Here is a 72,089-nt window from a genome sequence, read left to right as displayed (position 1 = left end):
GCAGATATAAACTACTGAGCACTGGGAGAGAAAACTCGTCAACACCCTCTTCACACAATGTCAACACCCTCACACCACTCTCACATCCCTTTCAGCAGTGCATCAGAAACATTTTCTGATGAATGAAAATATATAGTGTGTTTGGTTCCATTTATATTTATGGAATAAATGTTTATATTTTATTTGTTGGTAAAATCAAGAAATGCAATAATTGCAGCCGTTTATGACAATTAGGCGCCACTTCAGCGTAACAGTGAATAAACACCTGATCGTTTATGGAAGCTTCAAAAAATAACTTCTATAAACGGCTGACATGCATATAAACCAAAGTTCATTTTTTACATTTTCAATATATGCAAAAGAGTAAGAGAGAAAAAATGCTAAGATGACGCCTATGTGGCACCATCAATAAACGTTTACTGAATAAACATAAACAAAACCAAAAATAGGCATAAATATAAAGATGGTTGTAAGTGTTGTGAGTATTGAACAAGGTGTGAAGACTGAAGACTAAATCCCAATTCATGTCAAATATTGATGAACTCAAAGAAGGAAGGCATTTGCCTCCAATAGACAAAAGTCTGAACGAAAAAAAAAAAAAAAAACTCCCACATTAAATGGTAAGGTTTAAAGCAATTAAAATGGCGATTTGAAATTTAATGGCCATATTAATGGATTAAGTGGAGGGATTGGATTTGAAATTCAAATTTCACCTAATGACAAGGTTGATATTTTCAACCTTGGGCATACCACCTAATGACAATCTGGATTGATTATGTTATTCCTCCACAAGGCTGGAGTGAGCTCCATATCTGAGGGATATGAATTAACATCATCTAAAAGGTCCATAGTTGTCTTGCCTTTCTTTGCTTATATTCAATTTTCAAAGTAACAACCAAAATAAATTTTCCACAGGTTTCTTTTTACTTCAATAAATACAATTACTCTTCTTAACTTTAATTTGCTTCAATAAAAAGAGAGTAAGATGACAATAGCATGGGCATAGGAATAAATAATGGTTGCATGTGAGTGTATCTAAATCGGGATAAGATGATCAAAATGGCCGTTAGGAATCACCATATTCATCAGATATTTATTTGGGAAATGCTGTTTCCACTCCCCTCATATTCTTATTATATATGCACTACATTTAGAAGGTGTTTAGCATTCGAGTTATTTCTCTAAAGCGTTTTCGTCATGCTAGCATATTATGTAGGCATTTTGCTCTTTTCCTGGTTTTTTTTTTTTTTTATTGGCTTGCCCTTCAAATAATAGTGAATAGCTCACCGTAAAAATAACTTTTGGAGAAAACATATATCATTTTCATATTTCTTGTAATGAAAAAAATATTTTCATATTTTTTGCCTACATGGCACTTAATGGCACCTAATACTAAGACATCATTTGTTTTATGCAATATTTTCGAACAAACACTGACCCAGACAGATGAACCGTTCAGCTCATAAATCATGTAGGCAACCAGTTCCGTTTTACTCCAAACCTGATCTCTAGCCAAAAATGATTGAATTGGTCAAAGACCCATTGACCTGGACAGTCAAACCATCGACCCGTTCGATTCTAATTCCGGGTTGGTTTTTAAAAACATTGGTTTTATGGGAAGTGGGGGTGGGTAAGTTGGTGGGTCCTATGAAAAAGAAATAAGCCTGCATTCATATTTCAATATTAGTGGGTTTTTCTAAAAAAAAAAAGATTCCAAGCAGCTCATTTAAATAGTTTGGTAAGTGCACGTGTCCATCTGTGCTGAAAATTGCTAATACATAATAGAACAATAATGTACTTTTTTGGATAAAATAGTTTGGTAAGTGCACTAATATGGGTAAGTGTGAGTGTCACTAAAACGGTTCACTTGGACTGAATTTAGAATCACCACCCATCAGATTAAGAAGTGGAGGTGATGGGACCTCGTCCAAGCATTGCATCAAAATCATTTTTATCAATTAATGACTCTAGACCCTGAGGCACAGGGTAAACTAGTCTGGATAAGTCTTAGATGGGAGAGGGAAGGGGTTAGGCACCCCTCTCCCAGGTCCAATAGTTGGGGCCTACATAGGAACTCAAGCACCACCAAACAATTATAATAATAAGAACAAGAAACAAGAACAAACCAAAAGAAATATTCTACTGTATCAATTTTCTTATTTATTTATTTATTATTATTATTATTATCTTTTTTATTTTCTAATTTTGGAGAAGAGACTACAAAAGGTGAGTTACCGCCACTTTGGTTCGCTGCGGATGGTTTCAGATTTACCATTGTTGCAACTTGCATGGTGGTGACGAAATGGGAAGCAGAGAGAAAATGGAGGGAAGAGAAGAAGAAGAAGAAGAAGAAGAAGAAGGAAAATAAGAGAGAGAGAGAGAGAGAGAGAGGAGGGATCGACTTCCTTCTCGCTACCGCCGATCTATGTCAAAGGGAAGGAGACGATGAATAGTGAATTAGTTCAAATTGAAAAGATTAGGTTGTATTTATAGGTATGGAAAAGGGCAATTTTGTAATTTTGAGTAAGTTCGAGGGTATTTTTATAATTTTTAAAAAATTGGGTCCAACCGGGTTTCTGGTTCAATGGTGGGTCGTGGTTTCGAGTAAAAATAAATAAATGATTGAGATAGGTCTAACCATAGAGAATGGGTTTATGTGTGTGGATCCACGAGATTAGTCGAAATAAAATATTTTCGAATGAGGGGGTAAATTGGGGTATTTTTTACTGACATTTGGTAGGGTGGGGTTTTTGGACGTTCTAGGTCGATTGGTGAGGTCATATTGGGCTAAATAGGCCCGGATCAAGTAGATCTAGAAAAGGGCTTGATTCGGTCAATTTGGAGCTTCGAGACAAAATCTCGGTGCGATGAAGGGAAAAATAAAGGCAGTTTTGGGTGTGAGTTGAAATTTCATGGGTAGGTATTTTGAGAAGTCTTTAGTTTGATGGTTGTGTCTGATTTGAGGGTAAAATTGAAGGCGAGGATTGATCGGGGCCATCGGATTGGTATCAAATGGATTTAACGATGGATTTAAGGGCTTTGGGGCTAAAAGTTGTGCTTTTTTGTTTTTTGAGTATTTTAGAGAGACTGGAGGGTCTAATCGAGCTTTTAGGATAAATTAGGATAATGGCAATAAGTGTTCTCGCCAAGATAAATACATTCACCCAAATAAATGACTTAGAGACGAGGCCCAAATAACAATTAATTACCCAATCCCAAGACATGATCACATGACCATTGTATGAAAAAACAGCAATGATACCAAATCCCTTTGTGATGGAATCAAGACATGGAATAGGGATAACGCCATCTTAATCTTTTATTGAGATTCAACTAAAAGCAGAAACCTTTGCATCTCATTTTATGGAGACCACAATTAAAATCAACTTGTACACCACCTTATTTTTAGTTGTTACTATTTAATGCCTTTATTAATGGCCATTTAAGAGTATGGTACTCACTATTTGCTGCTGCTATGAACAACAATTTTATCACTCATTATCACATGCCATTAAATTCGTGGTTACTTTTGGTTGGGCATAAAACTATAGGAAAATGAATGCTAATGTTCAAAACAAATCATATTTCTAACTCTCCTGTTGTTTTGCTTAAATCTATTGTTGGAGGTTAATTTGGAATATTGCACCTTCCCTCTTTCTCAGTTAATTAGTATGCTCCCAGGTCTTGTAACCGTGCTGCTCATAAAGCAGCCAAATTTACTCTCTTACTTGTAACAACCTGGTCCTTGGCTCATCATTTCATGATTCCTACTTCACACTTATCTGAGGTGAGTTGATGAATGGATCAGCTACAGGCTTCTTAAAAAATAAAAAATAAAAACTTGAGAAATAAGCCTGAATGGTTAAGAAGTATAGACGCATTGCGAGATATGAAAACATAGTAAATCTTCTTAAATAATTGCTTACAAAAAACTCAAAAGGAATGTCATTTTCATTCTAGTATCCATATTTTGGAAAATTTTCATTGCCTTCCCCATCTTGAGTGCAGCCAAATACTGTAAAATAGCTTTGGGAAACCATTTTCCTTGTTTGTATATATTTGCAAATTGAAAAGTAAACGGATCTATATTATAAAAAAAAACTATTATCTGTTTATTAAGAGTCCGTTTGATTTACAACCGAATAGGAATGAGAATGAGAATTGAAATCAGCATGATTGAAATTTTATTCCCAAGGGGAGCGGTAGGGAATGCCCATTCTCTTAAATGGGGGAATGCCATTCTAACAAGAATGGGAATGGAATTCTGATTCCACCCAACCAAACAGTTGGAATCGGAATAACCCATTCTGATTCCGATTCCACACCTCTATTTCTGCAAACCAAATGGGGCCTAAAAATTTACATTGTAGTACAGTAGAATGCCCACAATATTGTATTCTACTAACCCCATGACAAAATATTTTTACCCAAGTTTTTTCTCCTTTTCCTTATAGATGGGGGATTTCCAAATGCTTGTTTTTGGAATTAAATTGTCTACATAATTGATTGGGTGAATATAATTTTATGATGAAATGAATAAGAATGAAAACATATTATAATATCTTGAGTTTGTTTTATAATGAAACAAGAAGTAAACCATACAGACAATATTTCAAATATATTCAAAACACTTATCACTGCCCTATCTAGTACAAATGTACAGTAAAACATAGTATTACAACCCATACTGGAAAGAGACTTCTCAGACAACACAAGGTACCTTGTCAAGATACAGACTTGCATCTGACAGGTTGCCAACCAAATTGGTATATGTACAGAGTTCACTTTAGCACCATTCCACACAATTTGTCCTATAATGACTAACACTTCTCTCAGTAGTTTAGCTATTGAATCTCAATTGAATTGAATAATCTCTGCTTAAAAATATGTACTTTTGAGATGCACAAGTGATTGATTGAATGAATTAAGGTGGTGGGTTTATGAACAAAATAAAAATATTTTCTAGTTAGACCATTAATATCTCTTCTTTGGATATGATCCCATCCCTTTCATCACATGGAGGGACACTGTGGAAATATGGACTATTCATTAGATAGACATGACTTTAGATTGCCTATGTATGTTCAGTAACATGCATCTGTGAATTTGTATGACTATTCTCAAGTAAAACTGTAATTCTGCCAATGTCAGTTTCAAATTTTGAACCAAAAATGGGGTTTGATTTGTTTCCACAAGGAGCAATTAAGTACTAGAAAAGAGCTCTACTTTTGTCCTAAACGTGTAACATGAGGTGAAGTGTGAAAAAACCTGAAACTATTTCAAATGATGGAAATGCCAAACAGTCATATGGTACTATAATCAAATTGGTCCTTTCTAAGTATTGTCACATTCATTAGTAAAGACTAAAGATTAGTTGGGTTCTAGCTAGTCTTCTTTGTACTGTTTCAGTGGTGAGAATTTTATCAATCACATATTTGAAAATATTTCCTAATTAAATGAATATTTATTTCAGCATCTATTTTGGAATAATGAATAATATTGGGATTTTCTCTTAGAGAACTTTCTGATGAAACCAACTGTAATACAAATCAAATGTGAATTAACAATTTTCAGCATTGAACACTTGTGAAAAAAAAATGTTTTTCAAAAGAAAAAGGAGAGTTATTTATTGAGGTGGATAAGATATATGAAACAACCCTCATATTCTCTAACTTGAACTTTCATTTACTGAAAAACAATAAATACTCACAAACCTATTATAAGGGCATATTAATTAGTATAAAATTGATTTTAAAAGTAAAAAGAAATAGAACTGAAGTCATTATTTAGATAATCAAAAATCCAAAAGAGGCCCTTTTAATAAACTAATCAAGCATTAAAGATGGGAGAATGAATAAGTAATAAAAATAATAATAAAAAACAGATGGGACTGGCTAATTTTCTCAAAGTACATATTAGTCTACCCTTGTCTTAAAAACAGGTTCAGTTACTTGTTATTTGAAATGGAACACCCCCACCCATTTCTTCAATTACATTCTTACTATATGATATATCTTGACAAAAAAAAAAATGGAACTAATAAAAGAGTAGCTGATTCCAAGTTCCAACCCATAATTTTAAATTTGAGTTTGAAATATAGCAAAATTCAAGCAAACAGTACCTGGGGTGAATTCATTTTGGATGAAAATTTGGAATCTTTTTTTGGAATTTCTGAATTTTGTCATATATTTCATGTAAAATTTTGAAATTCTCATCTCATATTTGAATTCCAAAACAGAGAAACTACCCAAAATTTAAAACCCTGCTCGAACCTAGATTCAGTTATTTGTCAGTTGAATACTTGAATTGGATTGACCCACTCCTTTCTCTTCATGGTCCATACCATGTCCAGTCTGGGTCCGATAACAATGTTCCCATATATCATGACAAGATTTGGGCCCTCGACCAAAACAACTCTTAGACCACCCAAGTCCAACCAGTCTAACTGTATGATTTGTCACTTTCATTTGCATGAGCCACCCAAGTCCACGGATCAATAGCTCATGCTTACACTCATCATATCCATCCAGGTCTAATCTTTTGGATTTTCCTGGACCCAGATCAGCCCACTTGGTGGTCCAACTTAATTCATCCCAACAAACAGACCCACAGACCCTGTTTGCTTCTTGATCATTATTCCATAATTAACTTTATTAATTCTTTGCTAAATCCAAACAAACAACTAGTTCGAGACTAAAACCAGAGGCAGAGGATCCGTTTCTGTAGTCTGTACTGCATGTACAAGCAGAACCGGAGGGGTCATCCGTTGCTTTTCGGTGAAGCTTGAACAGGCGTGAGCGTACGAGCCGGTGGACGCATTGCGGGTGACAAAAGGGAGAGCGCGCTCTATAAACCGGACTGGAGTGGTTTGTAGCGCGCTCCCACTGTGGAACCCATGAAAACCCTAACGTGAGCTGGTAAAAGCCTAATAGGGATCCACGATTTCGCGCGTGTCGGGATCGGGAATCGTCGGCACGCGCGGACCTCCCTTTCGTCCGCTTCCTTCCCGTTTCGGCTCTAGTGCCGCCGAGACGCCGAGACGGTCCCAACCCCGATCCGTCTTTTATTTATCGCGACAAATTGAGCTCATTAAAAAAAAAAATCCTGAGGCCTGAAGGTAATTAAGACCGTCAACGCTTTTGTGGAGGAATCGTGGGAGTTTGAGTTATGTGTTTTGTACTGTGAGTCGTGTGTGAAATTGTGAATTTCTGTTTTTATTTCTTTTCTAATAAAATAAAAAATTTTAAACTACCTTATGTTTAGCTAATTGACTAATTATATTTTTACTATTTGAAAATTAACTGAGGCTACCCCTATTATTTCCTCACAATTGACTAACTCTATTCTTATCGTTAACTTCCATCAAAACTCATGCAAAATGCCTAAATTGCCCTACGGCTTAAAAAATACAAAGCTCTAAGACAACCCTATAACTCCCACTGTTGAGTGGAGTTATAAGGCAATGATGCTGCCATCACCCAGAGGAAGAAGAGAGAGAGATTGGAGTTTAGAGGCGAATGTTGCTGCTGTCACCCATAGGAAGAAGAGAGAAAGAGAAATAAAGGTCGAACTTCAAAGGGGTTGCCGCCGCTGTTGCCAAGAGAAAGAAGAGAGAGAGAGAGAGAGAGAAAGATCAGACTTTAGAGGGGCTACCGCCGTCGTCACTAGAGGAAGAAGAAAGAGAGAAAGATCGGACTTCAGAGGGGGTTATCGCCACCGTCACCCAGAGGAAGAAGAGAGAGAGAAAGAGAGATCGGACTTTAGAGGGGTTGCTGCCGCTATCGTCGCCTAGAGGAAGAAAAGAGAGAAAGAAAGATTGGACTTTAGAGGGGTTTCCGCCACCGTCGCCTAGAGGAAGAAGAGAGAGAGAGAGAGAGAGAGAGAGAGAGAGAGAGAGAGAGAGAAAGATCGGACTTCCACCGTCGTCACCCCTATTCAGTTCGCTCATACCACTTCAGTTGTCGCCGCCTCACTCATTCTCTACTTCTTTAATAGAGCACCCCAATGTTGAAGAAGAATGAGGATGAAGTGCTCTTTGTGTGCTTGAACCCTCTCGACAACACATTGCAAGTGAAGTTCAGAGAATGATTTTAGAGATGGTTCATAAACATAATGATGCATTAGGTCGAAGGAATATACCATATCTTGGAATTTTCTTTCACCCTCCTTATATTCATCCTTCAATTTCAAATGAGCTTCCCAAATATTGTCAGGTGTAGCACACTGGCGATTCGTTTTTCTCATCCCATGTGCAAAGTGATTGCAAGAGTGCAGCATCTCAATACACAAGAAAAAGCCAATGCTTAATGTTTGAGACTATGGTTTTGTCCGATGCGGATACAATGCAATTCTCTCCGATGATCCGGTGTTGATGGAGACTATGGAAGGAAGATAGAGGGAAGAGAGAGAGGCTAGAGGAGGAAGGGTGTGCCAAGTCGAGAGAAAGGGGACAATGGCAGTATTGGGTTTTAAAAAAATTTAAACGTCACATGATGTCACGTGTGTACAGGTTTTAACAGAATATTAATAGATGTTAATGATAAGGGTAGAGTTAGTTAATTGTCAGAAATACTAGGGGTAATGTTAGCCAATTTTCAAACAGTAAGGGTAACTTAGTCAATTAGCTAAATCATAGGGGTAGTTTAAGAAATTTACCCTTAGATTATTACCCTGTGAGGTTGTACTTTGTGAGTTTGTGATGAAGACCCTTTAAACTCTCTATTTTAACAAAGATCCCTTTCGTAAGCATTGTATCAGTTAACTTGGAAAAACATTTGCATGCCATTGTTTAAATCTTTCTAAATTCTTAAGTTATCCTTTGTTTTTCAGTGATTTTTTAAAATAAGTCGTGGGCTTCAATTTAACTTTTCAATTCCCACCAATTAAGGGTTGGCTTAGTTGGTTTGCTCCAGCATAGGTGTGAATTTAATTCACACAACCACTATCTTTAAGTGAGGAAGGTTATAATAGTTGTATCACCAAATACTGCTTTAAAAGTATAATAGCTAGCATTATTAATATTTCTAGAAATTTTTGAGGACAAAATTTACCCTTTGATATTAAAATTTATTGATAAAAAATGAGGGCAAAAGGGTAATCAATTATTAATATTAAATAAGTTGAAAAGAGACAATTATAAGATATTCAATGCATTCAATTTCTTCTCATTAAATCCAACACATATGCTCAGTTTGGAAAGAGTACAAATGCAAATATGTATAGCATAAATACATACAAAATAATATAAAATATAAGGTTTTGCACTCTACATATTTGCATATGTATTGCTTTCAAACTCAGCATTAAGGTATTAATTTGCATTCGCCATCATTGAATCATATATTTAAGGCATTTTTATTTCTTCTCATCATTAAATTTTATTAATTAAATTCATACATAATAAATTAATAATTCCAATAACATAAAAACATATTTTTAAAATTTACCTGAAAAAATAGTGTTTTCACCTAGATAGTGGTAAAAAATTAAACCATTTCAGGTCAAATGGATCAATCCATGTTGTCACAATTAAATAATAAAATTTAAAATAGATGAAATGAAAAAAATAAAAAAATAAAAAAAATAAAAAAAATGGGAACATTTTTAATATAATATATTCGACATATTAAACAATAACAAGTATGATAAATAAGAAATATTTTTATTAATGATGGAAATGGAATGTAAAATTTAAAACCAATTAGAAATAAATCTATTTTCCTATTCTCTCTCATTAAATCTCATATTAAGGTATAATCTCTTATTAAATCCACAAAATTAATTTTAATATTATAAAATAAATCTTTTGAAAAGTAATTTGAAAACAAAACTATTTTATTCCCTCTCAATGGTGGGTAAGCAATTCAACCATTTTGGGTCAAATAGGTTAATATATAATGTCAATTAAATAATAAAAAAATTAAAATATATAAAATACATAATACAAAAAATAAAACAAATAAAAAGAATTTGATATATCTCTAATATCGCATATTCATTATACTAAACAAAAATATGTATGAAATGTAAGAAGTAATTTTATTAATGATAAAGATGGAATTCCAAAGTTAAAATCAACCTATAAATGAAATGATGTCATGGTCAAATAAAAATAAGTATTGGGTAAATCTCTAATGTTATACATTCATTACTAACGATGGAAATGTAATATAAAATTTAGTGTCAACCTAGAAATCAAATTATTTTCCTTTTCGGATTGTGGGTTAGTGATTTGGGTGAAATGGATTAATCGATGATATGATAGTTAAATAATAAATCTTTAAAAAATAAAAAGTACAAATAACCAAAAGAATATACAAAATATTATATATTAATTTAGTCAAACAAAAATTAAGTATGATGAGTAAAAATTATTTATATAACGTCGATGATATATAATTTAAAACAAATCCGAAAGTAAAGCTATTTTCTTATCTAGATGGTGAGTCAATGGTCCAACTTTTCAAAGAAACTCATGATGTCATAATTGGACAATAAATATTTTAAAAAAAGACAACACAAACAATGAAAAAGTACAAAATTTTGTCGCATCTTGGAACATTTATAATTTTAAATTTGCATCATAATAAATAAAAATAATTGTTAAGATAAATTTTTTATTTATGAAAAAAATGGAATACAAATTTACTAATAATAATAACAGTAATAATAATTGTTATTGTAATTTAAAATTTCCACATACAATAACATGCACATTTACTATAAACATTTGAATTTATTTTTAATCATATTGTTATTTTTGTTAATTTTCAAATTTTATTTTAATTATAATATATCTAAAATTCAAGTAATTAATATGAAAATTTTCTACATACTTAATTACTAGTAAGGGAAATCACATGTTATATTTATTGCAATCCAAGTATTGAAAAACCTCAATATGGCACAACGGATGTATGGGTGTATTGGTTCTTTAATCCATGTGGCCACCTTTTCTTTTAGTTTTTTTTTTCGAAAATAGGTCAGGGGTACGTTTTAGACTTGTCTACCCTTGAAATAGTTCAAAAGTATGAAAGATCCATATTTTATGTATCTATGGATGTATCAGTGACCCACTTATATGATACATATCCATCAAAAAAGGTTAATACATGACAAAATTTTGAACCTTGTTGTGTTTGATTTATAATCCAATCGAAATCGAAATCCTCTAAAATCATAATCATAATGATTTATTCATATAGTCTTTTTGGCCAAACAAAAATTAAAATGAAAATAAAATAAGTTAGAATGAAATTTCATTTATAAGAAAGGGAGAAGAAATGAGGATTCCCTTAAATGGAATAATACCATTCCACCAAAAATAAAAATGGGATTCTGATTCTATCCAGACCCCTGTTCAACGATGGGGCCTAACTTTTTCCTCATTCAACATAAAAAAGAAAAGAGAGGTCTTTGTTATGAAAGTTGAAGGTCTTTGTTGTAAATAAAAGCAAAGGGGGCTAAAACTACCCCTAAATTATAGGGTACTAATTGTAATTGACCCTACTTTTTTTCTTTCTCTTGTTAAATAATGATCATTAAATTAGGGGTGCTCAATAATACTCATGATGATCGATTTTGATGATTATCAGAATGATGATGAATCATCCGGTCCCACTTGATTAGGGATCTAAATTATTGGACGATCGTGATTTCATGATGAGCTGGCTGGGTGGCCCGTCCAGAGCTAGGACCCGGCTGAGTGGGAAGTTGGTCCTCATTGGTCCGGGCACAACAGATGAAGAAGCATGAAGAAGGTATAAAAGCTATTCCTCTGTTTATGAATTATGATCATTAACCAATGCGTCCAAAAATGTCCATGCAATATCGAAATCGAACCTGATTATGAGAAAAATCTGGGGAGATGCTAGATTTTTTATTTTATTTGCAGACAAAGAAACAGTCAAGCAGAGCGCGAGACAATCGAGAGAGAGAGGACACACAGAAGAACCCTCCAGATATCACACTCTCAGACCTTTCTGCCTAAAGCTTCAAGGCGAAGCCAACATTTTCATTTATTATTTGTTTATTACCTCCATGCCTCGGAACCGTAAAGGCGTAAACCCAGATTTCAAACGCGAAGTCTCCTCATTCCTTCCTTTCTCTGTCTCTCTGCTCGTGTGCTCTACTACCTCAGACCCGTTTCTGTCATTCTCTCTTCACCAGTTTTCACCTTAAAAATAGCCCTCTTAAGACCTACGTTTTCTGTTGAAATCTCTTCAACTCTTTGATGGAGCTCAAAAGCTCGAAGCCATTTGAAAGCTTTTGAAATTGGTCTGCCCAACCCTTTTTCTTTTCTTTTTCTTTCTTATTTTTTTTCTTTTTCGTTGTTCCTGTTGCTGAGCTTAGTCATGGCTCACAAGCATTTGCGCGAGCTATTGAGAGAAGATCAAGAGCCTTTCGTTCTGCAGAGCTACATTGATGAGAGGCGCTGCCAGCTGAAGAAATGGACGCCCAGAACCCAATTGCAGGTTAAAAGGCCGAGGCCCATATCAGAAAACTCGAGCTTTCCCGGAAGCTTATGTAAAAGCGCCTGCTTTTTCTCTTTTCACGACTCTCCGGATGCACGAAGATCCCCTCTCTTCGATTTCGCCTCCCCAGCAAAAAGCCCATGTAGAAACTCCAATACCCTCTTCATTCACATCCCTTCCAGGACGGCAGCTGTGCTCCTTGAGGCTGCTCTGCGGATTCAGAAGCAGTCATCTTCTTCCAAGTTCAAAAGCCCTAATAAGAGCCTAGGTTTCGGATTCTTCGGATCGATTCTGAAGAGAATATCCCTCCGAAAGCGAAACAGGAAGAGAGAGATAAAAGGAGAGGAGGTCAGAGTTTCTGTCAAGGATATCTTGAGGTGGGATTCGTCTGATGGACGTAAAATATGTCAAGATGATGATAGGTTGGAAAACCGAGAACCAATGGAGGTTTTGGATTACAATAGGGTCTCTGAAATGGGTTTCTCATGCTCCTGTAATAGCAGACTCAGCAGTGCTTGGTCTGAAAGTAATGAAGAGAAATCCGAGGATTTGGAGACCTCGACCAGCAGCCGGTCCGAAGCGTCCGAAGCGATGGAGTTCATCGTCGACGAGAGAAAGAACGGGGAGTGCAATTCGTGCGAGAAGGCATTTTGTTCTAGCTCCTTCCGTTTTATGCTTCCAAAGAGCCCGTCTTCCAGTCGCCGGACGCCGGAATTTCAATCTCCGGCAACCTCTCCGAGTCGCCACAGAAAAGAGGTTTGTCTCTTATTATTATTATTTTTATATATTGCCTATAAATTTGTCAGCTTTATTTGACCGCTGGCGCTGATAACATGTCCGGCGATGTCTGAAATCGTCACTCGGATATGACTCGCTTACCGAGTTCCAATTCAAATTAAAGTTGAAATGATATTCGAATTTCGAACAACAGAAAATGAAAGAACGTAATTCGTACACAATATTATTTTTAATTTTTATATGGCTCAATGCCTCAATTTGGATTATAACTGCTGGTAATTGACAATTAGAAGAAAAATTCCATTCTCACTGAATGGACTCGGTGCAGACGATCCGGGTGATCCATGATTCGTGAATCGTAACTCACTTGATAACCAAATTAGTTCGGAATTCTCTGTTGACGGCCAATAATAATAATCCCGGCTTTGTTTTTGTTAGTACTGAAAATTAGGTTGTGAATGAAGATTAATTTAAGTAAAATCTGGAGGGCATAAATGTCATCTCACAATTAGGATAAATATATTATTTGTTTTCCCATTACTGTACTGTGATCAAGTTCCTGCCATCTGCCATGAAATCTTTTAAAAAAATTCTTGTCTCCAAAACAACTTTGGAGAAAGCGACAAATTGGGTCTTTGTTTGTTAGGTTAGATTTTTGAAAGCAAAATTATTGAATTTGGTAGGAGCTTAAAATAAACATAAGAAATCAAAGCATCCAAAGACATGGTCAATGAACCATGAATCCAGCATTTTTTGTTGGAATTCTATCAAAGCAACAAGGACAAATTCGGTTTTTTGTGCTTTTCACTAATCCCATCTTTGGTAACATCTTAATTTACTCTAATTTGTGTGTAATTAGGTCTCAAGGTGTGAACAAGGAAGCTTGAATTGTGTGGGGAAGGACTATGAAGAAGAGAAGGAACAATGTAGTCCCGTTTCTGTGTTGGATCCTCTCTTTGGTGAGGACGACGACAATGATGACGATGACGATGATGATGGAAAAAACCAGGATGAAGAGATGGGAGAAGGTTTTGAACTCGAACGCAGCTTTGCCATTGTACAGAGTAAGTACTAATGCATATACAGTTCTATGATTGTCTCATTCTCTGTTTGTTGTGCAGTCATTTTCAACAGAAATTTAATTGGTTGTTTTCTATTAATCTCTGGAATGGATGATTGTGGTTATTTAGTTATGTTCATTTCTGAGCAAAGGAAGTTTATGCTGGGCACATTGGTTCATTACTTTTGAGTCGACTACAGTACTTCAGTGCAGCAGCAGCAAATTATCTTTTAACAAAAGCAGTGTGGCAAAGTTTCTGTGTCAAGGGTTGTAGCATATTGGGGTTACCTTGTACTTGAGAAACTATCACCATTGATAATAGAATTGAGCTTTGTCAGTTTCACAGTCACATTTAAGGGGGCTATTCTTCTCTTTTCCTAGACTGAAAATTTTATCAGATGGCTTTCGCCCATTCATCTTGTCGATGCCATAAATGATATAGTTGGTTGGACTGTATATGCCTCCTATAAAAGCAAATATGTGTGAATGTGCAAGAACTGTACAGTGCAAACTGTCCTTGGGACTTTATATCTCTTTGTTTTCGGTTGTTCTTGCAAGAGTTGTATAATTACTACCAATAAGTGCATTTCTGGCTCCTAGTTCATGACATTTACTGCCCAAGCAGCCTTTACACTTCATAACCCTTTTACCTTAGATCAATTGTTTTATACTTGATCTAAAGTAAGTTTATGTGATGCTAATTTGGGATTTCTGAATTCTTCTGAACATAATAGTCTAATTGGGTTTTCTTTTTTGCTTTACAGAAGCCAAGCAACAGCTATTGCACAAGCTTCGTAGATTCGAGAGGTTTGCTGAGTTAGATCCCATTGAACTTGAGAAAAGTCTCATGGAAGAAGAAGATGATGATGATGAGAATGACGATAGCAAAAACTTCACTGATGAAGAATGTGATGATGACAAGGAACCAGTATTGTCAAATAATGAGAAGAATGACAATGGGTTTGATAAAGAAATTCTAAGCAGGCTGGGCTTTTCTTATGTAAGGAGGCTACCACAGGACATGAAGAGACTGGTTATAGACCTCATCTCTGAGGAAGAAAGAGAAGCAGCTGTCTCCCATGATAGAGAAGTTGTGGTGAAGGGAGTCTGCAAACAATTGGAATCATGGAAGGAGGTGAACTCAAACACCATTGACATGATGGTTGAATTGGACTTCAGAAGAGAGGGAGATGAGTGGAGGAGACACCAAGAGCAGGTACAGGATGCAGCAACCGAGATTGAGTTTGCAATCTTTGGGTTCTTGGTGCAGGAACTCTCAGATGAACTTGTTCATTTCTAGTGGGAGTTTTAAAGCTGTTCATCCAGCAACTAATTTTGCTTAATTTTTTCATTACATTGGAGGACCGTTCTGATACTCCAACGCCCTGTGGTGTAGGTTAACTCGACTAGTAAGGTGATAGTTAAAGGAAGGTTGAGGTTAATGATACCCTTCTCTTTGGGTATCATACAAGGATGATGATGTATATGTTTCATGTATCATGTATGTAGCGGGAAAGATGTATTTAGCCTTGCCTTAATGAGACATTACAGAACAGTCTTTAGTGATTTTGGAATTTTTAGCAACTTATAATATTCATTTTTTGTTAATTTTAATATCGTATCTCAAATGAGAAGTGACTTAAGTACCTATAATTTAAGGATGGATATGACACTGAACAGAAGTGAATGGTGAAACAGAATTCATGTACAAGGCGTAGATGATGATGGTGGTGGTGATTTCAAATTTCGGGTGGGATAAAAATGTCTGAAATTCTGAAACTTGGGAAAAGATGTGAAAATTTTGAAATGTGAGACTGAAATTTAAAAGCATGCTACCCATTCAACAGTGACAAAATCTGTACATGTCCTTGAGCACCCGTCCGGAGTCGCAGAGACAAAAAAAATTCTTAACTACAACACAGCTGTTGATTTTACCTTGTTTGGCTAGAGAATTGCTGTGTTCCGGACAACCTCAACAGACCAGAATTCAGAGTGAAAAAACATTGGTCACGGTGGCCTCCAGGCTTGGAGACCTCTCCAGTGAGGGCCATTCATTAATGGGTGATGGGTCCTCACTCCTGATCCATAGTACATTTGAAACATTTATTAAGTTTTGTACCCAGACACAGGGTTCCCTTATTTTGGCCATGTAAATTCCTCTTCTTCTTCTTCTTCTTCTTCTGCTGCTGCTGCTTAAGTCACATGGCAGATAGAGCTAGGTAGATTAGATTAAACTAAAACTAAAGGGATGCATGCCTTGGTGAGGTAGATAGTGGAGACAGATATTGTACAATAATTGAAATAAAGTGATCAAGTAACAAAAATACTCTGTACTCAGTATTGTCTTTACTGGAGTGCCTCAGTGTTACAGTGTACAACCAAATTATGGTGGTCAGTAATGAAATAAAGGGAATAAGTGATGGCCCATTGCATGAGGAACCATTTTCAAGCATTGGATTGGTTTCAGTGAAGGAGGGTGTTAAGGAGATTCCAATCTAACCACAGGAATCAGCCATCTTATGTAGGAGGATCCCTTGTTAAACCAAAATACATTAATAATTCTAAGCCGTATATACATATCCATTATTTTAAAGAATGATCAACAGTTAAATTTGGTTGGAGAATAATCTAATCTAAGTGAAGAAAAATTTTAAAGCAAACAGTTAATTAATACACAGTGAAGTTGTTAACATTTCACACACAGACATGATCATGGGCTTAGGTGGGTTTATGCTCACAGAGGCCTCAACCCAGGTCCAACTGGAACTTAGAACAGGTTGGGTTTTTCCAGGAAAACATAGAATCAGTGACAGAAAGGAAAAAAGCTACTCAGTTGATTGAGTTTGGGTTGATCTGCAGCCAACTTGAAGGTAATAAATTGGAATTGTATTCATTCCAAGACCATTGAATTTTATTGTAAGAAACCAGGATATTGTCCAAAGAATTAAAAACAGAAATAGGTCTGATATCTTCACCTCTAGTATCTAGCATTCCAATTCAGGTTGGGTAAGCCTGAATCCAGTTTGGTCCAGTTCAAACAATCATGGCCCACTTGAGCCATTGCTTTATGGAGCTGGAGTATATCCCACCCAACAAACAAAGATTGTTCTCTGTGACGTTCATGGCAGACCAATTAATCCAATAGAAGCATAACCAGGCCAGATCTGACTTCTGAGGAAAGTGAATTGCAGGTTGACGAGTTGATGGTCTCTGTCCTATAAGTCTGGCATGATTTAGAATTTTTATATGGACTGGTCTGTGCTGGACTCAGGCTAGTGAAATGCGGTCCAAGTCACCAGCATCAACATTCTTTTTTTTCCTATCTTTTTTTTTTCACCGATATCCCATCCTACTACCAAGGTGCTGTTTGGTAAGATAGGCTTTCTAAATCCTACGGGTTTTAAATGTATATGACGATATCTAGATAGATTTTATATGAATACATATATGATGAAGTCTAATTAATGAAGTTTGCATTCAAAATGGGAGCAATTTTTGCACTCCAAATTGCCCGTTGTAAGCACTAGCAGATATGTAGTGCTTACAATCTGCTACCCACATATATGATGAAGGCTACATATCTGCTACCCACATAATGTTCCCACACCTCTACCCATGGAACACCACCGCTGTGTATTGGGAACATTGGGAGATTCCCAATCCGCAGCTTCTATGTCCTATGGCTAGGGATGTGGGAACAACTTGTGGGTAGCAGATCCGAGCCCCTTTGTTTGACTATTTAGTTGTTGCCTTTCTCTTTACAATGGCATTAAGAAGTTTAGGTTGTTCACCCTCGGCGTTTGTGCAGGTTTATCTTCATGCTTTATTCATTATCAAGAACTTGGAAATAAGGGCATTAAGTTTCTTCCATTGTGGGAAAATTTCTCATAATTTCTCATTCAATGCATGTTACAAATGAAACAAGGTTATGAAGTGGTAATGGGCCTCCTTATACTTGTAAGCGATGTGAATATGATTTCCTCGTGGCTTTTTCCCTTTAAGTGTTTGATTGGCTTGTTATGATAGGGTTATTTCTCTTGGAAGGAGTTTGGTTTTCTTTCTATCCCACTCAAATTTGAGACACTTAGACTTGAAGGTTAGGTTTCTTCATCATCCAATAGTTTCATATTATCCGAGATGTTAAACGCTTTGTCCTTGAAGTTCAATTCTACCCATGGTTTTAGTCCATCTATGAGATTGAAAAGCCAATCTTTCTCATAACATGTAAATGATTTTGAGTGTTAGGGCCGAAAACTCCTCGACTTATTCATGGAGTGACTCCTTGTGTTGAAGTTCTTTAAGCTTTCTATAGGTCAAATATTTCACATTCTCTTGGTAGAATTCTCTTTAACTCATGTTTGAATTCAACTTAAGTGTTAATGGTACATGTACCATGCTCAATGTCTATGCATTTTCTACGCTACCACAACATAGCAACATCAATTTAATATATAGATGTAGTGTTTATTTGGGTCTTTTCATGACAAAGTCTTATTTATGAGAATTATTATTCCATTTGCCACAAGAAATTGTCAAGTTCACAAGCATCACAAATGCCTAAATAAGGAGTTGGCTCCCAGATCTTAGGGCCTATTCGTTTGCTCTGAAATTTGACATCTAAAAGTGCAATAATTATATTAAGAGGTATATTGGTAGTAGTGAATTTTTTTTCCTCTAAACTCTGAATGTAGAGAATATTGTTCTTAATTCTAAATTTTGAAAATTATCAAATATCCATTTTGATCCCATATATGAGAGTTTTTTGTTGCATTTTTGAGAGTATCATTGGAAAACAAAGAGTTGTATAATTGTACTTTAAGAAAAGAGATAAGAAGGAACAAACAACCATTTTTCTCTTAAAGATAAAAGATTCCTCTTAAAAGATAAGAATTAAGAGGAAACAAATGGGCCTTTGATTTGGTGGGAGTGAGTGTTGTTAAGGTGCTGGTTAAATTGGCAATTACTCTTTTCATGATGTTACACATCCCCCTTGATTTCGTCTAGTTGGGCCGATATATCAAATAAGGTACACATGACTGACTTCATGACTTTCCACTCTTCTTTGATCACATTAAGATGAGCTTGGAACCACCAAGGTTGTGGACATGGTTCTATTCCACATTTCCCATTCATCCTTCATTTCATAAACTTGGGCTTGAAACTTATCAAATATGTCTTGGATATTTACACGAGAGGAACTTCCTTTTTGTTGATGTTAGGTGTTGAAGAACTCCTTAAGGGTTTCATTCATCATGTCATGAATTCCATTTGAAATACCGTTCAAGTGCTCCTCTAACTCCACCATCGTGCTCTCTTGATCGTTTCGACATTAAGGTGAAGCTCCTCCATGTGATCACGTGTCTCACCCATTGTTACTTTACATCATAGAATGCGGGTGTCAATGTTGACAAGATTGTTGATGGATTTCTCATGTTTATTGGCTTTATATGTTCAATCCTTTGGGGCTTTGTCTTTGCTAATGTCATCTTCAAGTGCATTGTTGGTTTTGTGGGCTTGGGAGACTCCCTACTGTATCTTGTCCACAGTTTGAGTTGCTCTTTATGGTGTTAATGTAAGGAGATAGACCTATAAAGCAGCACCACAGACAAGCAACTACAACAAAATCAATTGGTTCCGTGGAACTTTCAAGTGCAAATAAAATTTGGATTAAAGAAAATCACCGTGGACATTCCCTAGGGAAACGAATCTACAAATGTACTAACTGAAGATAAAATATAAGAAACAAGCAACTGAAAAAGCCGTTAAGTACGTCAAAGTGGAGACCGGATCTACTCTTCACACAGGGCGCCTCACACCGACCTCACACGCACATTCTACCATGCATTGAAAACATCTCCCATACCTATAAGTTATTATTCATGGGAGATATTCCCAATGCACGGTGGATGTGCTTGTGAGGCACCCATGTATGAAGAGCAGATCCCGTTCTGTCAAAGTATGTCTCCCCACAATGACATGTGGTAGGTGCCTGTGAACATGGGATAAAAGTGAATCTACTCCATGAATTGCAACCCAATGCGTGCCATCATATCAATGACTTACAGATTCGAACCCATAATTATCCATCGAATATTTTAGAATTCTTGATAAATGCATATTAAAAACCGCTCTTTCCTTTACCTATAAATAGGAGGGTCCTTGACATGATAATGACAAAAATATACTTATCTAAACCAAATATATCAATGCTTGGCCATTCTCAGAGTCCTGATTTCATTCTTTTCTCATCCTTAAAGTTACCTTTCCTAGCTCTTTTTTTTTCATTATTCTTCCCCTACATCTTACTCACTATCTCCAGAACCAACCGAGACAATGTTTACAATGTCTAGCCTACACAATGTTGAGGGCCAATTGATTGGGTCAAATTGTATTGATGAGATCTTACTCTGATACCAACTATCATGGGGTTAGTCATTGAGACCCTATGCAATACTTAATTGTATTAAATAAGTCTGTGAAACAAAAAAACACACAAAAAACAGTAATGATACCCAAACTAATAAAAAGACACTTTGTATTGTATTGATATATACATGCACAGGGTTTATGTGTTTGGGGACCCATGCTTAACCTTTACACCTTAATTCGTTCTTATTATCTATCTCCCCTTAAAAAAGATGTTAAGCTTTTGGGAATCTAATAGAAAAATCATCAAAATGTTGAATAATTACGCTAATAATTACAACAAGCCATTGGCATTCCTTAAAGTATACAATTAAGTATTGCATAGGGTGCCACATAGGAGAAAACGCCCACACAATATCCCCTAAGCAAGAAACATCTAAATGGTGTTTCCACCAAAAGTAACTTTTACATTACCCAACTCAAAAGGCAATACGGAACATTTTGTCTTATAGTTTAGTGCAGTCCAATGGCCTAATGTTGATATGGATACAAAAACACACCTTAAGTGACCAAAACAATTTTACATCCAAATCTAGTTTAGCAACATTGTGTTGAAAGGTTCACCTGAAAGATGTTTATTGACAGAATTGTTAATGGGTTGACTCTGCTATGGTTGAGGGCATACTGGTTCTGATACGATAAAAAAAAAAAAAAAATTACAGGCTCAGTTTGAAATGAGTACAAATACAAATTTGTAGAGTGTAAAACCTTGTATTTTGTATGTATTTGTATTGTACATATTTGTATTTATACTCCTTCCAAACTGAGTTATAGGGACTATTTTGTCCGACATGATAAAACCTAATTGTGATTGTTTGTTCTTGACCTATTGATAGTCCTATTTCATATCTTTTTTTATATATATGCATACATGTATGTATGTATGTATTTATGTATCTATATATATACATATATTTGCATATACATGTATGGATTAATTATTGCTAACATGGAACGGTCTAACCCATTTGACCCAGACGGCCGAATGAGTGGTCCACGACCTGGAGGCAAAAACAGTTTGGTCTCTGGGTTGGTTTTTAAAACAGCATTAGTTATTTATTTATTTATTATTAGTATAATTATTTTATTAATTTTATTATCAATAATAATATTATTAATGTTTTTAATTTTTAAATCAACATTAGTGTTTAATTTTTTATCACTTGTTAAATTAATTCATACTATTGAATTGCATTTTGCTTAAAACACCAAAAAAATATTATTCTTAATCGACGACGTAGATCACATCACATTGTGTATATGAGATACACAGAGGCCCTGAACCACACAACACCTTACAGAATACCTATATAGGTGTGGTGTGGCCTAGGCTACCAAATTTTGACCACGGCAAAGAATATCTGTTGTGCTAAGATGCAATTGAAAAGACACCACCCAATTTATCCACCACCCTAATTTTAATTTTTGATAACACAAGATGACATATCAACAGCTAAAGAAAGAAGAAAGAGCTTAGTTACAGGGATTAACAGGTCTAGTGGAGTCTTTCTTAGCCATATCTGCAACCCAGGGAGGGCAATTTTCCACAAACAGACCTGACTCCACTAGACCTCTTTTTGTTGGCACATTGGCAACTGAGTTGGAATTGGAAACATTGCATCTTGAGCCTTGTTGCTGTTTCCAGAGTTCAGTGATTGTATTTGTATGATATTGGCGCAATCGCTTTCAATAATTTGCTTCAAACCTGCTCAGAAGATGAAGATCCAAACCTTTCAAAATTGCCAGAGATGAGACTTGGGCTGGGCCAAAAGATGCTGATACTGCCAGGCCCAAATGATTCTGGATAATCACTCCAAACCAAAACCCGCTTTGCCAATACCAAAAAAGATACCATCACACCCCCTAAATTGACGAGAAGTTTAATACCCACCACGTGGCCATCGTCTCTGTTCTCATGAGTCATGATGGTCAAACGAAGTTCCAGCGTGTATTATGTGCGTCACCAATCAAACACACCCCACTCTCTTCCGAGTTCACATTAGCGCCCCACATACATATCTCAACGTGCATTGCGAACATCATCCGTGCTTGTCGTCTGGAGATGTTCTCAGTATACGGTACGATTGGAATGTGGTGTTGGACTTCTGAGGGTGAGGGGCGTGCTTTGTGGGGCGCGCACGCGAATTCCTCTCTTTGTTGCCTCTTCGGTCACTGTGGGGCTGTCGGCTAGGATAGGAGAAAGGAGAATAAAAATGAAAAATACCTTTTCGATGTAATGGCGTCTTTGATCAAACTTCTTGTCGAATTTGGGTTTCAATTCTCTGTAATTCGTCAAATTTGCTAGTGTTTCCGTAGATCGGGTTCTTAGAATGAGCTCAACTTGATGTATGAGATGCTAAGGTGATTGGAATTTCAGGTAATTTGGTTCACACTGATGTAGCAGCAGCAGCTCAAGTTTCGAAGTTAGGGTTCTTGTGGATTGGTTCGAGCTTGCTACTGAAAATGCAGAATTCTGGGAATGAAGGCCAGGATGTGCAAGATCAGAGGTAGGGAGCTGGAGCTCCCATTTCTTTTGTTTTAGCTTGTAATTAAGATGTATAAAGAGAAACTTGGTCGTTTTCCCCTCGCTTCAAATTTTCTTTCCCATTCAAGTTGCTACTAGTTGACTTGTTGTTGAGTACGGAATCATGGATTTATTTTTGTTCTTTGTGGCTTATAGATTAGTGTTTCTTATGGTCTTCTTTTATCTGATTGTGGAGAACTTGGCTGTCTGACTTTTTGGGTTTCGGAACTTAACAATGTTGGGATGTATGATGTATCTCTAGGGATCCTGGATGTGGACAAACTTAGGGATTTTGAAGAAGTATATGATGTTACTACATTTTCTTTTGTTTTTTTTTTTTTGTTTTTTTGTTTTTTTTTAATTTTTGGGAGATACAAGAGTTCTGGGTGTTTGGACTCATGGGATTGCGTTAAATGATGAAATGAGTGAGTTAAGGTTTTCTTGAGTTGCAAATTCTTCTCTACTACTGATTATGGGTGATCAGTGCTTGTTTTGGATTTTACAGGTTTTAGGTATTTGCTAATTAGATTTGTTGACAGTTAGGGGGGTCTTACATAAGCTAATTGTTGCTTTTAGTTACTTTTGTAATTTGCTGCGGAAATGCTAAAGGGCTTGGGCTTTGATAACGTATGAAGACATCAGAGTTTGTATTTTGAAGGGAAGCTGAATAACATTTTTTTGGTAAGTGAAAGATGAATAACTTCGTTCTTACTTTCCAGGCAAATAACTGGTATGGAGGACTCTACTGCTATGACTATCGAGTTCCTTCGTGCTCGGTTGCTGTCTGAAAGATCTGTTTCAAGAACTGCAAGGCAGAGGGCTGATGAGCTGGCTAAAAGAGTAAGTTTAATTGAAATCTTCATCTTTTTCTGTGGAGGCTTTCTTGTTTGATCTACTGTCGAGAAGCTATGTTTGTTTGCCATCTATCTGTTTATTATATTTTCTTTTCTTTTTGTCCTTTTCTTTTGTTTCTAGTTATAAAATATCTATCATGTTTCTTTTCTTTCACCGGGAACTTTATTAGTTATTTGAATTATTGACTGTCCTTATTCTCAATTGTTCAGAATTTCTCAAGTACTATACATTTTGTTTGTTGCCTGACACTCAAAATAGGTTATGGAACTGGAGGAACAGCTAAAGGTTGTGACTCTCCAAAGAAAGAAAGCAGAGAAAGCAACAGAAGAAGTTCTAACTATACTTGAGGACAATGGAATCAGTGACTTATCTGAGGAACTTGATTCAAGCTCTGACCAGGAAGGACTCTTCTATGAAACAAAAGAGGACAATTCCATGAAGGAAGAGGAAAACTCTGTGACTTCAAAACTAAGAAAGGAACCAGAGGAGTTGCCTGGTTTGGGCTTTGAAGGTACTTCTTTACCTGGTAAATGTTTATCATGGAAAAGCTGTAGTGATGGTCATAAACATCTTCAAAAGAAGTACATGGAACAGGCTAGGAGGCGGCGAAGCAGTTTGATTTCTAGAACTGGATCTTCTCCAAGACAGCGTCTGGGGAAGTCATGTCGCCAGATAAAACAAAGAGAAACAAGGTCAGCCTCTAATTCCTTTCTCTTTTATGTTTGGTTTATTTGTTGAGGCAATTCAAGACCTCCTGTTGTTTCCAAGGATGGCTTCTAGATGACAATCTAAATTTCCACTCAAGCAAAAGAACTTTAGTTGCCATATTTAATAGGATTTTTTATCAGTAAAAGAGTATTTTATTAATGATACTTAAAACATAAGATTAACATAAAAAGGTTAGACATATTCCTATTAAAGAACTACAATTCTGCCCAGGAAACTGCTGCCTGAGTGCCCCTTGCTTAGCTAAGGAGTCTTCCATCCCATTTGCGGTCCTTCTCTCCCATCTCAAAGTGCTATGCATTTCCTTTTCTAAGCATCAGATTTCCATAAAATGTGCCCATACAACCATACTCCTGGAGAGTTTTCATTCGTCTAGGAAATGGCAAGTTTTGAATCCCTATTCCATCTGTTGCAGCCCCATCTGTTTTGCTAGTCATATCCCTTGTGGTAGTGCCATAAATCACCATGACCAATTGGGCCCGCTACCACCTTGCCCATATGGTTTCTGAACACTCCTCCGATACCTGCCGTCCTTGGGTTGCCAAGAGAATGAGAAATCTCCCATCAAAATTCAGCTTAATCTTATTAAAACCTGGAGGTTTCCACTCCATTACCTCTCTATCTTTAACTGTAGAAGAGTTTGCTACTTGTGTCCAATTTTGTATGATATCATTAACCGAATAAGAGTGAAAATTCTCTAAAGTCTTCACCCAATGTGTCACCTTTAGTTACCATATTTGATTGATAGCCTGGCAATAAAGATATACTAAAATAAAAATATCTGTAAGAGTACATACAGAGCGCCAGGTTACATATTAGAAAGAGAAAATGGTCTATGCTTAGTCATCCTAGGTAGTGATGCAATCAGTCTGACCCTTAACTGACTAGTCAATGATTAGTTGACACTTTGATAAAACTGGTTATGAATAAACTTTGGGCCAAAGTTAGCAATGGCATTATGTTATATGTTACACAGTAAACAACCAAGAGTGATCAAATTTTTATCAGTAAAAGAGTGATATGAAGCAGCAAACATACATAAGCGTTAAATTGTGGTTGCTTGGATGAAACTCTGCCTTGCACACCTAAGTATTATGTCTACTGTAGATAATTATATTCAAGTTGAAGAAAGGGTCTGAAGAACTCTGTTTTTTGTTTTATAGTTGGCCTGATTTCTTGGCATGCACAGAAAGATGTACAGTTTCTGGCTGTACATGATGCATACTCAATACATACTTGTAATCTGAGTTTTTATAGAGAAGATATAATACAATACTTTATCTCTTCTAAAAAAAAGGAAATTGTGTCTACTTTAGCCTGATCACAGTTATAATCTGCCAAATCAATTAGAAAATATGGAAAAAAAAATCGTAATCCTCTAATCAACTATACTCTTAAGATAGTAACAAGAGATGGTGGTGTACAAAGGGAAAGAAAGGATGTGTCAGTGTTATCAAGGTGTCAACTAGTCAGTTGAGATCCATATGTATGCATCTTTATCTAGTCAGTAGATACTCATGAATCATGATGTGGTTACCTAGAATGACTAAGCATTGACTAAGTTGACTAGTTGATGAATGACTAATCAAACTCAGCCACAAAGTTATTTTAAAGTTGTATTTATTTGTCAATATCTCTAATTATTTGAAACAATGTAGATATAGAATAAAATTAAAGAAACAATAAAATAGAAAAAAGACTTGTATGAACATTGTTTTAAAAGGCTTAAGCCTTGAGGCGTGAGGTGTACGCCTTGAGGTGAGACGCACAAATTTTGCCTCAAGGCGTAAGCCTCATAACTTTGATGTGAGGCTTAAGCCTTTGTCAGAATGAGGTGTAAACCCCAAGCCTCAAGGCATGAGGCGTAAAAAGGAATAAGCCTCAAATATCAATGATTACATAGTGATTTAATGCAAAAAAATATAATTTTTTACAATGTAAAACATATAGAAAAAACACTTCAATAATTATAAGCCAAATAAAAATAAAAAAGAAAAGCCAATGAGGCAAATAAAATTCTATTAGTTTTTCTTAGTGTTTTAAGAAAGTTCAATGCAAAAAGGACTAATTAAGTTCTTAGTTTCTTTTGGATAAATGAAGTGAGATTTTTCTTATTATTCTAATTGTAATGCCTCAAGTTTGTTATTTTTCATATTTCTTATTTTTTAATAATAATAGATCAAATCAACTAAGTTGTTTCCTTTCCTCTAAATTGTTTTTTACATGAAATGTAAAATGTTTATAGTTGTTAGTTGATTAGTTATTAATTTATTTAATGCTTAAATGTTAAAACTTATTGCTTATAAACTTCTAGTTTTATGGATTTGTGTACTTTCTATCATTTTAATTTGGCATATTATATGTTATTTTCATCAATTTACAAACTTTAATTAAAATTTCCTTAAACTTTGAGGCTTACGCCTCACCTTTTTGGGCCATTACGCCTCAACTATGCCTTTAGCCTTTTAAAACATTGTGTATGAAATTCACTAATTATTTGGCTAATGGTATATAAAATAAGAAAAAAAACATAAAATGAATCCGGTAGTGAAGGATTGAAGAGGTTAGGGACACAGTTTTGATTAGAGCAGTACACTGGCTGAAATTCATTGATTCTTTTTCAAATGTGTCAATGGACAATCTACTCAGAAACTGGAAAGAAGTTGCTGAATCTTCATTCCCTAAGGTTGTTTCTAATTATCAGTGGTATCCACCAGGAAGTCTGCCCAGACGCTGAACCTCTCAGACTTGAACCAGGCCAGAATCAAAGTGAAAAGGCGAGGCGTTCATATTATCCCTATATCGATTCCCCTACTCGATAGGAACGTCTGGTTCTATATCTCTGTAGAGGTGGAGAAGACGAACAAGTCGACTCGCTCTACCGGCTCCTTTCCACGTGGCAACTCCTCCTTCGACGTCTCTCTACATGCAAGCTCAGACAAGTTCCAAGAGGGTGAAGCAAAGTCGGCGGCGAGTCTCAAAGCAGAGGCGAGAACTTTAACAGAGCAGCTCAAAAGTTCAAACTTAGGAAGGAAACTAGACAGTCTCGATCCTTCTTAAAGACTTCCCAAGACTCAAAACTGTCACCCAGAAACCAGGATCTGAAACCCAACCCGAATTCTAATCGGTTCAAAATCCAGGGCCTATCCTTAAAGGCCCATGACTCTTTGGTGGACCCAGACCCAAGTTCTTCAAGCCCACTCAAAAGCCCCTCATTCTCTGGGCTCTCAGTGCCTGAAACCCCTCCCAGCTCGGGTTGGCAGAAAGGTAACGTCTTCAAAGCTCCCACTCCTTCAGTGAGCTCTGTTTTAGCTTCAACTACTGAGGAAGACGATTTAGGGGAAGATATCAGCTCCTATGCAACAGAGTGCAATTCAGATTCTCAGGAAAAAGTGTTCGAAAGGGTCCAAAAACTATTCAAAGGGAATGTAGTTTGGGGGAGTGTCGAGATCCTAGAACAAACTCAATTAGCCAATCCAGATTATGGCAAGCTTTTGGACTCAGAGAGCCATGGTTGTAGACAAGGAAGATATTCGCCAGTCTCTTCTCCCAATCCTCATCAAGCTCGTTGGTCATCAACCGGGACTTCTTCCAATCCTCGTTAGTCCTAATTTGGTGGAATTAGGATTGGAAAAGTTAACAAACTTATTGGGAATTGAAAGAAGGGAGACAAGTCGAGAAAAACAGGGAATAGCTGAGGAGGAACAAAGCAGAAATAAGTGGGAAAAAGGGACCTGGAAAGGAATTACAAAGGCTTCAATGGGGATTAGTTACAGGATCGAAATTCAGGAGGTAGTAGGACAAACAAGGGAAATTTCAGAAGAGAGGCTTAATGAAAATCTTAAGCTAGAATGATTGGGGGTTGGGAGGTCAGCTCAAAAGAAACCCAGTGAAGGAGACCTTAGAAAGAGCAAACCCGGACATAGTCATTCTACAAGAATCAAAGAGACATTAAGGGGTAAGAAATGGACAGCCATTCCTATAGTGGGATCTTCAGGAGGTGTCATCTTAGCTTGGAATGAAGACGAACTCTCAGGCTTGGAGATTGACAAAGGAGAATACTCAATCTCAGTCCTCTTCACCAACATTAAAGATGGATTCAACTGGATTTTAATTGGGGTGTATGGTCCTAATTCTCCCTATGAGGGAGAGTTTCTGGGGGGAGTTGGATTCTTTGCATGAAGAGGAAGACATTCCGTGGTGTATAGAAGGAGATTTCAATGTTATAAGATTCAGTCAAGAGCACTTAAGGTGCAGAGCATTTCTAGACACAACTTGTGTGATCTTCCCCTCAAGAATGGACAGTTCACATGGTCAAATATGCAGGAAAATAACATCAGTTGCAGACTTGACAGATTTCTCCTTTCTCAAGAATGAATAGAGAATTTTCCCAACTTATTCCAGGAAATTCAGCCTTGATGCACTTCTGATAATTGGCCCTTAGTGCTGAATACTGAATTGACTATTAAAAGAAAATCCCCTTTCAGACTGGAAAAAGTGTGGGCCTTACACTGATTGGTGGAAGGAATGTAATGTGGAGGGATAGGCTGGTTACAAGCTATTACAAAAGCTAAAATTTAAAGGAAGTTAAAAGTTTGGGGAAAAGAAGAGTTCAAGGCCTTTGAAGATGAGAAAAGGTGAATTCTTTCGGAGCTGGAAGAGTTAGATATAAGGGAACAAAATGGTTCTATAGATAACTCAGGCAGAGTAAGAAAGCTGACTTGAGGAAAATGTGGGAGAAGGTAGTCAGAAGAGATGAAATTTATTGGAGGCAGAGATTGGGAGTGAGATGGCTAAAGGAAAGAGACAATAACTTAATATTCTTCCATGTTTACGCTTCAGGAAGGTTTAGCAAAAATTTCATCTCTAAATTGAAAGTGGACAAATGGGAAGTGGAGAATGTTGAGGAGATCACAGAAGCTTTTCTTTCCTTCTTCAGAAGTCTGTACTGTTAAGGAGAGAGCTTGCAGCCATCTCTTGAGGAGTTGGGAAGGCTCGACCCTGCCCTTAGAAAAGAAGTCTTGGCTGGAAAGAAGCTTTGAAGTATCAGAAATTAAAGAGACTGTTTTTAGCATGGATGGAGATAGGGTTCTAGGGCTAGATGGTTTCCCCTTGTTCTTTCAGAAGTGCTGGGGGATTGTTAAAGAAGATCTAATAGAGTTTTTCAGGGATTTCCACTCCTCTTCCATTGTAAATAAAGGATTAAATTCAAACTTCCTTTGTCTTATCCCAAAGAAAGGGGGGAATTTTCGAGGTCAAGGATTTTAGACCAATAAGTTTGGTGGGAAGCATTCACAAAATTTTGGCCAAGGTGTTAGCAAGGAGGCTCAAAGAAGCCTTAGGAGAATTGATATCCCCAAATCAGTTTGCTTTCGTCAAGGTAAGACAAATTGTGGACAACATCCTAATTGCAAATGAGTATGTAAAAGACAGAAAAGCTTCTAAGAAGCTCGGGGTTCTAGTTAAATTAGACCTTGAAAAAGCTTATGACAAAGTAGATTGGGATTGCATCTTAGATTGCCTAAAACTGAGGGGTTTCGGTAGGATGGATTAGGTGGATGAAAGAGTGATGGTTAATGGGGAACTAAAAGGTTACTTCAAAGCAAGTAGAGGGCTAAGACAGGGCTGCCCACTCTCTCCTTTCCTCTTCACTCTAGTGATGGATATTTTTACCTCTTTGAGAAAGCCAACCTTCTTAATCTGGTGAAAGGTTTTGAAATAGGGAGGAACTCGGTTCCTATTTCTCAATTACAATTTGCTGATGATATCATTTTATTTCTAGATGCCTCCATAGAGAACATCACTAATGCAAAATGAATAGTTGAATGTTTTGAACTAATCACGGGTTTGATGTTCAATTTCAGCAAAAGCAGCATAGTAGCCATAAATTCTATAATAGAGGATCTCCTTGAACAGTTCAAATTAGTGCTGGAATGCAAAGTGGAAAACCTCTCTATTTCCTATTTAGGGATGCCCCTTGGAGGAAACCCAAGATCCTTTAGCTTTTGGGGGCCGGTGGTGGAGAAATGTGAGAAGTTAGCATCTTGGAAGAGATGTTATCTATCAAAAGGGGGAAGACCACACTTCTAAAAGCCTCCCTAGCAAATTTGCCTATCTATTTCCTTTCAGTGTTCTGAATTCCGATGAAAGAAAGAAATTTAATTGAGAAAAAAAAAACTTTCTGTGGGATAGAGGAGGGGAAAAAAGAAATAATTTGGTAAGTTGGGGATCAAGTTTGCAATTCAAAGGAGGAAGGGGGTCTAGGAGTTGGACATCTGAAAGAAAAAAACACTTATTTTCTAGGTAAATGGCTGTGGAGGTCCCCCATCGAATCCAATGCTTTTTGGGCAGCTGTCGTCACAAGCAAATATGGATTAAGCAATAACAGATGGGATAGCAATCTCCTTTCGAATTGGGTAAAGTCTTCAAACCCTTGGAAAGGTATAGTCTCTTCACACCCTACATTTTTTCCTTTTATTAGATATAAAGTGGGGAATGGTTCAAAAATTAAATTCTGGAAAGACCTTTGGTGGGGGAATTCTACCTTAGCAACCTTCTTCCCTAGACTTTTCAACCTCTCCCTAGATAAAAAACTCAAGCGTTTCCAGCAATGAAAAGAAGTTCTGGCCTTGATGGAGGTTATACAAAGGGCAAAGAACTGAATATTAGAAAACTAATTATTTAGGGAGATTCGAGATTGGTAATTAATTGGATACAAAGTGATGAGATGATGTGGATTTACAGCAATGAAAAGAAGAAATTTAGATGGCTGACAAGAGAGATGGAAATCTCTTTCAACTGGATAAAATGCTGTACTAATTCTGTAGTGGATGCTTTAGCCAAACAAGGGGTGGGAAGAGAAACTTTAGCCAAACAAGGGTCGGGAAGTGGTTTAGGGGGTAGACCAGCCTTAAATCGGCTCCTTTGAACCAGATTAAAAAAAATAAAAAAGAAACAAAAAAAAGAGTACCGTTACTCCCTATCGGCGTATCGCCCTATATCAATACTTTGAACCTTGGTGGGGAGAGAGAAGAGTTTTTATCTTTCATTGTCCTTTTGCCTTGTACACTTCGTACTTATTTGTCATGTACTATTAGCATATATTTTCTAATGAAAGTTTGATGTTATCGATCAAAATTCCCAATCTGTGGTATGTAGATGTCTAAGGGTGGCCACTATGTGCAAAAAAAAAAAAAAAAAAAAAAACATGTCAAAGGTTAGGACCATATCCAATCAATCCCTCCCAAGACTCCAGATAGATGGGACCAACATTGGATAATAATGGCCTAGTGGTGTTTTGGTATGGAGTTACTTAGATAAAGGGCACACCAGATAGTCAAAGGTTGTCCTCTTCCTTTGGAAAAGAAAGTTTGTACTTCTCTATCCTAGCCTATCCAGCCTAACTTTTTATTTTAATGTTTGAAAAACAAAGACTGTAAACTAAATGTTCAATATCATTCTTTTATTGCATAATTGTGACTTGCAAGGTTCAAAGTATCGATACTAGCCGATACGCTGGTAGGGGCCCTTTTTTTTTTAACTTCCACTTATTTTTTTTTCGATTTTGGTTCAGAGGGGCCGGTTTAAATCCCGGTTATCCTCTGAACCAGGCCTTGACCCGATACAATCCCTGTAGGGGCGTATCAGGAAGGGCTCGATACGATACCTATCGGCCGATACGTAACGTTTTTCGAACCTTGGTGACTTGTATTAACTTATTTATAGATTGCATCAATATCTTAAATTTAGAACATATCATTTTTGTTGACTAGTCATTGCCTAGGTACTAAATGGTAATCATACCAATTAGAGAGGCAATGACTAGCTATTGCCTCACCACATTTATGGCAATGGGATGTATAGAAATTGATGAAAATGATAATCAGGTACAATGATTTATGGGTAAGGGGCTTTTGTTAGTTGGGTTTTATTTTAGTTTGGTTCTTCTTCAAGGTGTGAACAACAACACACCTAAGTTTTTTGACAAAACCCTTTCTTCTTCTTCTTCTTAACTTGAGTACTTTAACTTGGTATCAAAGCATTGGAAGATCAAGGAGAGCATCAACCACTGGTTGTGACTCACAGATGAACTTGTTGACGTCAGCACATTGCCGGTTGACGTTAGTAGCCTGTACAATCGATGGTGTCCATTTACGGTTTTGACACCCATTGATGTGCCTCGTTTTTATAGGAATTTTGATATACATATCATGGAGATATGAAGCTCTTTTACATTTTCTTGGATTTTTCAGATGAAAATTGGCAAAAAATACAGATTTGGAGTTTAGGGCTTGCATGCTCGCATTGTGTGCTGGTTGTTGTTAAATCCACTTGCATATGAATTGTGGTAAATCTCTGAGATTATAGGAAGTAGTCTCAGATTTTTTGGAGCCCTAAAACTTTTTTGGGAATGTTTTTCGTCCCCTATTTTGCCGCTAACACCTTTTCTTTTGTTTTACTGTTGTAGCCTGTGTTTAACCTTCAAGGAAAGGTGTTTGGGTGTTCATCTAGTGTTGGTGAGAAAAGTGTTTTTAGAGGGGTGGTGATTAATGGACTCACACAAGGATGTGTACGTACCTACCTATGTCCTCCTGGGAGGTAATGACAGTGCTAGAGGGAAAATTACTACTATAAAACTAGATGGAACTAATTTTCTTGAATGGTCTCAATCAGCTAATCAATTGGTGGAAGAGGTAAGCTTGGGTTTATTATCGGTAAGGAAGCTAAGCCGAAGCTCAAAGATCCAAATTATTCCAAATGGAATCAGGATAATTTGTTGGTTATGTCATGGCTTGTATGCTCTATGCAGCCTCACATTGCCTGCAACTATATATTCCTTTCAACAACTAAGGACATTTGGGATGGGTTAACTTCAACTTATTCTCAAGCGAAGAACACGGCTAGAATCTATCAATTGCAAAGAGAAGCATGTAATATGTGATGGGGGGAGAAATCGGTGGCCATGTATTTCTCTTCCTTACAATCAATTTGGGAAGAAATGGATCATTTAGAAGCTTTGGAGTGGAAGGATCCTATTGATGCTGAACAATACATGAAGTGCATTGAGAAAAACCGAGTTTTGATTTCCTTGTTGGAGTAAATGCCGATTATGATTTCACTAGGCAACACATCCTTAGTGTTGATATTTTGTCACTCTCCACAGCATATTCTTTGGTGTAGAATGAAGAGAATAGGAGGATTGCCATGATGCAAGTTCCTGTTAGTGAACACACAACTCTTGTGTCTATAAAACCCAAATAGAGTTCTAGTAAACCTGAAGAGGTAGTTTGTGAATATTGCAAGAAGCCAAGGCACACCAAGGATAGGTGCTAGAAACTAAATCCCCACCTAAAGCTTGAGAAGTTTAAAACTGGAAAGAAGGTTAATGCTCATGTTGCTACAACTAGTCATGATTCTCAAACTCACATGCTTAAGGGAAATTCTTCTGCTCAGGCATCTACTCATGACACCTCTGATGTGATGGAAAAATTGAGAGGCATTTTGATCCATTTTGAAAAGAGTAGGTTGCCTACATCTGCTGGTTCACATACACCTTTTAGTGCCTTTGCAAAATTAGGTACTGCACTTGCGTGTCATGCCTCATCCTCTGGCTCTTGGATAATTGAAATAGGAGCTAGTGATCATATGATTGGTATGCCTTCCTACTTTACCACGTATAAACTTTTTTTAGGGAAAGGTAAGATTATTGTTGTTGATGGATCTCAGACCCCAATCTTGGGTTTGGGTGAAGTTAAACTTACCAACAACCTTTCTCTGAAATCAATTCTCCATGTCCCACAACTGCATAGAAATCTCTTATCTGTTAGCTCACTTACAAAGTTTTATAGTTGTTCTATAACCTTCTGTCCATCTTATTGTGTCTTCCAGGATCTAAGTACGGGGAAGACGATTAGTAGTGGACATGAAGCTGATGGAGTTTATCTTCTTGATAAGTCTCCAAAGTTTGGGTTAATGTGTATGTCTGAGTTCTGTCATGATGAAAAACTAAGTCAATTGAAATTGTGGCATCTCCGTCTTGGACATGTGTCTTTTGGTTTATTGAAGTTTTTGTTCCGTGTCTAGTTCTGGTCTACAATGTGAGATCTGTCAACTATCAAAGCAATGTACAACCACATATTTTGCAAGTAACAAGAGAAGTAATTTTGCTTTCCATGTAATACATATTGATGTTTGGGGACCTTATTCTATTCCATATATGGGTGGTTATAAATATTTCATTCTTTTTGTTGATGACTACTCGTGGTATACCTGACTGTATTTGATGAAGAGCGGAAAGAGCCGAGATGAAGTTCCTTCAATTATAAATGGCTATTTTAATATGGTGGAGACACAATTTCAAAAGAAGATTAAGATTATTAGATTTGACAATGCTAAGAAATACTTTGAGAAGCACTTACAGACTTTCCTTGAAGAGAAAGGAGCAAGTCACCAAAGTTCATGTCCTCATACCCCCTAACAAAATGGGGTATCAGAGAGGAAAAACAGACATGTGGTTGAAGTTGCCAGGGGATTGTTATTTCAGATGCATGTCCCAACTCGGTTTTGGGGGGATGTTGCACAAATAGTTGTATATCTTATTAGCAGACTTCCTTCGCGGACCCTTCATTTCCATTCTCCTCATCAACTTATTTTTCCTGATGAGGATACCTTCCATCTTCCTCTTAAGGTGTTTGGGTGTGTTTGTTTCATCCATGACATGAGTCCTTTTAGGTTGAAATTTGATCCAAAGTCTATTAAGTGTGTCTTCTTGGGATATTCTTTAGTCCAAAAAGGGTACCATTGTTATGATCCTCGCTTTGGAAAAAGGTATGTGTCCAAAGATGTCACATTCTTTGATCCTACTCCCTTCTTTTTCTCTTCTCGTCATTCTCTTCAGGGGGAGAATGCTAGTAAAGATTGGACTCCTTTTTGTATGCTGATTCCTGCTCCAGCTATAACTGGTATTGTCGATCCTTCTCCTTCTCCTCTTCCTCCTTGTAGTGGAAGTAATACTCCTCCTGTGCCTCCTGTTCCTCGGTCTTGGCACTAGTGGTTCGTTAGACGGAAAAGGAGGATGACTCTAGAGATTGAATATCCATTACGGTTTGACTTCCCAGACTCGGGTAATTTGGATTCTGAACCTCTTCTTGTTTTTGATACTTGCGGTGAACTTGTTACTGAGCCTCCTAGTGTGGTTTCTGATCTTAACCTTCCTATTGTGGTTCGTAAAGCAAAAATGACATGTGCTAAATATCCTATCTCAAATTATGTCTCTTATGATACCTTATCTCCCTCTTATTGTCCCTATATCTCTTCCATTGCTTTTGTTTTTATCCCTCACAGTGTTACTGAGGCAGTGCAATTCCCTCATTGGAAGGATACTATGAACCAAGAAATGGAGGCGCTTGAGAAAAATCAGACACGGGACGTTGTTTCTCTTCCAGTGGGCAAAGTTCCTATTGGGTGTAAGTGGGTTTACATAGTGAAGCATAAAGCTGATGGCTCAATTGAAAGGCATAAAGCTCGACTTGTGGCAAAAGGGTATACTCAATCTTACGGCATTGATTATCAGGAAACCTTTGCTCCAATAGCCAAGATGAATTCAATTCGAGTTATCATGTCTCTTGTTGCCCATTATTCGTGGTCCTTGTATCAAATGGATGTTAAGAATGCCTTCCTTAATGGCGACCTTCAGGAAGAAGTATACATGGAACTTCCTCCTGGAGTGAATAGGAGTGAAGGAAATGTTTGTCATTTGAAGAAATCCCTTTATGGCCTTAAACAGTCCCCTAGAGCTTGGTTTAACAGATTCAAAAAGCTCTCTTAGAATTGGCTTTTCTCAATCTCAAATGCACAATATCCAGATATGGATCTCCTGTCATCAACACATCTAGCCCAATCCGCATCTGTATGCACTTCTATTGTCATGTGACCACTATTCTTGAAGAGTATACCTCTCCCTAGACATCTCTTTAAGTAGGCAAGAATCCTTTCTACTACAAGGAGGTGGATGGTCCTAGGAGAATGCATGTATTGGCTAACAACACTAATAGCATAAGAAATATCTGGCCGAGTTTGGTAGAGATAAAGAAGTTTCCCAACCAGCCTTTGGTACATAGCCCTGTCCTCAAGAAGTTCTCCATTTTCTGCACTTATTTTATGGTTAAGCTCAATAGGTGTGTCGGTAGGTTTCACTCCTAACTTTCAGTTTTTTCCAGTAAGTCCAGAACATACTTCCTTTGAGAGATAAAAATGCCATGCTTAGATCGAGCTACCTCAATTCCTAGGAAATAGTGCAATTCCCCTAGGTCTTTCACTTCAAATTCCTTGTGAAGATGTTGTTTAAGGGTTTCAATTTCACTAATATCACTCCCTATTATCACAATGTCATCTACATAGACTACAAGTAGAGTCAGGGAAAGATCTGTCTTCTTAAAGAAGAGAGTGTGATTTGATTCAGCCTGTATGTAGCCGAATTTGTCAAAAGCTAGTCAAAACCTATCAAACCAAGCTCTTGGAGATTGTTTCAGTCCGTACAAGGCCTTCTTCAAAAGGCAAACTTTCTTTCTTGCTTCTGTACTATTAAAACCAAGGGTAGTTCCATGTATACCTTCCCTTGCAAGTCTCTGTTGAGGAAAGCATTCTTAACATCCAATTGAAATAGTGGCCTTGAGAAGTTTGCAGCAATGGATAATAGGACTTTGATAGTGTTCATCTTTGCAACATGTGCAAAGGTTTCCGTATAGTCTATGCCATAAGTTTGTGTGAATCCCTTTGCAACCAATCTGGCCTTATACCTCTCTATAGTACCATCAACATTATATTTCATAGTAAACACCCATCTGCACCCAACGGGTTTCTTCCCTTTAGGCTGGTTAACTAGTTCCCATGTGTTGTTCTTAACAAGAGCATCCATCACTTATTCCATTGCTTCCTTCCATTCAGGCATCAGAAGGGCTTCTTGCACTTTTCTGGGTATAGGAATAGTAGCAATAGATGCTAGGTAAGATCTATAGGATTCTGAGAGACAATCATAGGAAAGGAACTTGGAGATGCAATGGGCAGTGGATGAGGTGCAACGACGCTTCCCTTTGCGAATTGCAATTGGAAGATCAATGTCATCTAGCAGTGAAGGCTGAGCATCTGTAATGGTGGGATCAACTGTGGGGGCAGTAGTAGTGTCTGGATCTAGGGCTATAGAAGATGTTGGAATCAATGTTTTAAAAAGTGGAGGCGTGAGGCATAATTTAGAACACAAGAGGTGTAATCCTCCTGAACACAAGGAGGCGTAAGCCTTCTTAAGAGGAGGGGGGGTTAGGAGGAGGATGAAGAGGAAAATGGGATCTCATTTTTTCTTTATTTTTAATAAAAATCTTTTATATTAAGAATAAAGATGCATAACAGTAGTTCAAAGGGGGGTCTTGTCGAAGCGAAGGCTAGCGAGAGAAGCGAGCTCGCCGAAGCGGAGTAGGGGGCAAACCATTTTCTTTCCCCTTATCTTTTCTTCCCTTCCCTTTCCTTTTCTTTTCTTTCATTTTCTCTTTTTTTTTCTCCTCTTTCCTTTCCTTTCCTTTTCTTTCCCTTTCTTTTCCTTTCCTTCCCTTTCCTTTCCTTTCCCTTTCTTTTCCTTTCCTTTCCCTTTCTTTTCCTTTCCTTTCCTTTCCTTTCCTTTTCTTTTCTTTTCTTTTCTTTTCCTTTCCTTTCCTTTATTTCTTTTTTCTTTTTTTTTTCTTGTATTTTCATATCAAGTGTGCATGAGGCATAAGAGGCGTACGCCTCTAGCACACCTCATGAAAAAAGCGCAAGAGGTGTATGCCTTAGAGGTATTAGCACCTCTGGCATACGCCTCAAGGCGTTTTGGGAGCGCCTCGCCTGGAGGCGCGCCTGTAGGCGCGCCTGTAGGCGTATTCCTCCCACGCCTTTTAAAACACTGGTTGGAATTGACCTGGATTTCTGTTGAGCACGAGAATCAACCTGCCTCCACCACTTTTTGTGATACACTCAACTCTTTGCATTTTTGACAACCCTCACCCTCTTCACAACTCTCTCCCTCAGTAACTGGGACAGGTAAATGAACTTTTGGGGCTGAAACTGAAATCCCTTCCTCATTACTCTCCCCTTGAGGAGAAGCTCTATAATAGTAGGGCAAATCCTAAAAAAAGTGACATCCATGGACGCAAACCGCTTCCCTGAAACAGGCTCATAACAGCAATATCCATTTTGATTTTGTGCATACCCAAGGAAAATACATTTAGTAGCTTTGGGATCAAACTTGGAGCAATGAGGTCCAAGGATTTGAACAAAACAAGTACACCCAAAAGTTTTGAGGGGAATAGTGAACATGTCCTTATCTGGATACAAAAGACTGAATGGAGTTTGCTTGTTTAGAACCCGTGAAGGAACCCTGTTAATAAGGTACACGGCTGTACGGATTGCATCCCCCCTGAAGCGTATGGGAACATTAGAGTTGAGCATGATGCTTCTGGCTACCTCTAAGATATGTTTATTTTTTCTCTCAGCAACCCCATTTTGCTGAGGTGTACGAGGATGAGTGCTTTGATGAATGACCCCATGATCAAGGAGATAGGATGCCAAGGGTTTTGCAAAGTATTCCTTGGCATTATCGAATCTAAGAGTTTTGATCTTGGTTTCAGACTGGGTTAGAACCATCTGATGGAAAGCCTGGGTAAAAAAAATGACCTCATCTTGAGAGTGCATAAGATAAACCCATGAGAAACGGGTATAATCATCAACAAATGACAAGAAATGTCTATACCTTCCCATGGTAGGAGTATGATACGGCCCCCAAACATCAATATGCACAATTTCAAAAGGAAGGTTGCTTCTTTAATTACTCGAAGGATAAAAGACTCTTCAAAGACCCAAAAGACAAATGACCTAAGCGGTTATGTCAAAGCATAATCTTACTCCAAGACTGAGAGACAAACAATTTCCCACTTCACTCTGCTTCCCCTGTGAATGTTCAAGCAAATAGACTCCATTCATCTCATGGTCAATCCCAATCACTTTCTTCGTTTCCAGATCCTGAAAAACACCAATCAGGGAAAAAGATTACTGAATAGTTTTGATTTTTTAGTAATACTACTAACTGAAAGCAAGTTAGCACTAAGCTTGGGAGCATGCAAAACTGAGGATATGGTGATGGCATCTCCCTTGCCAGAAATTGGCACAAGAGAGCCATCAGCAATAGAAACTTTGTCTCTCCCAGAGGATAAACAATAGGTGCTAAACAAAGTAGATAAGCTGGTCGTATGGTCTGAAGCACCTGAATCTATTACCCGGAGAGGTCTAGTGTTACCTGGGATAGAAGCATGACATGCGGTAGCTCTTGTACCTGTATGAGCAAGGGCTGAAGTAGGATGAGCAGGTGTGGTGGTTGAAGACTAAGATGTAGATCCAGAAATACCAGCTTCATTCTCTAGTTGTGTCAGTACAGCCTAGACAACTGCTAAGGCATCCAAAGATGTGGTCCTTATGTTGGAAGAAGATGCATTGTCAGTAGTAGTTGCTACATTAGCACTCCCCTTCTTGCTTCTAAGTCTAGTTGGCATTAGGTGAGAATGCAACTTCCAACAGGTATCCCTAGTGTGTTTGGGCTTCTTGCAATGATCACAAAAAATATCTCTTTTGTCTTCCTTCTTAATTTCCCTTTTCTTCTCCTCTCCAACCTTGAATTTTGTTGCTGCCAAGGCTGCTTCTATGGGCTGAAAAGAAAGCATCACCTTCCTCCTACTCTCTTCACCGTGGACTAATGAATAGGCCTGAGATAGAGTCACACTCTCCCTAGTGAGAAGTTGCTGTCTTGTAATATCAAAATCTGAGTTTAGACTGGCTAGGAACTCAAAAACTTTATTTGTTTCAATCAGTTTTCTATATGTTGCTGCATCCCTCTGGCTTTTCCATTCAATAGTTTCCAAGTGATCAATTTCATGCCAAAGAGATTTCAGAGTAGCAAAATACACTGAGACTGACTTTTCCCCTTGTTTGAGGTTGCTTACTTCACACTTTAGTTCATAAGCTCTAGCCACATTAAGAGGTTGAGAATAAGTCTCCTTCATGCTGTCCCAGATTTCCTTGGCTGTTTTTGCCCAAAGGTAGTTTCAGCTGATGTGAGGCTGCATAGAGTTGCATAGCCAAGTCATCACCAAGTAGTTCTCTTTAACCCATCTTGGATGAGATGTATCTTCCTTGGCTGGTTTCTTTGTGTCTCTAGTCACGTACCCTAATTTTCCTCTACCCCCAATGGCCATCATTGCCGATTGGGCCCATTCCATGTAATTTGTTCCATCAAACCTAACAGTGGTAATCTGGAATGAATTTTCAGTCATGTTACCAGTCCCAAAACCTTCCCCTTGAGTTTTCATCTCACTTCCAACCTTTTCCAAACTAAATAGGTCGCAAAACTCCAACAAGAAGACTAAAGAAAACTAATTTTCTACTGAAATACCAAGAAAACAACGAACAACAATCCAGAAACTGATCTCAGCAAAGAATAAGAACCAGAACTTAATTTCAGTGACAGTTCCTTCTCAAAACTGTAACATTAATCAAAACACCAGAGAATAACAGTTCAGAAACTGATTTCAGTAAAGGATAAGAACCAGAACTGTAACTTTAATCAAAACACCAGAACCCTAGGTCAAGATCAGCAAAGAACAGGTCTTGATTCTTTAAAAACAGCAAGGTGATCTCAGATTTATTATGCTGCTTAAAGGTTGTACCTTCTCAGTAAAAGGAACTCTGATCGTCTTCTTTGGTTTGAAACCTTAACCTTGATCGAATCTGAACTCTTTCTCAGAAAAAAAGAATTCTGATCGTCCTCTTTGGTTTGAAACCCTACCTTGATCGAATTTGATCTCTGATTCTTCCTGGTTCAATCTTTCACCTTCTTGGGCAGTCTACAGTACTCCAGTAACCTCCAAGAACCAGGCAGCTGCTGCAGAGGTCTTGATCTAATGGATTTTCATGTAGCCGACCAGATCAGGCTTACATGAAAACCCTAGTTTTTCTCGCCAATCGCTCTGATACCAACTTGAAGAAAACTAGTAGATTTCTGACTTACTGCAAGGAAGGAAAAGAACTAGGCTTCGAAGAGAGAAGGGAAGAGGGAGAGAAGAGAAGAGAGGAGAAGAGAGGAGAAAGGGGATCGGTTGATTATTCTGCCGCCCCATAAATTTCATTATATGGTTTAGTTTCCTTACAAGAATAGGAGATAAAAAAAAGAAAGATAAATCCTAATCCTTTCTAGAATAAAACAAATCATAACATAGGATAAGGCCGGCCGACCCAACTTAAAACGAATTAAAATAACCAAGTGTGGGTTATCTGTCTTTCTATCACACTCGTGGCTACTTAGTATTTCTACATTATCATAGGGGATGATATCTCTGGAATTGCTGAACTTAAGTCTTTTCTTGTTACTGAATTTGAAATTAAAGATCTTGGAAATCTTCGGCATTTCCTAGGGATTGAGGTCGCAAGGTCAAAGAGGGGCATTTATATTTCTCAAAGGAAATATGTCCTTGATCTACTTTAGGAAGTAGGGAAATTGGATTGTAAACCAGCTGAAACTCCAATTGATGCTAATCATTAGTTGGGAGTTGACGATGGAGATGTCCTTCTTGACAAAGCTATGTATCAAAGACTTGTCGGTCGCCTTCTCTACTTGTGTTTGACTAGACCAGATATATCATATGCTGTGAGTGTGGTTAGCCAATATATGCACATGCCTAGATCATCTCATATGCAAGTAGTGAATAGAATACTTGCCTATTTAAAAAGATGTCTAGGAAAAGGGATGTTGTATTCTAATCATGGGCATCTCAAGGTAGAGACTTATTCTGACGCTGACTGGGTAGGTTCTATTGATGATAGGCGGTCTACTTCTGGCTATTGTACCTTGGTGGGTGGTAATGTTATATCTTGGAGAAGTAAGAAACAATCAGTTGTGGCTCAATCTAGTGCAGAGGTAGAGCATAGAGCTATGGCTCATGGAGTTTTCGAATTGTTATGGCTGAAGAACTTGTTGATAGAAATGGGAGTGCAGATTGATACTCCAATGATTTTATATTGTGACAATCAAGCAGCCATAAACATAGTCCACAATCCTGTTCAACATGATCGTACAAAGCATATAGAGGTTGATCGACATTTCATTAGAGAAAGGGCTTCTAGTGGAGAGGTTTGTTTACCTTTTGTGTGGTCTTAAGATCAATTGGCCGATTGTCTTATTAAGGTGTCTCAAAATCAAAGCTTGACAATAATCTTAGCAAGCTGGGCATGACAAATATTTATGCTCAGCTTGAGGGGGAGTGTTGAGAGTGTAAGGGCATTTATGTCCTTTCATGTTTTTTGTATTTAGGCACCTATTCAAGGGCCCATTTGCAGTTTTTTTTTCAAATGTTAAGAAAAGGAATTCTTCAGGGCCCGTTTGTAATTCAAGGGCCCATTTGTATTTGGGTGCCTATTCAAGGGCCCTCCTCTTCTTCTTCTTCTTGAGTACTTTAACTCTTTTATCTTCAAAAATAAATAAATAAAAGGCATGTCTAGATGCACAGATGAGGCACATTTCAAGGTTTGTGTCTTGCCTAGTCCTAGGCACAACCCCTTTGAAAAGGTGAATGCCTCTACTCAACTCCTTTTTGTTAATATTGTTCATTCACTTTTTTTTTTTTGATACAAGTCTTTTTTTTTAAAGATATTGAATTATAATTAAATTTATAAAACCTTTTTTTGTACGAATTAAGAATTTAAGACCCTAACATGGACTTGTTTGGGCTTGCCTTAAGGGGGCTTGGTACAAAGGCAGCTCGTGAAATTAGGAATGAAAGATATTTAACGTCACACTAGCTTTTTGAAATGATGTGATTGGGAAAGTAATAAAGAGTTTGAAAGTTATGTGTTATATATGCTTTATATGTGTTATTTATAGTGCTTGAATATGTTTTATATGTTGTGTTATTTTATATTTGCATTTTCACTTTAAATATGCTTTATATGTTATGTTTATGTATTTTAATTTGAGCTAATAATATTTTGAAACATTTAGTTTAAAATCAATATTTGCATTTTTAATTAATACTATTTATATATTTTCTTGTTTTATTTTGAAGTTTTACATTTTTTTGTATTTTTTTTTTGAATTTTTTAAAAATTTGCACCATGCTTCGAAAAGGCGCATACCTCACCTTGCACCTTGTTCCTGGGGCACAAAAAGCCCTTTGCACTTTTTTCTTGCACGTTGCACTTTTAAAACATTGATCAGGTATAGGAAAATTTTGGAATCGAATTTGAATAACACTGGTATCCTACCACATTTATAACACTGGGATGTATAAACTGATGAAAATGGTTAATTTGGTATGGCAAATTTGTCATTGCAATTGAATCTCTCTCAGTTTGAATCTATTGAGTGGTGTTGGTATCCTCTGCTTGCAAATGTGCCATATGTTGTAGGATGTTCTGTGTCCACTTTAAGAGTAACCAAGAATTTCTCATTGTGGTTTGTTGTTTTCCAAGACACCTTGGATGCATTCTCAACACATATAAAGACACATAAAAGAAAATCATTGGATTCATTACCACCATATTCATATATAAAATCTTTCTGCCTTTTGTTTATGTTGTCAGATCTGCAGCAGATGAGGTAAACAATGGGCCTCTCCTGTTTGATGCTCAAGAAAATGGAGCTGACAGATGCTTCAAAGATGGGCCTGTGACCTTGGAAGGTCCTAGAGACAAGGAAGAGAAAGTGGGTAAAATTGGCCTTTATGTTAATGGAAGCGGGCAAGATGCAGATATGGAAAGAGCATTAGAGCAGCAGGCCCAGCTCATAGGTCAATATGAGGCAGAAGAAAAGGCTCAGAGAGAATGGGAGGAAAGGTTCAAAGAAAATTACAGTTGTACTCCGGTATTCTTCATATGCACATTTTAAAATTGCATAACATTTATATACCTTCAATTCTACAAAACTCGGCAAACCCCTGCTATGTTGCAAAGCATAGAAGGTGTATTGCATTTTGTTGGAAATACATGGTCACCTACTCACACCTTTTATCTTCAAATTACATGGTTAAAGAAAAGCTTGATCAATACTCGGTAATGTTTGTGATATCCACATCCAAAAGAGCAGGCCAAGTACTTCAACACCATTGTTAGAGAATAGGTTGCTTTGTTACCAATAATTATGGAACTCCAGTGCTGATCCTTCATGAGATTTGGGATACTGATCAGTTTGACTTAAAATTTTTCTGTAACTAGCTTTTGATGCCTTGATTTCTTTCTTTCTTTCTTTCTCCTTTTTTTTTCATTTGGAAATTGACAGGGCATTCTATTTACTGGATGATCTAGACTTGCATATTGACCTTTATTTGCAAACAGAAAGCTATCTTCACATGTGTTGTCCCACTTGATAAAAAATCCTATGATTTATCTCCTTTCTTTTTCTGTTTACTTCAATCACTTACATCCTTACAATACGGAATGCTTGGTTATGTTTGGATATTGTGTTCTTGTTGTACTTGAAATTAAGTCTTTGTTTCTTGTTTGTGAACTATGAAGGGTTTGTGTGAACCTGGGAATCGGTCAGACATCACTGAAAAAAGGGATGATATCAGGGCAGAAATGACAGATCCTGGTGACATGGTCCCTTCTCATGGCCAAGGTGCAAAGTCAGAAGCAGAAGATGTCTGTTGCAATGATCAAGTAGAAGCCCAAGCTCCCAGTGCCTTCCTTCCCTATAGGAATGATGATATGGGATGCCTGTTGGATCAACAGTCCAGCAGTAGCAAAAGTACACCTGGTAACGAACTCCCAGCTATTTTCTCTTTTTCATGCCAAGAGAAACTAGAAGTTGACTCTAAGCAGCAGGAGCAAGATTGGTCTCAGAATAACTCTCTTCCTCCACCTTCATCTAGGCTCCCTAATCATCAATTGGCACAGAAATCTTCTCCTATGGGTGGGAATTTTGCCGAACGAGAAGTACTATACAGCCAAAACAATTCCCATGCGGTGATTGTGCATGAAACAACCAATGGCTTGGAGAGTGTGTTGGAAGCACTTCAATGTGCTAAGTTATCGCTAAAAGAGAAGCTTGATAAATTGCCATTATCAAACCAAGTGGTGGATATGGTAAGAATGCCAGAAACCACTGTTCCGGATATCAAGGCTAGTGATACCATGGAGATTCCTGTTGGATGTCCTGGTCTATTCAGGGTACCAACTGATTTCCAAGTTGAAACTACTCATCTTCATGCCAATTCATTGGGGTCTTATTCTGCTTCTGTGTTAAGTTTGGCAGGTTATTATCCCAATCCCAACATGCGAGTTGGACCTGCTGAGGCCAATCGATACACTTCCAGACCTCAACTGGACACTGCAACTAGAATTTCTACTCAGAAGCCATATGTTGATCCCTACTTGAATGCACGAATTGGTCTACCTGCTTTAAGTAGATACACCTATCCTTCCTATGCAGATTTAGTGCCAAGAATGCCAACTACCTCTATTGATGGACTTCTGGGACTGCAACCACTTCTGAGAATGCCAGCTGGCTCTAGTGATGGATTTACAGGACTGCAACCTCTGTCGAGAATGCGAGTTGGCTCCAGTGATGGGTTTCCAGAACTGAAACCAATGCCGAGAATGTCATCTGGCTCTAGTGATGGATTTTCAGTACTTCAACCTATGTTGAGAATGCCAACTGGCTATCGTCAAGGATTTCCAACATTGCAGCCTATGTCGAGAACGCAAACTGGCTCTAGTGAAGGGTTTTCAGGACTGCAAACAAGTATGAAATCTAGAATGCCTTCAAGAGATGAATATAATGTTTACCATGATCAAGTTGGACCAAATATGCATAGGTATTAGCAATCAATTGGCAGTTGCTGGGTCTGGCCTCGGTCTCCCGATGAAGATTTTGTGATACAGGTTAGGTGACATTGATTTCCTTGTATTTATGGTTATTGGGAGGTCATTTGTATCATATTTGAGTCATTGTTGAAACGAAAAGGTTTTTTTTCTCAGCACATTGTATCGTAATCAGTCTTGGCCTTTTTTTTTTTTAATTATTGAATCAGAGAATTTGAAGATCATGTTGTTAACACATCAACAGTACATGCCACTTGCTACAAAGGCAATGAACCATGCAAATGAAATCTGTTGCCTTTTTCTTTACAAGCATCTGAAGAAGGAAAACTACGCGGCGCTGCTTTTAATTGTCAACCTGATTTTAAAATCTAGGTTGGATTCTTTTGACAAGTTAAAAACTATTAATATTAATAATAAACTTTAGGCATTACAAAAATCCCTGGAAGATAATCAGCGATTGCATTTGTTGATCTCCCGACTCTATCTACTATCACGTTCAAATTTCTTGTTAACCATTTGGATTTCTTGATTTAGTTTCTGTAGCACCCAATGTTTTAAAAACCGAACTGGAATCGGAACCATTCTGGCCACTGGTTTTTTGGTTGACAGTTCGATTGTCTGGTTTGAATGGATGGTTTGTTCTGACAAAAAAAAAAAAAAAAATTAAAAACTAAAAGAAGAATTAAAATAAAGAAAATGGTCAAAACCTGTTGAATGAGTCAATGGTTCGACTGCCCGGGTCAATAGGTCATTGATCAATTTAATAGTTTTTAATCAGGGATCGGATTTGGGGTAAAATGGAACTGATTGCCTGAACAATTTCCGGGCCAAATGATCTGACTGTCGGAATCAACAACTGTTTGAAAACATTGGTAACACCACATAACAGACTCCAGATTATTCAGCCACCCCACTACAACTTAGATTCTCCTTCGACCAACAAGTTTTCTAAGATGAGCTCCTTAGAATTTTGAACTTTGCAAAGCAGCAAGCATTTCAGCTCTAACAGAATCCTTTATTCCCACCGGTCCTGTCCTGAGAATAAAACAATGACATTTACTCTATCGCTTAAAACCCCTCAAAATACAAATTCACTGGAAAATTTTCATAGTTTTAGTATCTTACATTGAAAGAAAAACAAAGTTCTTTGCTTGCAAGCCTTACAAAATACAAATTCACCTTCGTACAGTTCCACCACACATTGAAGTGAGTCCAGTTTTGATTATTTGTAGCTTATGTGGTCCTCTGTTCCCGGAATAATTGGGATTTGATTCTGACAGAACATGTCTTACACCGACTTCGCAGTCACATTCTATTCTTTATTAATAATATCGACTTCGCAGTCACATTGTATTCTGTATTAATAATATCTTCACATGAATAATAAATACAAATACAGGAAATGTTCTAGATGTACGGCCAAAACAAGCTTTAAGGTCGGTGTGAGGAGCAGGTCCACACTCCCGAATGTCTTCGTGAGGGTGAGTAGCAAATCTACCGAACCGATCTTGAGCTGAATATTACACCCCTATGTGAGGTGGTTCGCAACACTTGACCCAATCTGCACATTTATTTGTGGACAGGGTGGGTTGGGCTGCTTTTTTACATGCGGGTCACTTGACACTTGCGGCATGACACAGTTTTAGAAATGTCATTAATCCGGGTGGTTGAAATGTTCAGCCCGATTGGTCACAAAAGACAAAACCACTGAGAAGCTGATCGTAACGGTTGAACCGGAATACCGTTCGACTCAAGAAAAATGATTCACAGGTTGCTTTAAAAAAATGAAAAATCAAATTAATTGAAAACAGTTGGACCCCACCCGGAACTGGATGCAAATTAATTGAAAACCGTTCTGAAGGTTGCTGCACTTACGGTGATCAATCGTATCGTATCAGTCCTAGCTTGGCCTACGTACCTAGAGCAGAGAAGACAACACATGACAAGGCTGCCTTCAATTGACGAACAATCTTGATTTGTGAATATATCCAAATGTTGGCAAGAGCTCATTTATCAACAATCTTGATTACCAGAGCTCAATTTACTTCTATCTTCGGTTAAATTTTCTCAGTATAACAAAAATAAGTTCGTCTTGTTAATGGCGGATTGTTTTATAAATATCACATGTTTGATTGTCCTATAATTCTCAATTGCACCTCATTTGTATGTTTGGTCAGAAATCAGCCAACATAACTCCAATAGTCTATTCTTCTTAGAAGTTAGAACATGTGAAATTTTAGTTTAATTTAGTATGATCCACTGATTGCTCTATTTTGTGGTGATTGAACTAGTTGCTTCTTTCGGAGACTGTTGGGTGCTATTTTTACTAGTTATTTGTTTTAAGGAAATTGTCTAAAACTCACCATGAGTTTTCAATATTTATCTTAAAATCACAACTTTTCAAAATGTCTAAAACTCACCATGTTAGTAAGTTTTTATTTTCTAAACCTCACATTCCGTTAGTACACCGTTAATGCTTCTTAACGAAGTGTTCATGCCAACATAAATAACAATTCTCATGACCAAATTACCCTTGAATGGCGAGTTAGAGGAAAAAATGGTCTTTTTCAGTTTTCAATTTTTTTTTTTTGCATTTTTAGTGTTTTGTTATAATTTCCAATGTTTTTTTTTTTATAATTTCTATTTTTTTTACATTTTTCTATTTTCTACAATCTATAAAATTTCCTGTAATTTTTTTTTTATTTTTATACATTGGAAAAATATATTTTTTTCCAGTTTTTTTTTTTTTAATTTTCTATAATTTTTGGTGTTTTTTCTACAATTTTTATTTTCTGATTTTGTTTTTCAATTTCTATAGTTTTGAAAATGATTTTTATCTTGTTTGAAATTTCTATAAATTTTTAGATTTTTTGTAATTTCTATGTTTTTATGTATTTTGTATTTGAGAATACTTTTTTTTGAACTTTTTCCTTTTCTCGTGTCTAAATATTAAAATGGCAATATATTAACAACCGTTAATTGATTTTGTATATATTTTATATTTTTCTATGAAGGTTAAAATGGTAATGGCCCATGTGCTGGTACGGCCTAGCCCACGGCATGGCACATAACGACCCGGCTCGTGGGCTCGCAATAATTTGATTGTAGTCCATCCAAGAAAACTAGACTTTGGACCCTCCAAACGGATAGTTTCAACTTTTTTAGGGGGTTTTTATAGAAATACCCCCTCAATCAACAACTATAAACCTATAAATAGCTATATAGGGGGGTATTTATGTATATTTTCTTTGGGGGGAGAAAAAGATAATAATGCCCCTCCAACAGAATATAATAATTAGTTTGCGACTTTAGGGGCATTTGAGTAAAGTGATAAATGACTTTATAAAAACCAAAATACCCCTCCCAACAATTAAAAAATGACTAGTTTTTGGGTTATTTTGTGTAATTGAATTATTTTCAATTCCTATAAATAGCTCTATCCTCCACCATTATCATCACACCAATTCAACAATTCTGAATTCTCTTTTCAAATTTTTATTTTCATTATCTCATACTCTCTCAGTCTCTTAGTCTCTCATCTCATACTGTCATAGTGTCATATACTTAGCAATTTAGGAGGCTTTGACCTTTGAGGCTTTAACCGTTGAAACCAAGTTGAGATTCTGAAATGGTAATCCAACCATCCGGGTAAGTGCAATTAAATTAACTTTTATTTTTTAGAATTAAAAAAATGGCCAACTCCTCTTCCCGAAACCAATTCCCCAATAGTAAATTCACTAGCCCGATTTAGAAAGTATTTAAATAGAGGATGTTAAGGGGAAGGGAAAAAGAGTCGTTTGTCAAAAATGTAGGATTGACTTTAACTTTAGTAGCAAGGTGGGTACTAGCCACTTAGGTAGACATTTGCTCTTCCATGAGAAACAAGAAAAAGACATCTACTTTAAATATTTGCTGGATGCTGAGAATAAATTACAAGACAAAGAAGGGCATGATACTACTACACCTGATGAAGTAGGTGATTGAAGTTAAGGAGACGGAGTAGTTTTTTCAATTTTATTTAAATTATTTGTTATTTTTTCAATAATGTAATTTTTATTTTCAATTTGTAATTTTTTTTATATTTTAAATGAAATAAAATTTTTAATTTTCTCCAATTTGTTGTCCATTTTGTATTTTGGTAAGTATTTTTTTTTCATTTCTTTGTTAGATTTTTTTTTTCAATTTGTTTCCAAAGGAAAAAATCATTTTAGTTATACTTAGAAAAAAATTAAAAAAAATCAAAATGTCAAAAAAAAACAACAAAAAAAAAAAGCCTGGGCCTTTCTGGCCCAGTTCGGCATTGACCCAAGGCCTGACCCAAGTCCATGGCACGACCTGCAGCCCACCCAACGTAGACCGGTGGCATGGCACGATCCTGCACAGGCTTGGGTCGTGCTGGCCAACCCCTTAAAATATTCCAAGAGAGGGAGGCATGACCCGTGACGGCACACAGGCTATGGGCCATCTCAAGCTGAGCCCCCAAAATATCCCAAGGAAGGGAGACACTCAGGTTGTGCCTTGCCGGCCTAGCACGATTGACACTTTGTGCGGGTTGCACATGGCCATGCTATGTTGGTCCAGCACGACTTGCACTTTGCACAGATACGACCCATTTTACAGCTCTACGTATTAGTCTGGTTTTATGTGGAATGAAGAACATTCCGAACATCAATCTTCATCCATGAATCAAAAGTATGATTACCATCTTTTCAATTTTCACACAAAAACTTACCCATTTGACCCCTAAATTAACTCAGGTTCCATCCCTAGGCCTCTAATTGGCCAATCCCAACTTGGAATACTTTTGAGTTTTAGATATTCAGATCCCTCTTCCTATATACCCAATTGAAAATCTGTCTTTTATGTCATGCCCTAGATATCCATAAACACTTATCCATAAATTCCACTTCTCATCATCAAACCTAGATTTCCTTTTAGCCTATTTCATTTGTTAACCTTTTAAGTCCTGGATATATACCTTTGACCCAACTCTATACCCATTTGATAGTTAGCAAATAAATTCTAGCCTAAAAAATCCTCCATTTGTCCCTCCATCAAACAAGATTTAAATTCGAGCTATCTTGTTGTCTAATGCATTCATCCTTTAAATCCCCTTGATTTAAGCATATCTTAACCAATCAAACCGCATCAAATGATCCAATACTCTCAACAGCTCTACCTTGTCAAATTTTGGCCAAAAAAACCTCTATTTGCTCCTTGAAATAAAAGGATTTCATTTCAAATAAGCCCATTGCCCCAAGACCTTGAGACCTTGTTGCATCATCGGATTTTATCATCTCACCATCTCTAAAATTACTAAAATATCCTTAACTTTATCTATTTAAATACACTATAGTTTTGCATTTAAACTAATCTTAAAGATTTTCACAATTCATCTTCTTCATCCATTGGCATCAAAGAGGGAACCAAACCATTGGAGAGATATGTAGATTTGCGATTATGATTCTCGAACACGAGATTGCACCTATGTTCTAACAGTGGACCTGCCCTCCATTGCGGGTTCCATAATATTTAACTCCATGCTATTGTGGCATTAACAAGAACCGAGTTCATGAGCTTTAATTCCTATGTGCATTGTCTCCTTCACAGTCTGTCTTACTTGGATGTTCCGGCCAAGACACGGTGAATACAAGATCAAGGTTGAAGCTTATGGAGAAAATGCAGAAGGTGCTTCCTCCCACGCGGTTATGATACCAGAAAGAATAAGACTGGATCATCTAGTAGAACAGGCTCTTAATGTGCAACGTGAATCTTGTGTTGGATAGTGCATTGTCACTGTATTCAGATCATCAATGTGAAAAAGATCAGATCCCTTCTCGGACACTACGGGTAACAACTTATATTTACAGTTGAAAGAATTAATAAAAATATGAGGTTCAGTTTTTTCTTTTCATGCCAAACATTCTCTCTTATTTACCTTCAAAAAAAAAAAAAAAGAAAAAAATTCTATCTTATCCAATTTCTACTTTTTGGTTTGACTAAAGACTTATCAATGACAATAATTAAATGGTCACGATGACCACAACTTGTATCATAGGTTGGTCTTATTAATTTTTTTTTCGATAAATTACTCTAATTGGGTTGAATTAATTAATGAGGAAAAAAGAAACATAATGATCAATTCCATTTGGATATCTTTATTCCTTTCTTCTCTAATGAAATGATCAAAGAGTACAATGACCTAAATCTGTCGAAGACAATCATAAGAGAACTACTTGGCAGTTGCCTTCTTGTATCAGATTTGAAAAGTTGAGATGGGATACCAGTCTGACACCTTGAAGAAGAGAAAGCATCTTGGATACCTTCTGCTCTTTGTCCTCAACGGTTCTTCCATTTAATTCAAGCTCATCCGGTATGAGCTTGAATTATAATGGAGGGAAAATGGTTACGTTAGAGGATGAAATTGGTTGGAGAGGGAAGAGTGTAGACCTAGAGACTAGAGAGAAAGGATAACTTGTTAATTTGAACTGTTCTTTAAAATAAAAAAATAAAAAAGAATCCATGTAGATTGTGAGATTACCTTGGTCATTTTAATTTAGTTCAATGGAACTAGTGAATTCAACATGTTTGTGATTGTGAGGTTAGCAAATACAGAAAACACATTAATAATTTTCTTTTCTGATTTCGAAATGGGTATCCATCCCAAAACAAGCTCCCAGTCCCCTTTCTAACTTCCTTTTTTTTTGGTCTTATTTTTCTTTTACAAGTATTTTCTTTGTTCCAGAATATGGTTTTAGGGGATGCAAGTTGAGAAGGCTGGGCCGGGGTTAAGCTCAACCCAGGCCCAACTCTAAGAGTTGGACCTAGGGCCCAAGCCTGGACTGAGCTTGAGGTCCCAACCTGTCCAACCCGGGGTTGGTCAATCAGCCCACACTAAAAAATAAAAATTCATATAAAACTATAAATGTATATGTATATGTATGCATGCAAAAATATGTATCTCTATATGCATGTATATAATTGGGCTGGGTTTAGGCTACTTAAGGGCTAGGCCCAAACTTGACCTTAAAATATTAAAGGAACTTTTGGGTCTAAACCTAAGTCAGACTGAAAATGTAAGCCGAGCCTGGGTTGGTCCCGCCCAAGTTGCACCATAAATTTTTGATAGATAGAGAGGGTTTGGGTTTCTTTTATTGCAAGATTTAGATGGATATACATTACTGGTTTTAGTTTTTTTTTTTTTTACCCTAGAAAATACAATGTTGAGTTGTTGATTCTTATCTCTATATGAATTTGATCACCATATGCAATAAATCTTGTTTCCCCTTTGGATGCTCTTCCTGCTAAAAGATACATCTCATTAATAAAAGAATCAACATCAATATAAACACGGTGAGAAGCGTTGATGGTGGAAAGAAATAAAAGAAGAGAGAGAGAGAGAGGGGGAGGAGAAAGATAAGTTTTGAGTTCAATTTGAATCAGACCCTATATATTTTGATGATGAATCTTAATTTATAAAGAATTTTACCACAGATGAATTTGACTCTTTGAATTTATTGCATTGCTTCCACGGGCTTCTCTCTTGGGGGATTTCAAGTTGAGTGATATACATTTCGGTAAGCATGGCTTAAACAAAGATTTGGCTTTGAAAGAAAGAAGAAATTAAACCACTTGTCACAAATTTGTTTCAGAAAACTATTTTTCTATACCATGTTTTTGATAAGGGTTAGGGCGGCTCTATCTAATCCTGCATATGCTTTTTTATTTTCTCTCTCTCTTTTTTTTTTGTCAGAAAGTCATTTATTTAATTAAAAAAAAAGAATAAAAGTGTATGAAAAATTTTTTTTGGCCAATTATGAAAAGCATGATTTGACAAATTTTTATCATTTCTTGAGAATATTTATTTATAATCAATCATGCTTCTCACCCAATACAATTGTAAGTTCTCGTAGCTGGTTTGTTCAAGCAATGATATAAGATGGGATTATTGTGGTGGGCGGCACCAAGTACGAGAAAAAAAGAAAACGTGTTTTACAATATTGACAGGTGTGTCCAGAAAAAAAATGGATTTTTACAAGTTGGAATTTGAATGAAAGGTTTATTTGAAAATTTTCAATCACAGATTTTAAGGTCATTGTGCAGTGAATTGGTATATGAATCAAAGGCAAACCATGTATATGTAGAAAGCTGTATGAATTATGAATATACTCTCCAAAGTTCAGTTTGGAAGGAGTAAAATTACAAAGTTCATCTGCAGGAATTAATCCATGAAACGTATTAATGGAGTCGTTTGAGTTTCTGAATGTCTTTCATAAATTTTAAGTCTTGCTTTTTAATAATACTTGAGTTTCTTGGATAAAGACAATTCCGGCCTCCATCCCTTCCTCTGGTGATGGAGGCCGGAATTCCCTCTGCAGCTCTGGTGATGAGATTCTCGTTGAGTATATTAAGAAGAACGGCCACGGAAGCTGGAGATCACTTCCTAATCACGCAGGTTTGATTTTTCCGTCTTTCTTTCATTTTCTTTGCCATTAACGAGCATTCCATTCAGGATCCTAGCGGTTTAAGACTTGAAATCCTGTTAAATGTTTCATCAATACATACGAGGGTTTCTTTATTCGTTTTCCTCCTTTTTTTCTAAAATACATTTGGATACGATTGATCAAAGGCAATGAAAAAGAACTTAGTATCTCTATGTCTATTACGACTTTGAAGAGTTTTGCCCCACTCTTTTTCAGGATTGAGTGGGTGAGTTGTGGTGGATCGTATCGGGGCAACTAATGAACGAGTAAAACGACTTGTCCGAGTCGGTTTAATCTCGGTGCTGATCCAGATGTCATTCACCATTATATCGACACGTTTAAGACATTTCCAAATGCTTTGAACACTTGTTTTTTTGGGTTAATCCGGTATGCATGAACCATGAGGATTCCGGATCTGAAACCCAATTACGAGTAAACACGTTAGTTGCTGTAATCTGAAAACAGTACGAATCGATGACGTGTTTACTTCCAATTGTTTGTTTTTTAGCCCGTTCTCTTGTTTGAAGTCACTGAAAGCTGAAGATGAATCGCCAAAGTTGCAGAGGGAAATCCGGCCTCATCACCAAAGGAAGGGTAGAGGAAGACGATAAACAGTATTATTACCCTTCGTTGATATTTTTGTTATTTTTTTTCTTGTAATTGCTCAAGAAGTTTGGGGGTTGTTCTAAACAAGTCTCTATATACTCTCCAACCCTACAGAACGGGATAAATATATAGATTAATTAGAATTTGAGTTAAATGCATTTAAGGGCTTGGACTTCTTGAAAAAGAGTTTTTTTTTTTTTTTCTTTTTTGTATTTTAATAATGGATTCGTTTAGAGTGGCGAGTATTTTCACTTTAGTTCTTTCTTACTTCTCTCTCTTCAACCCCATTTCTCAGATTTTTCTAACATTAATTACTGTTATCACGAAAATATTCTAAGTTGTAAATCTTGTACTTCTGCATTATAAATATTACTGTTCTAACATCAATTAAAGCTTATAGACTTACAGTGCTTTAATTTCACAATACTGCTACTGCTGGTTGCATCTCGGGGCAATGCCACACGTGTCAACAAATATACCTAACTTTCAATATATATATATATATATATATATATATTTTTTTTTGGATATTTTTTACCAGTTTTACCTATCTATATCCATTTAAAATTTTATTAAATTTTCAATTAGATTTATTTCTTATTGGACATAATACCCTCTTGTTTTTCGTACAATAATTACATATGCTGACATATGACACACATTTCATTTGTTAATTTTTTAAAAGATAGGATGATATTGTCTTGGAATCAATGATGCTAAGTGATGTCGTAAAACATTCTTGAATTGCATTTGAACCACTTATATCTCTTTTTCTCTGTCGCTGTCTCTAGATTCTTTAATGTTAAGAAATTAAGGTATCCAAAGGGTCTCTAAACCCTAGAAAATAGGGTTTCTTTTTTGTTTCCTTTTTTTTTTGTTTTCATCTAAAGAAGATAGGGCTGTTGCTAACACTATCATTGGTAATTAATTTGACAAGTAGATATGTTGCCATTTTTTGTTGTTCTATATATGGTGCCAAAATGTCTTTGTGAGCTATTCAAATTCAATCTTAAATATTGCATAAATCAAACCCCTTAATTTCATCTAAAGGAAAAAAAAAAAAAACAGAGAAGTATGAACACGCCCAATGCAGATTTTTAATTTTCACTGCAGGAGTTTTAAACATTCAAAAGGTCCAAAATCCATACTTCATGCATTCATATTCGTCCGTGAATTGGCATTAATTCTAAACTGGCACCTACCCTAAATGTACTTTGAATCTATAAATTCTGACCCTGGGCTAAACCGTCATTCTCCAAAAAAAGGGTCAGAATTATTCTAATAACCGAGTATTGGAATTCCACACTTTCTTATGAAAAATGACCAGAAAATATCACCTTTTCTTTTCTCATGACTTGTGGTAGGACCCTAAGGGCTATTACATTGAAAATGATGAGTGATGATATGGGTGTGGTATAAGTTTATAAGTAATACCTTCTTTGGTCTCATTTAATTCATCAAGTCCATTACAATATATTAAATCAAGATTTTAATCAATCAGCTTAAAAACATTATATTATTTGATTATTGGATGAGATCACATCTGTGCGATGACCACCCAATTAAACATATATAGACACACCAGCCCAGCCCTTTGTTAAAATTCAAAACATCATCACCTGATTGATCTGCTTTTTAATTTCCATCGTGGTCGGAACTAGGTCTAGCCACAATCTTTGATTGTCGTATATATATATATATCATATATTGCCAAAATTGAATATAGTGTGAGCTATTCAAATTCAATCTACAATATTGCATGAACAAAACTATTAATTTGATATAAAGGAAAAAAAAAGTGGGTCAGAATTTTCCCAACAATTGAATATTGAAACTCTCCATGCTTTCCCTTTGAAAAATGATCAGAAAATATCGTCTAATCTCTTTTGGCTATTCATTGAAAATGACTAATGATGATGATATATATGGATGTAGTATGGTTTAAAAGTAAAACCCTTTGTTCTCTTGCTTGATCTATCAATCGTATAATAATTTATTGAGTCTATTATGGTACATGAGACGCCTTAAGTCAAGATTTCAATGAATCATGCTAAATTGCTTACTTTTTATTTGTTCACATTTCATCATTATGTCAATTTTCACGTTTTTTCACAATATGTATTTATCCTCAAAACTTTAGCAATTCCAAATAACAGGTTAATTATGTTAATTTGCATCTAGCTTTCCACACCCTCCACATAATAATAGCTCCTTTTGCAAGCATTGAAATTTCAGAATCATCTTTTGGGTTATCTAAGGAGAACCAATGTTTAATCCATTCTCTGACAGACCCATCCGGGTGGGTAGCTCTTCTTAAACCAATGGGGGAAGCAAACCAAATAACTTGAACTACGGGGGGGGGGGGGGGGGGCACTGGAAGAGAACATGGGATATTGATTCATTTGCATTGGGACAGATTTCACAAATGGGATCAATCTTGTTAACCCTTTGGTTAAGAATCTCTTTGACTGGAACACAATTCGTTAGACATTTCCACAAGAAAAGATGGGCCCCAGGGGAATATTTTCAAGGGTCTAGAAGGAATTCCAAGAGAGACCTTCACAAATCATATGACTGTTTGAATGTTGAGGAATAGTAGACTCCAAGAACTTACCTGCTGAGGAGAAAGTAAATTTGCCATGAGGAGTGAGTTTCCAAACTAGTAAGTCAGGATGCAGATTTCCATGAATTGGAATGGGAGTAGGGCGAATTGCTTCGACAACCTCAGGGGGGAAGAGTGAGTTAATCAAATTATGCTTCCACTGAGATGAGTTCTGATCAATTAATCCAACGACCTTACCAGAATAGTGAATGTTGGCCTTCTTTAAGTCACTAGGGCTCCAGTTTTCCAACCATGGATCTTCAGTGGCATTAATAGTCCAACCATTGCCCACCATCCAATGAATATTTTGAATAGTTAGTTCTCTACTTGAAAGAATAGCAGCCCAGATACCTGAAATCGCACCCTTATTCTTCAAAGTCCAAAAGGATTGACCATGTTTCATACATTTTCCCATTAAAACTTGGGTCCAAAGCTGATTTGAAGACAAAAATCTTCACGTTAGTTTCATGAGGAGAGCCACATTAAGCTTTTTCATGTCTTTAAATCCTAAACCCCCCATATCTTTGTGTTTGTGTTTGGCTATTGAGTTCAAATCTTTTAAATAGAGTTTCTTATCACCTTCATTATAACCCCACCAAAAGTCTCTCAGAAGGGCATTAATACGGTCTAAACACTTTTGAGTCACTCGTGAGGTAGAGAGGATAAACATTGGGATAGACTCCAAAACACTTTTAATTAAAATACCTCTTCCCGTTTGAGAGAGAAGCTTGGATTTCCAATCTTTAAACTTCAGAGAGATTTTTGAAATAACGTCCTTCCAGATAGGAGCCCAGGTATTTTTCTTTGCATGAGATCACTCTAATTCTCAATGAACAACTTAGGATTCTACGGATTCTTCTGTGGCCATTAGGACTGAACATGATAGAGGACTTTTCCAAATTAAATTTGCTGCCCGGACCAGTTACAAAACTTTTGTAGGCAGTCTTGAATATTGTTAAGCTCTTCTAATGTGGATCTCCCACAAATAATCATGTCGTCCGCAAAAAAGAGGTGGTTAATCACGCAATGACAGGACCCAAATCTGATTCCCTTGAGGTTTACCTTCTGCAATACTGTTAAGAAGTAGCTTAGATAAAACATCAAGACAAATAAGGAACAAGTAGGGAGAGAGAGGGCATCCTTGCCTGAGACCACCTTCTGGTTGGTTTGGGGATCCAAGAATGCCATTAAGAACCATTCTCATATTTTCACAAGTAACACAGTGGAGAATTATGTTGCAGAATCTTCCAGAGAAACCCCAGAGTAGTAGAACCTTTAGTAAGAAACTCCACTCAATCCTGTCATATGCCTTGGAGAGGTCAAGTTTGATGAGGAAATCTCCTACTCGACCTTTCCTTTTCTTCAATGTATTAATGATTTCAAAGGCAATAATTCTGTTGTCAAGAATATTTCTTCCTGGGGTGAAAGCATTCTGAAGAGGAGAGATAAGACGGGGAATGATGGACTTCAATCTTCTTATAATGATTTTTGCAACGATTTTATAGATCACATTAGTGAGACCGGTGGGTCTGAACTCAGTTGCACCTTCTACCTCTTCTTTCTTTGGAATGAGAACTATATTAGTTACATTCATTCTTTTAAACTTTGATCAGTACAGAAAACTGCATGTGTATAGTTAAAATTCTTCAATTACAACAGTATTTGCACCCTTTATAGAGGTGCAATAGATGACAAATTATAAGTAGGGATAAAAAAAAGAGGTCTTAGAATGTTTCAAGCAATCTATTTATGAGATCATTGTTTGAATAAGCGCACATCTATTCTCCAATTAAGTAAAGAAATTATATTTATGATCAAATAGTTGAGAATTTTTAATTAGGCTGTATTTGTTTTTAGTGTAAACTCAAATTTACACCGATGAAAAATTTGATCTCGGTTTAGTGATGGACGGAAAATTGAACCGGGGTATTTTGAAATTTTTCTCTCATGCTGTTTGATTGTTCCGATGTAAAAGTGAAACTTTGCTCTGTAAAAGATGATGATGATGATGATATATAGAGACATGTTTAAAATATGGTTCTTGTAAAATTACTTATGATATTCCAATTGCATGGTTAATCTTTGAAAGCACAAAAGGTCTTAAAAGCAATAAAGGCTTTGTTTTATTATTTTCTTTTACTTTTTCTTCCTTTCTTTTGTGGGGATTGAAATTCATATGCCTTAATAAAATTTTGAACGGTCTTGATTGGATGTGATGACTTCAAAATAAATATGATGAACGAATATGTATTGTTAACATATGGCATGACGACTTAGGGGCTGTGTTTGAAAATGACTGAAGAGGATGAACCAAATGAGTCATTTTTAGTGAATAAAATAATTAATTGATATAACATTCAAGAGTATGCTAATCCACCAAACTTCAGTTTCAGCCATTAACTCCTTACTTATTATTTACCTTCCTTTTGACGGTGGTTAATAAAATTTTAAAGTGGCCACCCCTTAAATTTTGGATTAGTAAAAGACAAAGCATTGAATCATTCAGTTCAGCTTTTTCAGCTGTTATGGCCCCTTAGTATTTTTTTTTTAAATTTTACACCTGGTTTAGTTTTGCAATGGTTTGCTTGTAATTATAATTTGCATTCTTACCTGATGCAAAATTTGCACTTTTTCTCCTTTGTACTCATTTCAATGCAAATTTTGCATGTAAAACTAATGCAAAATTTGAACCACTTTCCACCTACCTTAGTTCTCTCTCATTAAAAATAAGGACTACATCAATTGCTTCTCCTACCTTATTTCCAAACAAATGAATTTCCTCAGAACTCCATTCTTCTTCATATACAGTGGGGATCGCATAGTTTTAGTTCCTATATATTTTACTTGTTACAAACAAACAAAAGAAAGCCAAATCTGAAGCAAAAGTAAACCAGGATTTATACTCAATCCATTTGCACTCCTATTCATTTATGCTAATGCAAATGAAAATATAGGGATGCAAATGTTAGACAGTTTTGTATGTCCTTAGCTTCAATCCGATTTGATGTACTTTTGATATTTAGTGTAAATAAATAAAGTGCATGTTTCATTCATGTTGTTTGGTATAATTCTATGTAACACTCTAAAACTGGACATTTTTCGAGACACGTGTTAGTTTTAAATGCTCGCAGCCATTGGATAAGTCTAGGGAGATTTATCCTGCCAAGGCTGATACTGGTGTGCCGCCAAGTGTTGGGATGGCCTGTCTCGGCCACCAGGGTAAGACCCAAGGCACATGCAGTATGAGATTACTCGAATCCTTGAACCGGACCAGATTTCTAATATTGCCCTAGACCTTGGAGACAGATGGGTAAAACTGGAAAGTTACACCTGACCCCTAGACTCGATTATGACACTTCATTAGGTATAGGATTAGACTGTCTTTGATATGTCAATCAGTGAGATCCTTAGCGGGGGTCAAAACCTTGGCATATTGGGGCAGTCTGAGAATTCATTTGAGTGGGTGATCATAGTGACAGAGTATTTTGATGGAAACCAAATTGCCGGCAGAGTATTTCAATCATTGGAATTTTGTTTTGCAAAATTTATATATGTACATATATACATACGGTTTTGAAATATTTGCAAATGGTTTTAATTTCTGGGATTAATGTGAGTGGAGAGTGCAGCACTGTTCCTAGCAGCCGAGGGAGAGGTCCTCTCTTGTTGGGCAGTGCTTAATCATTAAGGGCTGAGAGGTTAAGTATAAGGTCATTTAGGATAATACCTGATGGGCTAATCTTGCACCTGCCCATAGTTCCTGGGTTTTTATAAGATGGCTTGGCCCAGGGACCACTTAATGTAAGTGTTGGGCCCATAGGGTCCATGTGATGGGCTCTGGGGTTCATTGAGTTTTTCAGTAAATTCGGTTAGGTCTTGTAATAAAGGTTGGGCCGAACCCATGTGACTGGTGTGTAGATCAATGCTTGGGTCCCATGCCATACAAAGAAACCCAACTGGGCAGCAGATTGGAAACTAGTTAAGCACTGAACACTTAATGGGCCAAAAGCCCATTTCGAATTGGTCTGATATGATCACCCATTTATGGGGCGGATCTGAGATTAATGTTAGCAAAAGGATTGGGTCTTTAACCTTATCCACTCTAGGAGACCAAATTCAAATCAGATTTGAATTCGGTAACCTCCTGATAAGATCAGGAGTAAGTTAACTTAATCTGTAGATAGGATTAAGATCATCCCCTATCCAGATACTGATTTGGATTGGCATAACTCCTAATTAGGAGGTTTCTTAATCAAGAAGAAAAGAGGATAAACCTTAAGAGAAAATAATCAGATTTTGAACCTAGGGCTTTGTGCAAGAAATCATCCTGCGAATTGAGATATGATCTCATACACACTCCAGAGAGAAGAAAAGCAATTCAGCCATCTTCCCTTTGGGAGTTCTCCTCCAACCGCCACCATTCTCTCTTTCAAGATTCGATCTTTGAAGTAGAAAGAAATCAAGAAGTTGGTTCTTGACATCAGTTTTGGAGAAAAGACTGAAAAGATTTGGTGCTCAGAGTTTCTAGTGGATTCTTGTGAAGGATTCAGTGTGTTGGACGCACTCTACTGGTTCCGTTCTACATACAGCTGTGTCATCTTCGGCAGGAGCGGATCTTGGTATCCTCTTTGGGCGTGAACACCAACTTTGGGAGATACTGCTTCTCTGGATCAGGTATAATTCCTCCCTTGTCTTTGGTTCAGATTTGGTTCGATAATGGTCCAAGTAGGATCATTGAATATTGTATTCTAAATTTAGGGAATATGATTCCCAATTGGAAGAAGGTAGGAAAATTTTTTGAAATTCGCCTACCCATTCCGCAACCTTTTTGGCGTCCATACGATGGATCCTACCATTCTTTCAACAAATGGATTGGATTGAATAATATATAAGCAGATCCAAATTTGGTTCATTTATATTTGAATTCAAATTAGATCATATTCATCAAATATCTAGTGGATCTGAATCAAATTTGGATTATAATAGGATATTAAATAGTATAAATAAGTTTGACTAAAAATGATCAAAATATTATATGTTATTAATAAAATGAATTGAAAATGACTTTAATATTAAATTTTATAAAAAAATGAATTGACAATTACTTGCATAAAACTTGAACCTATGACAATTTAGTGAAAGTACAACACTCAAACTTTAGTCGAATTGAATCATATTAGATTTGATCAGATAGGGGTAGATCCATATTTGATCCTATTTACAAAATGGCTTGGGTCCGGATTCAGATCACCCTTAATAGGATCAAATTCAGATATGGATTTAGATAAAAGGGTGCCATTTGCAGCCTTACGAAAATAGCACTGCAACTGCAAGCAAATGGAGCCAAAGGTAGAAGGTACTGCTACTGCCTTATGAGATAATGTTCTAAGTAGACCTGTTCATGGGCCAGGATCAGCCCATGAACATTTTACAGTGCTTTGGGTCTGGTCCATTCAACTTTTGTCAAAAGCTTAACCCGGGCCCTATGAACAAATCTATATCTAAATAATCACATAATCTTGGATGAGACCACATGTGTGTGAATTGTGATGACCACCCAATTAAACATGGACACACTAGCCCTTTGTTAAAATTCTAAATTTCTATCACTGGCATGCCCATATTCCCATCGTGATTGTAACAGATGTGAATTCATCTTTATGGTTTGGGTAAATTGTTGAAACCTCCCCTGAAGTTTGGTAATTAGAATCACCTCCTCTAAACTTTCTGATATAGTAGCAAGTAGATTCCCTTTGTTAGAGGGAGGCATGGAAATACCCAAAGTACCCATGCAATTACTATCGAGGCCGGTTTTTACAAAAAAAAGCAATACAAGATTTATGAACAACAAAAAATAAATAAGAGAGTTTAAAGTTGCAACTTTACCTTTGAGCGAGTGATATGAAGGGCAAATTTAGAAAAGAAAAAGAAGGATTTGGGATAGTGAATGATATAAAGAGGAAATTTGGAAAATAAACATTTTGGTAAAAAGTAACTACATGGGTATTTTGGACATTTTCATGCCTCTTTGTTAGAGGATTCTAACAAAATAGGTCTACTTGCAACTCTGTTAAAAATTTCAAGGAAGATGATTGTAATTACCAAATTTTGGGGGAGGTTTTAGTAAAATACCCTAATGGTTAAGTAGATTCTTGTTCTTTATTGTTCATATTAATAAGGAAAAGAGGTGCATTACCATTAAATACCATCAAAGCCAATAAAGCTTCAATTTAGAAAATCTTGACCATTAATTTTAAATTTTTATGGATTGGGTGGCCATGATTTCTTCATGCTTTATCCCACAAGCTCTTCTTGGTACCACTACGGCACTACTATTTTTCTCCATAATTTTTATTTGTCACCAATAGTATAAATTAAGACTCTTTGATGAACATGAGTTAGGACAATTCATGTTTCACATTTTTATACTTGTGATTTGGGTTGAGAGTGTAACTATACTCTTTTGTTGGGTTTTGGGGCAAGGCGGGCAATGTCCTCCCCTATATTATATTACACATACCCTTTTTTTTTTTTTTTTTTTTTTTTTTTACGTTGGTTGATTAATAATAAATTTAAAAGGTGGCCAGCCCTTCACCTGGAATAAATTTTAGGGTTAAAAAAGTGAATAAAATTTGCTTTCAGCATTCGATTTAAGTTGTATTAATCAGATTGCAATCCCTCATTGACACACCAAATTCATGGAATAACCCTTAAATTACCACTTTTATCCTAAAACTCACTTATAAAATTTAATGAGGGTATGAGTTTTATCTTCAAATAAATGGATTATCACTCTGATGTCTCTATCTCTTTCCAATTTATTTACATGATGATGTCCTAATTGCAAGTAATTATCACCTAAAAACACAAAAGAGATAATAACAATAATAATAATAATAATAATAATAATAATAATAATAATAATAATAATAAACAAATGAAAGCTCGAAGAAGATTCTTTAACTTTTGACCATCCTGGGTTATTCTCAGTGCATCGTCATTTTGCCTTATTTTGTTTATTTGCATTGCAGATAACCAAAATAAAACCTGAATTAAAGTAAAAATTAAAGCAAAATTGACCCAAAATTTGCATTCCTCTCATTTGCACTCATATGTATTTATACTAATACAAATGAAATTATGCCGCAAACAAATGAACCTAATTAGAATTAATTAAGTCAGGTACTCAGACTCGATGTTCCCACTTGTGAAACTGATTAAATTTCAAATCGAATCCAGGTCTTATTCGAATATAATGAATTGTTATGAATCAGCTAAAATGAGTACAAACATGCTCTCCCCAAGTCTACATATTTATTTGTGTACTGCAAAGGATGGGGCCGAGGGCAATAAACTAACTTCGTTTATGTCCGAGGATGATGAGTCTAACTTAAGAACAAGGAAGAGAACACGTCAATGGTCTCAAAGGAGTGGAAACTCCGATGGCCAAATTAGTCAAATACTTAAAGAGGGATCGGACCAAGCTTAAGATAAAGCTTTTCAAGAACATAAATGCAAACAAGATGAATTTACCATGAACTGGGTATCCATTTTTATACTTAACCTTGCCATGAAGTGATTGAAAGCAATTATGAATGGACAACTAAGATTTTATCCGATCAATGCCACATGGCACAATCAAGAACCGACCATGTGTGCCTACATCAAATTGTAAGCACAGATCTTCGTATAAATATTAATATTATTTGATAGGATCGGTCGAGCATGTTTAGACTCAACCCAATTAAATGAATGGAATTAACCTGTAACTAGGTATTTGGGTCCAAACCAGTTCACTTAGAATTAGAATTGACACAAATGTAAGAAGCGTTAATTAATAATGTGGGCTTCTAGCTATAAAAGTAGAAGTTACTTTTCAAAATAAGTTGCATTTTGTTCTTCCAAATCTGTTTAATAATTTCCAAAATTGCTTATTAGGAATTATCAATTTTGAGACATTTGAGGAATTATTGATTTCTGAAAAATAATGTTTTCTTCGTAAGTATGAATTGTCACAGCATTATCGGTTGAAAATTATCGGTATGACCATGTGATTTCCATGTCAGAAACGCTTTAGAAAATCATCCCCCCATCCCCCAAATTCCTAGAAGTTGTCTCCGTTGGTTTTGAGAATCACCCCCGAATACAAAAACTGAGAGACTGATTCCGCTACTGGTTTCTGAGGAATGAGCATAATTATCAATTTACCATCACCCCCAAATAATGGTTTTCACTTTCCGATGACGTCAATGTCTTCCTCAAGCATACATGAAACGGTTCCATTGTCCTTTTCGAATAAATGGCTCGTTCTCAATTTAAAAATAAAAGTAAATAAATAAAATAAAAATAGTAAAAAATCATTGTCTGAGTTGACGGTTCAACAGCTTGACTCATTAAATAGCCGACCAAATCAATGATTTTTGGCCTAAGAGCAATTTTAGGTAAAACAGAACTAATTATCTCACCAATTTCCAGGTCATCTGGTCCGATCATCCGATTCAATTCGGTTTTAAAAACCATGAATACAAGCATCACTAGTAGACTTGTTCATGGGCCGGGTAGCTTGATGGCCCGGCCTGGCCCAGCCCGCACCCTTGTCGGGTTTGGTCATGTAATTAGGCCCGTGGGCCTGACCTTGGGCCTAACATAGTAAGCCCACCAGTGTTTTGGGTCGGGCTCGGGATTTGTCAAAAAAGCACAACCCGACTCAGCATTATATATTTTATAAAATATATAATATATGTTTTATATATTATATAAAATATATAAATAATATAATATTTATTAAAATATATATTTATAATTTAATATATACATTTTTATTCTTTTCTTTATAATTTCTCTAATTTCTCTCTCTCTCTCTCTCTCTCTTTTCTCTCTCTCTCTCTATTCAGCCGCTTCAGCAATAATAACAATATGGGCTAAATTTCGGGTTCGGGCCCAAGTGCGGGCTTCGGACTTTTTATAAGGGCCGGGCTCGGGCCTTAGAAATATCTGTTAATACAGAGTGAAAGCCCAACCCGAACCTGACCCGGCCCAGCCCATGAACAGATCTAATCACTAGTACCTAACTCTAGAATTAGAATTCTCTCTCTACATGATATTCTTCAAACTTGCATAGCTTTGTGGAGATCAATGTCAAGCCTATTAATTCCAATTTCCAAGAAGAGTTCGATCTAAATTCTAATAACTTCCCCTTTTTCTCTGGAGGGAACTGCATGTATTCGTCCATGAATTCTGCCCACTCTTCACCACAATTACCTTTTAGTATACCCGCCTTAAGCCTCTCGCTTTTCCTTTTCTCATTCAGTCTCTTCACTATACCAAAAATATTGAAGATGTTAAAAAAGCTAAGCCTTAAAATAAAATGATTTTCATGCCTTGGCTATCGGAAGTAAAAGGAAAAAAAGATCTTTCAAGGCGTAATGGGAGATGGTTGTTTCTTCTCCTACGAACATAGAGCTCCGGTGACAATGGGCATAGAGCTATATATGGCGACTTTATGTTTGGAAAATATAACAAATTCCAGCGATAATATAAGAGGTGTTTGACAAGTCTTTTTAAGAAGATCTTCTAAAAGCTCAAGAGCTTTAAAGACGGATGAACTTTTATGGGTAGATCTTAAAAACCAAAGACCGTTTGATTACAATTTTTTTCATAGATCTTCTTAAAAGCAAAAAGACCCAAAGACCATTTGAAAACACATATAGCACAACAAATAAGTGTTGAAAACTTAAATGTAAATACACCTTGGAAATGTCATGTGTGGGACCCACTAATGCATTCAAATGTGTATTTAGCACTTATGGGCCCCACCTACAGATTGGCTTATGCAAGGTTCAGTCGTTTAGGAGGCCTATGTGTTCAGATTACTCGGTGGTGGAATGTGAGTGAAACAAGGGATTTTTTTCGAATGAAGAAATATCTCATAAGCTCAAAAAGACCAGAAGCCTCAAATGAAGCTTTTGGATTTTGTACAATTTTCAGCTTTTTCGAGCTTTCCGAGCTTTGAAAAGCCTGAAAGTCCCCCTCAAAGACTTCTCAAACACCATCATAGTTAGTTTGGGTTACGAGTACACAAAAGAAAGATTTTTTAAGCAAAAATTTCTAACTGGAAGAAGATAACAGCGTTTCTTAAAAGCTTAAGATTCTATACATGTTTAAAGATAGGTGGCATTATTTAATTGGGTTAGTAGACTGGATAGTAAAATTGAGTTAGTAAGAAATCCAGACCCCTCCTCCAATTGTTAGGAATGACAACGGAGTGGGGTGGGGGCAGGTTTTGTCTACACCCTTTCTGATTCCAAACTCAAATGCCCTGCCCCGTCCTTGTCCTTAACCTCAGCAAGGCTAGAAATCCTAACATGAAAACCTCATCTCCATCCCTGTAGGGAACGGGAATCCCCAAATTTGCCTCACCCCTCATCATTTCTACTTGTACATTTACAAATTTATATTTTATCTTTTTGAAACTTACATGTAAATATTTTATATTATATAATATAATATAATAAAAAAGATTATAATATACTATAACATATATTAACAGTTTTATATTTATATCATGTTATATTGTTATATAATATAATCAGGACGGGATGAATAAAATGAGTCTAGGTCTCCTGTCCACACAAATTCTGTCCACGTTTGTCGCAACCACACATGGAGAATATTTCATCCTCTACATAGTTTTATGCAGTGAGAGATGTTCCCAATTCTCATGGGCAGGAGATCTGGACTCGAATAAAACTATCCTCATCTCATTTTTAGTCCCTAGAATTTTGGATTTCCCTGAATCCCAATCTGTGGTAAAAAAACCCACCCCGATAAGGACTGAGCGGGGTGGGTCCCCACAGGGGGATGGATCAAATTGCCATCTCTACCAATTAGGTTCCCCATAATCTGTTACACTTTTCTGCTGCACTCAGCACTTCCATTTAGTGTGTGACTGTCATATGCATGGGTAGTGCAAGAGGAAGTGGGGAAAAGAGTGCAGGAAATCACGAATTCAGGATCCCTCCCCTTCATTAGTTGGAACTTAAGAGGTTTGTCATGGATGGATTGATGGTTTGCATCTATACAAGTCAACACTTCTCTACAAGTTTGGAATCATGAAAATGACCAGACTTCATGGGAGTTGTAATCATCGATTCAACCCATCTAACATGTGCAACTAAACCTAAACATAGTCATGTGGGAAAAACATTTCATTAATTGTTAGTGAAAGTAGATGGCTTGTAATTGTTTACCTATTTGCTCCCTCCCTCATGTTGGGTCTCACTCCATTTGGACATTGGTCATACTCTTCATTTCTTGTGGTTTCCATTGACCACTTTTCTCGTATTTGTTTTATAAGCTTATGTAGGATAATGAAATCCATCTCTCAAATGGATAAGTTACTTTTTTACCTTGGAGGAAAGTTAACAAGATGTGTTAAAACAGTTTTGTCCATTCTAAAAATCACTTTTTTATGAAAAGAAGAGTCATTATACAATTCACTTGAAAATCAAATGAACAAAAGTAAGTTTATTTACCTAGTTAAGTGCTTCACAAGTAACACTTAGTTGGGTAAATAGCTTTCAAAAAAACAAATGGGGCCTTAAAGTAGTCAAATAAGAATTAGGGTATGCTTCTAGTACACTTTTGACACGACATTCCAGTAGCACACATAAAAAATACCTCATATAGTTGCATGTTGTCATTCATGGGAAGACGTTCCTAATGTATGACTGGACTGTGGTGTTAATTGTGTTATTAGCACTTCATCATAAAAACATGCAATTATGGGGGTGGGGTTAAGGACAACTGGGTCAAATTTTCCAAAGTTGTAATATTGGACTAATCATGACCCACGAGATGCATATAAGGAAAATTTTATGGTGTATCCTTTATACATGAAGCAAAAGACGTGATTGGTTGAATGTGATAATAAATACACCTTGATAAATGTGAAAGTACAATGTGAAGTGCAAGTCAGTGAAAAGTAAGCATAACTTTAACTATGTTGAGATATGGATTTAACATGCAATCAGTATTAGCTAGTGAATGCATCTTAGTTCAACTCTACATCTAACAGTCAAATATATAGATCCCCATCCTAAAATTCTTCTAAACTTTCAAAAGCCAATATGCAACATACACATGCATTAATACGTTCAAATATTTACCTTGGGTGCCTCATGATTGCCCCAATATTCTTTGGCTAGATCTGGTGCCAAACCAATAAAAGAGAACACAAAAATCCAATCCAACCAAGACACTATAGAGTCTAAAATCCACCCTTTTATATTCTATTCTCTTATAAAACAAGAGAGATACTAAGGCCAAGTTTGGTTCAATTCTCATTGTTTTTAATTCTTATCTGAGATGAAATTCTAAAATGGACAAGAATAGTTATGAATCAAACACTATTTTCCTAAAAATGAATTCTTTTCAAACCGATAAGTGTCCTATGTTGCTTGTCTTCATGCTTCAAAAAAAAAAAAAACTATTGGTATTCATAAACCGCCATCCTAGGTCTCCAAAACTGTTAGCATAGATGTTTTGTAAAAGTTCTTGTATAAAATTACTTTAACAAAAGTGCTTTCGTAAAAGTGTTTTTATTAAAGTGCTTTCATAAAAGTACTTTTATATAAGTGCTTTTATAAAAATTCTTTCATAAAAGTAATTTAATGTAAAAGTACTTTTGTAAAAGGTAAACTTACTTTTATGAAAGTGATTTCATAAAAGTTCTTTCATGTAAAAGTACTTTTATATTTGTAAAAGTGTTTTCACAAAAGTAAATATCTATGGCAGTAGTTTTATATGTAGAGTTTCCTCAAAGAATGAAGTTGGGTAAGATTGGGCATGATTGTTTTTCATGTTGCAGGCTACTCAAATTTTGTGCTATGGGGCTGATTTTTCATTCTAAAAAGAATGTGGCCCATGGCAAGAATTGTGTAACCAAACACTCTAATGTTATTCATTCTTGTTTAGAATGAACAAGAATTAAAAACATGAAACCCAGAGCAGTGAACTAAACATGGAGTCCAAATTTCCTATTCACTTTTCCTACCCACTCTCTATCCACCATGAATTGCAGCCACACATCTCTCAAATCATAATAGAAATGTGTGGCTCCAATTCACAACGGATAGAAAGTGGGTAGGAAAAGTGAGTAGGAAATCTTGAGTGCTAAACATGGCCTACGATGTCGTTTGGCAAGTCTTTTGAAAGATCTTTTAGAATATCTAATAGCCAAAAGATATAGGGCCCATTTGGCAAGTCTTTTTGGGAAGATCTTTTGGTAGCTCTGATAGTCAAAAGACACATTGAGCTTTTGCATGAAGATCTGAGCAGCAGGAAGCTAGTTTAGTAGATACACGTCTTTCCATATCTTTCCACGCAAGAATAAAACATGAAAGATACAAAAAGCTTCATTTGGAGCTTCTTGAAATCAGCTCAAAATGGGTTTCTCGCGTCTTTTCAACGCTTTGGCTTTTGGCTGTTGGATCTTCTGTGAACCAAATGGCAATAGACCGAAAATCGGTCTGCTCGGCTTGTAAACAATTGAAAGACCGCACGGAAAGACACACCAAACGGGCCCGTAGTTGGTTTTTACATAAAGATCTTGGCAGCTCATAGACCATTTGGTTGGAGGCAAGTCTTTCCACATAAAGACGAGATGGAAAAAGAGAAAAAAGCTTCATTTGGAGCTTCCCAAAAATAT

General features: G+C 36.5%; 2 protein-coding genes across 2 annotated transcripts; both read left to right on the top strand.

Annotated features, from left to right (window-relative positions):
• The first annotated feature begins 11,789 nt into the window (after positions 1–11,789).
• On the top strand, positions 11,790–15,885 carry LOC148871107 (uncharacterized). The gene is made up of 3 exons (XM_088967720.1): positions 11,790–13,229; positions 14,071–14,275; positions 15,036–15,885. The coding sequence occupies exons 1-3, from the start codon at positions 12,354–12,356 to the stop codon at positions 15,569–15,571; spliced, it is 1,617 nt and encodes a 538-aa protein (XP_088823846.1). The 5' UTR covers positions 11,790–12,353; the 3' UTR covers positions 15,572–15,885.
• A 6,945-nt stretch (positions 15,886–22,830) lies between these two features.
• LOC148871106 (uncharacterized) lies at positions 22,831–46,925 on the top strand. Its single transcript, XM_088972077.1, has 5 exons — positions 22,831–23,204; positions 23,941–24,061; positions 24,335–24,768; positions 44,453–44,732; positions 45,383–46,925. The coding sequence occupies exons 1-5, from the start codon at positions 23,161–23,163 to the stop codon at positions 46,688–46,690; spliced, it is 2,187 nt and encodes a 728-aa protein (XP_088828203.1). The 5' UTR covers positions 22,831–23,160; the 3' UTR covers positions 46,691–46,925.
• The last annotated feature ends 25,164 nt before the right edge of the window (positions 46,926–72,089 follow it).

The sequence above is a fragment of the Nelumbo lutea genome, chromosome 2, assembly GCF_056320005.1.
Source record: "Nelumbo lutea isolate HS-2025 chromosome 2, American lotus-T2T, whole genome shotgun sequence".
Lineage (NCBI taxonomy): Eukaryota > Viridiplantae > Streptophyta > Magnoliopsida > Proteales > Nelumbonaceae > Nelumbo > Nelumbo lutea.
The sequence above is the reverse complement of the archived record's forward strand: the minus strand, read 5'-3'. Positions and strand labels throughout refer to the sequence as shown.

Coding starts and splice junctions, on each gene's coding strand:
- LOC148871107 (XM_088967720.1), top strand. CDS start 12,354: ATGGCTCACAAGCATTTGCGCGAGCTATTGAGAGAAGATCAAGAGCCT. Junction 13,230..14,070: donor CGAGTCGCCACAGAAAAGAG/GTTTGTCTCTTA, acceptor GTGTGTAATTAG/GTCTCAAGGTGTGAACAAGG. Junction 14,276..15,035: donor CAGCTTTGCCATTGTACAGA/GTAAGTACTAAT, acceptor TTTGCTTTACAG/AAGCCAAGCAACAGCTATTG.
- LOC148871106 (XM_088972077.1), top strand. CDS start 23,161: ATGCAGAATTCTGGGAATGAAGGCCAGGATGTGCAAGATCAGAG. Junction 24,062..24,334: donor CTGATGAGCTGGCTAAAAGA/GTAAGTTTAATT, acceptor CACTCAAAATAG/GTTATGGAACTGGAGGAACA. Junction 44,733..45,382: donor AAAATTACAGTTGTACTCCG/GTATTCTTCATA, acceptor TGAACTATGAAG/GGTTTGTGTGAACCTGGGAA.